This window comes from Henckelia pumila, chromosome 4 (genome assembly GCF_033568475.1).
Source record: "Henckelia pumila isolate YLH828 chromosome 4, ASM3356847v2, whole genome shotgun sequence".
In the NCBI taxonomy this organism is placed as follows: domain Eukaryota; kingdom Viridiplantae; phylum Streptophyta; class Magnoliopsida; order Lamiales; family Gesneriaceae; genus Henckelia; species Henckelia pumila.
This window is the reverse complement of record NC_133123.1, coordinates 39,883,703-39,955,791: the sequence shown is the minus strand read 5'-3', so window position 1 is coordinate 39,955,791 and position 72,089 is coordinate 39,883,703. Positions and strand designations below refer to the sequence as shown.

The window sequence follows — 72,089 nt, the reverse complement described above, 5'->3', positions numbered from 1 at the left end:
AGTGATGTGATGCGACATAATGGAGACGAAAGTAATCTGATGATGGTGATGATAGTTATGAGTTTGATCTTTTCTGTTTATTGAACCATGTATTATTAATGTTATGATGTGTTGTTATGATATGTATTGTTTAATTAATGTTAGTGTTTATGTTATTATGTATGTCATTTGATTTTTATATCTGCAACATTTGCATTTTCGCTACATGTTTTGAGTTTTTAACTCAGTATTTAGTCTCTTGCAGTTTTGTTATAGTTTGCATTTTTTGTTTTCTACTTCTGAGAATGTAGAAAGATAATATATTAATTTAAAACGATTTTTTTGTAAAAAAAAACACGATAAATTGAAAATTGGATATTTCAAACGGGGACAGAGATTTATTCCTCACATGTTCGAGGATTCACCCCCATCCCCGCCCCATTTTCATCTCTACAGTGGTGATGGGATGAGTATGCGGGTTTAATCCCCAAAGGTTATGTATCATTTTTTATTTTTTAATGCCGAGAGACACCTTTCCTTCCTCCATGACACCGGCGATTGTGTGGAATTCGAGGATAGTGGGACTAATTTTGATCTCTTCAATGCACTGGAAAATGTAGCTCCTTTGGTTTTTGGCTCAAAGTGGAATGGAAAGATAAACCCGTCATTTCTGAATAAAGTCAGACGTTATAGATACTATAAATTTGATAGTCTTTGTGATTTTTTAAGATTCATGCGTAACAAATTGAATCATTACAGAGAGATTCCTACAGAAATTCAGGTACTAACTCGCAATACAAACCACTACTGTAGTTTTTGGTCAAATGAAGAGAAACGGTTTAGGTTTAGAGGGTGGGTCAAATATGTCATGACATGCATATTTTAAATAAAAATTTCATATTATTCTTGGTGTTGCAACCTTTCATGTAATATATATTATTTCTTACCATGAAATAATATTGACACTTGTGTTGATGTACATGATAGAAAGGATCTCGATGGCATTCTTCCCTCAAATGTATCTGATCAAAATTGTAGGGAATCTCATGTGCTAGATGTGAAAGAGACTTCTAACCATGGTTTACTAACACTTGATGGAAACTTTAGCAAATCACTATTTTTGCCTATATTTTTTACCATTCTAGTCTTTGCTGCCTACTATTACAATTTATTCTATAGAAGAAAAATCAAGCGGGTTGTGCAAACGCCGACGAGGGTACGTTCTAAATGAAAGAGACCTCGCAAATCTGGGACGAACAAAATTAACCATGGGGAGCAAGAAAAATAAAATGAGGTTAACTTCAGTAATGATGAAAGGGTATTAATTTCTTGGAGGACCTTAACCAGCCAATTTCTTGCAGCGCTGGTGAACGGTATATTGGTAAATTACTTGTTTCCGATAAAGAGATTGCAAAATGTGGTAATGGAACCATTGTATTCGAAGGAAATCATCAAGCTCGTGCAGTTGCTGTGAAAAATCTTTGATGCGTTCAAAAATTTCAAATCAAATAAATTACCTCGAACCGTTAATCAACGAACCAATTTATTCAATAAACCGAGCTGAACGATCCCAGAATATTTATGTATATCAAAGAAAATATGTGAGATGACGTCACCGGAAGGCAAAGCCACTCCGTCGCTCAAATTAGTGTAGGATTCAATAGAAAAGGTATGAAAAGCATATGAAAAATACATATATGAGATGTTTAAGAGCGTGTAGAAGGCGTATAAAAGCATATAGAAAACATCATGTAAGACGTGTACAAAAATTATGAGAGGCATATGGAAGCATGTAAAAACATATAAAAAACATACTGTAATAAAGGGTTAGAGACCTTTATTTATAGGAAGAGAGTCTCAGTCGATATAGAATTTTTAATATATCAGGAAACTAGATCCATGCATATCCTCGCAATATTATAATATATCTCTAAAATATAAATATATATATGATAGGATTTTTATCATATCATCAATACTACCTCCCGGAAAGAAGTGACGACGAGTGAAATAAGAAGGAACTTTGAAGTGGTTGACTTTATATTTTAAAGCATGTAAGACAATATTCTTGTTGTTTGCAATTTAATTTGAGCGTTCACAACGGAGTGAGCTTATTGAGATGTGCCAAGTTAATAGGCTTAGAGTGCCGAGTGGATCGGGCTTTTGAGGGAGCCCACGAGTAGTGTGGGCTTACACATTGCCGAATTGGTCGGGCTTTTGGGAGAGGGCACGATTGGCATGGGCTTACACGTTTCCGAACTGATCGGGCTTTTGGGGAGACCACGAGTGGCATGGGCTTACACTTTGCCGAAGTGGTCAGACTTTTGAGGGAGGCCACGAGTGGCATGGGCTTACGCGTTGCTGAACTGGTCGGGCTTTTGGGAGAAGCCACGAGTGGCGTGGGCTTACACTTTGACGAACTAGTCGGGCTTTTGGGGGAGGCCACAAGTGGTGTGGGCTTACACGTTACCAAACTGGTGGGGGTTTTGGGGGAGGCCACGATTGGCATGGGATTACACGTTGCCGAACTGGTCGAGATTTTGGGGGTGGCCACGAGTGGCGTGGGCTTACACGTTGTCGAACTGGTCGGGCTTTTGGAGGAGACCACGATTGGCGTGTTCTTACACATTGCCGAACTGGTCGGGCTTTTGGGGGAGGCCATGATTGACGTGGGCTTACACGTTTCCGAACTGGTCGGGCTTTTGGGGAGGCCACGAGTGGCGTGGGCTTACACTTTGCCGAACTGGTCAAGTGGCGTGGGCTTACATGTTGCCGAACTGGTCGGGATTTTGGGGGAGGCCACGAGTGGCGTGGGCTTACACATTACCAAACTGGTCGGGGTTTTGGGGGAGGCCACGATTGGCGTGGGCTTACACGTTGCCGAATTGGTCGGGCTTTTGGGGGTGGCCACGAGTGGCGTGAGCTTACATGTTGTCGAACTGGTCGGGCTTTTGAGGGAGACAATGATTGGCGTGGTCTTACACGTTGCCGAACTGGTCGGGCTTTTTGGGAATGCCAAGTTAATGGGCTTATATCGAAACCAGATGTATCATGCATATAACAATTTTGACAAATTTTATCGCCATAAAACAAACATAGAATTCAAGTCCAGAATGAACCTGTAATCTGACAAAGAGTGTTAGAGGGATCGAAAAGGTGTCCCGACATAGCCCACACACACGTAAGAGACCACGTGTGTGTGGTTCATGCACTTGTTCATCCAGGGCTCCCCCTTCTTGGGTGATTCAGTGTATGACCTCGCCTTTGAGGCGAGGCTGAGGCTAAGGCTCCCCCACTTTGGGCAAGCTTGCTGAGGCTAGGACTCACCCCCCTTCGGATAAGCTCTACCCTAGTTACTCTCCTCCACCATTAATATCACCATTTTTCAGTTCTACATTCTACCTTCCACACTTCTAGCTCCAACTTCAAGTACTACTCCTACAATCCAAAGCCTCCCTCTTTGGCACACCTTTTAACTCCTTAGCCTCTTACTTGTCTCTCATGGCTCGCATTTGCTTAACCGACCTCTCTCACTACTACCACCTACGCTCATTGATTGACTTATCAATTAGAGCTAGACCTGAGCCTTTATTTTTGGCTATGAACTTGAATTGAGCCTAAGCATATGATGGGTTCACTCGTTAGATATCAATTAGGTTTATGGTTTAGTAATATATATTAACCTCTTTAGGAGTGTTCTTATCAAAGGGGGTGGAATCTATTTCGATATTATTTAAATTATTGGAACACTTTGAAGAACTTTTACATTAATCATGATATAAATTTAAAATTCTTTTAAAATAGAATAATTTGAAATCTATGTATTTCGACCTCCTTTGAAAAATTCAGACATTCTAACAATTTATAACTTACATTCTATCTCGAAAATTCTTAAAAACATTAAGATTGAACAACTTTTCGAAATCAAGAGAACATAAACAGGTAAAATGATGGAAATGATTGGAAAACATTGACCAAAATAGATTATATAGATGTTTTGGATTAATATAAACCAAATATAAAGTTTATTTTGAATTTGATTTCTATTACTTTATAAAAATTAAATTATCATGGCCTAATTTTTTTCATAAATCTTTACTATCTTATAATATTTGAGAGACATATAAAAACTGTATTTGATACGACAAAAAGACACCATGTTTTATTTCTCATTTTACCCCTCCTTTAGCTCTTTTCTCACGTCATAGATTTCTTGCACACAGGTTGTCAAAGGGCAAAGGGAAAAATAAATTTTTCATAACTTCCAACATTTTAATTTCTTCCCACATCTCCCTGTTTCATTCTCCCTCCCACGTCTGCATAACAACTTTTTTCCACAAAGTAGAAAATAATTGAATCGTCCAATTCTGAAAGCCAAAATATCAAGCAAAGATCGAAAGTCTCTTTTTCAATGCAAGGTGTGTTGCTATTGTTTTGGTGTTTTCTCTTCCATTATGCTTCATTATAGTGAATTTTTTGGATTTCTTATCATCTATCTAATTTTTTTTTCTACAATTGGTGTGAAAGATGAGACTCATGGTTTCCAGAATTTACAAATATCAATACCTATGCAGATTCCATGGCGATTTTATTCGTGGGCTTAGTGGTCAGGACCCGAATGTCTCGGAAGAGGTCATAAACCATTTATAATTCACCCTTTTGTATTTCCATAATTTAATTTTCCGGTATAATGTTTTTTCTTCTATATCCGATTCTATGTACTTAGATTTGTAGAAGATTAGAATGAATTTTTATGATTTGTTATTAGATATTCAAATTTCTTTACCGTGTTCTTATCAAGTTTTTATGGGTTGTTTTAAAAAAAATTATTGTTTTTAACGTCTTCAGTTTTCTTTAGCATGTTCTTATCGTTGTTTGTTTTTTTTATATTATTGTTATGTGGTCAAATTTGATTTGAAAGTAAATAACTTGGAGGTAGATTTAACACTTTTGCTTCGGAAATAACACTTAAATGTGATGCACTATTTAATATGTCAAACACAAGATGTAATATAAAAAAAATCAATATATTAAATTATACATCACATTTTATCAGTTACACACATGCATAGTGTGTGCCACTGCAGCTAATATTTAAACATAAGTAGATATGAGTGAGGCTGGAATACCGTACCAAAATATCGAATTATCGGGACACCGTATCGAAATTTTTTCGATATACAGACATTTTTTCGGTATACCGAATTTTTTTCGGTGTCTGTACGATATCAATATGGATTTTTTCATATCAAAATTTTGGAATTTTGGTATCGGTACCGATATGAATTTTTTTCATATCGGTATTTTTGGTACGGTATACCGAAAACTCACCCCTTCATGTAACAAGTCTCTTTTAAAAAAGCTGCACGAAAACAATGTCCAATTAACGGACGGGCTGCCCCATAAACCTATCATATGGGCCTCTTAGTCTGGTTAGTTGGGCCATATGAGGCCTTTTTTCGACCTTAATAATAATAATAACACAAAAGGGTCATTGACTAAAAAATTGATCCCATTTGGTTATTTTGGAAGATTGATTATTAATTCAATTTAATTTCACATTATCTTGGTGACAAACCAAAAAAAAAAATTAATATCTAAACTTTTTATTAGATAAATTTTCATTTTATACAGGTTCCGACTTCCGATATAATTTTTCTTCAATAACCGCATAAGTTATTGAAAATTATATAACAAACTAGAGATGAAATTAAGATTAGGCCAAGATGACATCCGTATCATGCTAATCCAAAATTTCAAGAACTAACGGAAATCTCAACCTCGAACTATCTTTCTTTCTTGGCTAGACGCTTTGATCTCGAATCGTCCTCCGTTTCGGAATCTCTCAACTCTTTGGTCCTTGTTAGGAGATTTATAGAGAATGATAAATAATCTGGTCAAAAACGAGTAGCAAAGTTATTTCATTTGGTGGTTTTTATTTCCTTTGAGATCTTTTTGGTGATTTTTGTGAGTATTTCAATGCGTTGATCGACATCAAATTTGATTTATAATGACTCGATTCGATCGATAATTACCCATAAATCCATGGATTATTTTTCCCTCGTATTAATGATGATGATAATATAGAAATATGGTTTCAAATGCAAGATAATAAAAAGGATAGATTACTTTTTCCTTCTTACCTTCAAGTGTGTAAACCTTCGAAGGTTCGATGCATCGATATACAAATCACGTCAACCGAATACATCATTAAATAAACTTTGTACGACATACTCGATCGAAAAAATTATTGATAGAGATAATCGAACACGTGAGTATATTTAACTAAGTGAATTTTTTTATTTCCCCCTCGGCTCATAAATTAATAGGAAGTGCAATATAAGAGTTGCTTGCCCAAAAATTAATCAGTCACGCTCCAAGTTCCAACCATAAGTTAAAAAGCACACATTTCAAAACCTTTGTTACTCTTCATATGGAAGATATGAAGGAAAAGACAAACACACGCAGATTCATTGTCCCCTTCTCTAATTAAGGCCAATACACTGCCTTAATTCAAAGGTTGACTTTATATAAAATATTGTCAATTTGGCTAAAAAACTGATCGTATTAGAATTTAAACAAAAGATTTTCTTTAATTATTGGATTGGGAAGTTCATAATTTACTACTAATTTGGTACTAATTGATTACCGCGTCAATTACTTTGAAGCTTTAACTCCTATAATTGTGATCGACAAAGATCATTTATCTAAACTAGTACGTAATATCAACCACGACCATCGTGATAATAACGATAATAATGATAATGATTTTGAGAATAATTTTGATTTTAATTCAGAAATATTATGTGTTTATATATATATATATATATATATATATATATATATATATATATATATATATATATAATCATGCGGGCATTGGTGATAGTAGTGCGGATGGGCAAATTCCATGCACGACCAAAAAGAAGGCAATAAAACAGTGAATGCCAGCGAGAAACCACACACGAATTTGAATTTATTATAATTTTTTATGAAGTAAGTAAATAAAATATATGAGAAATTCCGGCGCCGTTCTTCTCAGATCAGACGACAAATCCATGTCTTCTGTAACATTTTAGTCAATTAATTAACATAAGACAAGTTAAATTAAATGTTTGTTGTGTACTTGAAGGTCGGAGGTGAAGATTTGAAAATTTCTTGTTCTTGTATTATATTTTTATATATATAATTTATGTTTCACGCATGTTTTGTCATATATATTTTATAGGATACAACCGAAGATGATTTTGGCAAGTGTTGCTTGTATGCACATATACATATAACTACTATCTACGTCTTGTATCGGTCTTGGTGTTTTTTTTTTTTTGGGTATGTAAATTGATGTGGCGAGACAATACGATATTATCGTTTCTGCTCATATATTACCTTCTGTTATATATGAGAAGTCAGAAATTCGGGGTAACAGCTCCGTGTTCGATCACCTCATCGACGACAATTTCACTCTATACTCTTGTATATACAGACACTCTCCAAATAGTGCGTCTATGAGGATGTAATTTTATTAATATACGTGGGGTTTATAGAAAAATAGTGGACTCCACATGTATTGATAAGAACGTTGATGCCTACACTATATGTCGTTATAGCTCGCGCGCTACTCCAATTTATTTAACCTATTAAAGTTTATTGTACATATAATTTCGTTAGTAGATTTCTTGATTCATCCAAATTTAAGAATTTGCTCAAATTATATATTTTAAATACGATAACTGTAAGCAACGGGATGATTATTAATCGATAAAATGGTTTTGTTAATGTTGAAATATATGGTTATGAGTAGGTTTCCTGTATTGACCCGATTTTGCAATGAAAAATAATGATTTTTACATAAAAAAGTATGGACACAATTTAAATTTGAAGCAAATAAAAACCTAAATCAAGAATAATATGCAATTAGGACTGTCGTGAGAATAGATCAAATAAATTGATAGATTACAATATTACTAATCGATGTTGATTGTTGAGTACGAGGACAAAAATTGATTGATAAACTTGTCCCATACTATATTAATATTGTCTGGTTAGACAAATTCGTGAACGATTCGTGGAAATTCTCAAGCGTCGGCAGTATGGCCGAGGCAGATGATCAAGATTTCGTGGCACGTAGTTGAATATTGTAATAAATAAATAAAAATTCGAGCACATCGTTGTAAAGTTTGATAATAAAAATCAATGTATTATCCTACACATCAAATTTCGACCAATTAAAATATCAAAAAAATTACACACGCGACGAGTGCTCGTATTTGTTTAAAGGTTAAAATATTGTATCGTATTGATGTTAATTGATAATGTATAATTTGGGTTTTAAAAAAAATGAGTAAATTTTTACAATGCACGTGGAGCACAAAAGCCCATGCTTCCTACCAAACGAACAGAAAATATAGAAGTAATAAATAATAGGATTTGGGACAAACAGAAATATAATGTGAAATCTGGAAAGGTATGCAGGGATTAAATTTGGGATAGCTTGAAATTATATATGTGGGGGTGCATGCATTGTCTTTCTCATTAAATTCCACTGTTCACTTATCCCTACAATCCAACATTAAGATCATATATCATATGTTTGTATCCCCACGTACGTTTGTTTTTTCTAGGTCAAGTTTGCTGACCAAACAGCTTGTCGCACGAATGTTCATCCCTGGTTTTTTACTTTTTTTTTTTTTGTTATATATTATATATATATATAAATTATCTTTTCTCGGGATCCTTTTTATGATGATAATAATAATAGAAAATTCAAAATTGTCTCGTGTATAGTGGCATGTATACTTTTTCGATCGGTCCCGTATTTGATTGATGTTATGTCTTAATGCAATAATTTGGTCATTTCGCATGAATGTCCTATACGTCTGTCGTCTGGGTAGCGATTTTATGTCTTTGTTTTATAATATAAAAATGGATAACTCAAGTTATTATTATAATTGGAGTCAATTATAAATTATTATATACCATTTTAAACTATCGTTTTTTTTATCCATGTGAGATAAGGTAACTGGTATCATAATCACGACTCCTTAATTACGAGTATACATTTTGACAATAAGAATAGAAAAATTATTTTTTACAATGAAAATCCATGATAAAAATAATAACGAGAAAATATTGTTGAAATGCAATAAATTTGCTGGATAGACAATTATGAATTTTTTCTTTAAACAAACTAATTATTTGTAGAACAATTAAAAGTTCCCCACTCCACGCTATCTAAGAACATGGTCCGCGTGAATGGATGCCTAACTATACCACCATCTGAGCTCCCAAGTTCAATATCCAATTGATGTTTTAAATTTTTAAGTAAAAATCCTCTATGATAACTAATTTCGGCCCTTTAATAACATTTTTTGGTCGTTAGAAGATAAAATTTATTGTTTTTATGATGGACCAAAACATAACAAAATAATTAGACTCAATTATTAACTGCATCCCATAATTACTAACATAATTATATATAGGTGGTGTTTAATTTGTTAATAAAAAAAAATTAATCACTTATTTTAGACGTTGCATACAAAAAAAACTAGTCAATATTTTAGTTTTCGAAATTGTCGCTTTTGAGATTTTTGTCTTCTAATATGTGTATTAGCCTTTTTTTTTAAAAAAAAAAAAAAACCAATATACATATTTGAAATAACTATATTAACTGATATACAAATTAAGGTAAAATAGAAAGTTTGCGTGTAAATTTTGTTTTTCAATGATTTTTTAAATCAATGTGAAAAATAAACGAATTTATATATTTAAAATGTATAGAATAGAATAAAATAATATAGGTGACTGTGATACATTAATCTCTATATTTTGACACTGTTAGATGAATGAGACATGAATTGTTTACATATCTTATTTTATCTAATATTAAACTCATAATCGATAGAAAATTAAAATTATAAGTAACACGTAAATTTATCATTCATATCTTAATTAACATCTTTTCTCGATCCGTATCAAACGGAAAAAAGGTTGGAGTACATGTATCCAAAAAATATGACTTGGTAAATCACGTGGCTACCATGGGTAAACTGAACAATTCAACGATGATTTGCAGAGTCAAAAAAGTAAGCATAACCCAAGTCCTACCACGTGAATCGGCTGTGCATTCACTCCAATCAACTTCCCAGTAACTCATCATCGACCTATTATGATACTTCCATATCTTTCTTTTTTTTTTTTTTTTTTTGAGAATCATATCTTAATTTCTTTTTAAATTTTGTTTTAATTGCATTGATGTTTCTATAATATTATTTCTTAGTGATAAAATTTTGAGGGATATGTAAAATATTATATGAACAGACATGGTTTATGATTACCTTTTAAAGGTGAGCAGTCAGTTGCTTAACTACTAATTGAATTGAATTACGGAACGACTTAATTTTTAAATCGATAATTTATGGTGTAACATGCTTGGAAAAATAAAATTTAATAAAACTAATGAAAATAATTGAGAATTGCTCATACAAATGAAGTTGTATTGAGTAATGCTTGTATATTAAAACTAGTATCCAAGCACACGCTTTGCATCTGATAAAATATATAAATTCTATGTATTTACACATCTATATCTATATTTATTTTATTTTAAATATTTGATTTGAAAAAAAAAGATATTTTTTAGATGAAGTGATGAACATGGTTAATAAAGATAGTGGATGATAAAGATAGTGAGATAATATATTAATATTAACCCGTTTTTGTCTTTTTTACTCAACAACAATAAAAAGACAGACATTGTTTTAGGGCATAAATATAAAATTAGAATGGTGTCATCAATTACTGAACAAATTTTTTTTAAAAAAATACGAAAATATTATAAAAAAGTTTTTAAAAACTACGAAAAATATTAAAATATAATAAAAATAAGTAGCTAAGATGACCAACACTTTATCAAAATCAATAGATATTAATAATAATTAAACTCAAATTTTTTAATCATACAGTAACTTAAATGCATGTTTCATATGTATAAACAAAGACAATAATTTACTTTCCAACTTGTTAAAGTAATCTGACCGACAAATTAGTTTATTTATTAGTTCCATGAAGTCTAATTATTTTATTTTGATTAATGGGTTTTTTTAAAAATAAAAATAAAATTTTAAAAAAATAAATAAATAAACTAGACGTACACCAAATGGTGAAGAAGATAGTGATCAGATATTGGCACACATTCCATATCATTGGGTTAGGGTACCCCAATCACTTCCCTCTGCATGTATATATTTACTCCATAGGATAAAAGCTGATCCCTACTCTTAACCTACGGATACTTTGTTCCCCCCACGCTCCATAGCCTGCCAACTCAAAAATACCACCGATTTATTTTATTTTCTAGAATACAAATCAAATCTAGGGTTTACCTATTTTCTATATTAATTATTGTTAAATTGAATGTGAATGTATGGATATTGAAATAAATTTTCTATATCATTTTTTTTTTTATCAAATATGATGATGCGTTTAATAACTAAAGAAGAAATTGTTACGATTGAGTATCGAATATAGACAGGAAACAAGTCGATATGAGACAAATATTATTTTTATATAGTATAATTTTGAATGATATTGGGAATCATGCCGTAGCTAAAGTGAAGGTGGCGGAAGGTAGGCAGTAATTGCTTACAAAGCCACCCATAACTCTGCAGCCACGCATAACTTTAATTTGCATGAAATTAGAAAAGAAGGGTATAGGTGGATTGGAGTAAATGAATTGGGACGTGGGTACAGTAATATTATTAACATTTTCACGTGATTATGTTCGCCTTTTGGAACTCTGAGCTCTTGCGTCATTGTGCCACTTGGATCACGAAACCCATTAATTAAATCATCCAAAATATTTATATAGTTTCCTTTTATAAATTCCCAAATACGATATATTTGTCATATTCAAATATATATATATATATACACAACATGTTATGCATATATCCACATATATAAGATGAGGTTGACACACTACAAAAAAACTTTTTTTTAAGAACGGTTTTTTAGGAGCAGTTTTAACACTGCTCTTGAAAGGTGACCAATAGAACCAGTTTTAATTAAACCATTTTTAATGTCTTGCATTTTAAGAGCGGTTTATTAACCACTCATGCTGACCATATTTTAGTACCGGTTTCTACAAACCGCTGCTACAAACTGTTCTTATTGACATAATTGTTAGGACCACTCTTGAAACTACTCATATTTAATATTTTTAACAGCGGTTTCACAAAATTGATCTTGTAAACCGCTCTTATTGCTATATCTTATAGGATTGGTTTCGAGACTGTACCTATTGAATACTTTTATTACCAGTTTGTATAAACCGCTGCTATAAACTGCTCTTATTGACATAAATGTTAGGAGCACTATTGAAACTCCTTATAGTGAATATTTTTAGTAGTGGTTTTCACAAAATCGATTATGAACCGCTTTTATTGCTCTATTTTTTTAGAAATAATTTGGAACTGCAGTAAAAACTAATACTTGTTATATAAAAATTAAAACTTTTCAATCAAAATCAGCATATATTAAACAATTTCTACATAACATAACATAACAAACAAAAATATATATAATTTTGGAGTAATAATAATTATTTAGACATTAAAAAAAATTATTGATCAAATATTTTTCATTCAAATCAGCATAAACTACACAATATTTGATCTTCATAACTAAAAATAATAATTTATATAAGTAATGTTTTTCATGGATCACATTAGAGATCAATCTAACACATTTGATACGTGAGACGTATTGTTGTGATGTAATAATTGTCCCTACTTGGTAGAACGATCAAATCATGATGTTTGGGCTGCTATGCAGTTTAAAATTTTGATTTGTATCATTACCACCAGATATAATTTTTGATAAAACAGCAAGCGCTGAGTTCTACAATTAGTGCAAGGAGTACAATTATTGAGAGAGATTTTCGGCGTGCAATAATTGTCTCTACTTAGTAGAGCAATCGAACCATGACGTTTGGACTGTTGTACATTTTAAACGATTTGAGTTTTACCATTACCACCAGCTATAGCTTTTGGTAAAACGGAAAACGTTCGATTCTACACATATTATAAGATTTTTTGTAAAATAAAATAGTAATAATTACAATAACCAATATAATAATAAAAATAAATTTAACTTAACACCCCACATGTTGCATATAATTACTTTTCAAATGACAATAATAGCATCAATAACAACAATATATAAAATAAATATTTGACAATACAACTCATGTTTTAAAAGTAAAATTATATTGTTTAGATTTAAAATAAGTTATGTATAAATTTTAAGTAATACCAAACTATTATAATTAGTAATATAGTTTACTAATTAAATTAAAATAGTGACATCTTTATAAATTTATATCTCAAAATAATTTAATAATTTTGACCATTAAATATTTTTATATGATTTTTAATTTAGTCATTTAAATTTATTATATTTGATTAATTCTTATACATGAGAAAAATAAAAGTCCAATCCTTACTACTAGTACTTGCACGAGTATATATGCAATATAAAATTGTATTTACATATGAAAATAAATTTAAAAGATAATAAATTGTTTAAAAATAATTAATTATCTTGTATCCTTAATAATAGGATTGAAAATTTGAAAAGCCAATTGATATAATAGAATAGATTATATGAATTGAATCCATTTATTAATATCCATCCAAGATTTTTACTGTAATTGATATTTAAGTACTAAAACTTATTTTCTTAAACTTGTTACGCATGCCAACAAAAAGTATCTTTATATTTGATAATATTGGCCAAGTTTGAATTTGATACGAGGTGGATGGATTGATATAAACCGCCTAAATTTTATTTAATTTTGCCAAATCATTTCAAATGTAATTTGCATCCGCCAAATTTTTGAAGACTTAAGACTTTAAAATTCTGCAAACCCTCGCTCCTTTATAAGTCTTAAGATTATGAAAAATTCTCCATTTATCTTCTACCCTCACTTGTCTAACTTACCTCTTCTCGCTACTCCTAATTTTATCATCTCTTCTTTTCATGTTACCCCTTAACGTTTATATGTCCCGATATTTCTTCTTTTCATGTTGTGGAGTCACTTCTATATTTTGAATCGCATTAGATTTTATTTCTCGGAGGTATTTTATTTACTTTTGAGTTTTGTTTAATTGAATCTGATTTTTACATATTTGGGATAATCTTGCACAAAATGATTACGACTGAATCTTGCACAAAATGATTACGACTGCTATATATGGGACAATAGTTCTCACTATTTAACTGTATTTAACATTCATTTTCTACAATTCTGAATAATTATTGTCAGGTTGATATTGATTATGATGAACAAGATGGATGTAAAGTCGATTCAAAATATCGAAAGATGATTTGGTAGGCACAAATCAATTGACAAAGAACTTGGTGATGAATATGATTCACAAGATACATCAATTCGCTATCAAAATATGAGACGATTTCAATAAATCATGTCAAAGCGAGGAGTCTAATGAGTCGGGTAAAAAGTATTTTTCATATAAATATTTGGCTAAGTTAACCATTTTAAATAAAATTTTATTTTCATACATTTTACAGGTATGGTTAGATTCGTCATACAACAAAATACGATATATATATATATATCAAGTGCACAAAAAAATGATCGTAAATTTCTCCAACTATGGGAGTGGGATGACAAGAAGATAGATTTTTAAAGAAGGATCGATTTATTTTGTATTACCACTTTGGAGTATTGATTTGTCTTTGTGTAGATTGGTTGTTACTATTAAATATTGATTTGAGTATTGAAATGTTAAATTGAAGTGATTTGTTAATTGATAAGTATTTGTTTAATTATTTTTGCTATTAATTGATTAATTGTATTTAAACAACATATATTATATTCGAAAAAAAATTATAAAAAATTGCTAGTTTATCTTTATGAGCCATAACAAAAAGATGTGGTTTCAAAAAAATTGGCTCCGCTAAAATGGATTTAAATTCGACAATTCCCAACGCTAACAAAAACGCTTCAATACATACTGTTTTAGAAGTAATTCAAACCATTCTTACATTTGACAACATCAAGAGCAATTTGAAAGTTTTGATAAATTCTTTGTTTTAAAAGTGGTATGAAATCGCTCCTATATCCACGGTACACAAGAATGGTTCCAAACCTTTGCTATATTTTGATATCCAAGAGCAGTTTTCAGACGTTCTTACACCCATAGAATTTAACAGCGGTTAACACTGCTCCTAAATTCAGAGCTTTAGAAGTGGTTCAAACCATTCTTACACTCAACAACTTCAAGAGCGGTTTAAACCACTCTTGAATTTTCTATTACTAGAAGTGCTCAATAATTATTCTTATATTCACGACATGTAAAAGCGATTTTAAACCGTTCTTAAAACGAACAATAAGAGCGGTCTTTCAACTTTTACCATCGGGCATTAAAACCGCTTCTATAAGCTATAGGGACGTCGACAAGAGGAGCGATTTTGAAATCGTTGGTAAAAGTTGAGAAGCGGTTGAAAACCGCTCCTATAACGCATAAAAACCGCTTTTATAAGCAACTTTTTTTGTAGTGACACTGAATTGTTAAATATGCATTGATTATTCTGGTGACGGTTTTTTTTAAGGGAAATCTAATTTTGTATCGAAACTTTAATTGGTCGGAAATTTTTAATATGATAGGATGTCTAAATACTTTAAAGATCATAAGTTCAATGTTTGTAATGCGGTCGAAATAATGAAATGTTTGAAGCCAAAGCTTCACTATATTTTAAAATATCTTTTCATCTCAAAGGTTTATCTTTGAGGAGATTGTTTATTATCAATGTTTAGTGCTAAACAAGGACGATTACAATTATATTTATCAGTACTAAATTTGCATTCATGTTAGCGTGTCTTGTAGATCTTTTTCCTCGAAATTAAATTAAGAACATTTGAATTCCGTTTAGAAGATATTTTAAGCTTAAAGTGTTGAAGTTTGTAGCTAATCTATTCATTACATTTCCATTCAACTAATCTCTTTTAAACGCAGTCAAAAAAACAAAAACAAACACTCCGCGCTTAGACCACTTCGTAATTGCCATTCCAAACAAAAACAAACACTCTCTTTTAGACCACTTCTTTACCATTCCATGTCATGGTAATAAAAGTCGAGGGAAATTGCATTTGTTAGCCTATATGTTTGGTATTTTATGATTTTGATTCTTCACGATATCAAATATAAGTTTTTTTACAATTTTAATTATTTCTCATCGAGAGTTTTAATGTGATATAACACTCGTCAAAATCACATCAACTTAACATTAGAGAAATACTGAAGAAAAATGGGAAAAAAGAAAAGAGTGGACTAAAAATTTAATTATATTAGTGTAAAGTATTTTCAGTTTTGATTGACTTCAAATGATTAAAGATAATTTAATGTTTTTTACAAAGTAATATCTATTTTCGACAAATAGACAATATCTTTAATCTTTATAATCAGAAGTTTCATGGTAAGTGAACTTGTCCCACATTGATCGAGACCGATGAAAATTGATGGCGAAACCTAGCTAGCTATGAACCCGAAATTAAGTTTAGAAACTCAATTCATTCGCAGTTGCACGAAAAATGTAAAGTCATTAAATTTCCTGTCCCAAATATATACGCAGTAATTGGTTTCAAAAAAAAATATACGCAGTAATTGAATGCGGACAAGAATTCGGCCACTATTGGAAAGTAAGCAATCGACTTTTTTGGGAGATTTAAAATTGACTCAGAAACGAATAATAACAAATTTTATTATAATCATTACATGTATATATCTTTTTTTTCTTTTATTTTATCTATATATATTTTCTTGGTTACTGCCACATTTTATTATTTTCAATTATGTATTCGAATTAATAAAGTAGGTGAGTAATTAAATGATAAGAAGTTAAATTTTTCATATCAACACTTTCTCCAACAAAACTATTGCACATGCTTTGCTCATTGGGTTTATCTGGGTATAGCGTAGTTTGCATTTTATTAGCCCAAAAGTTCATTCAATACACACAAATGAAGGACTGCAAATTCTATCATTATAAGAAAAATTTAGGGTGTATAAACAATAATATAATGTACAATTTTTCCTCGATTTTTTTTATAAAATATTTCTCCTTGAATTTTAATTTGTCATCTTAACAAACTAAAACAAACAATACCATCTTTTTATTAGCTGCAAAAACTTAATTTGATATCAGCAAATCACGGAAGCGATAATTCGCGACACAAATTTTTTATGTAATTAAATTTTTTCTTTAAAAATCTCTAAGTTTATTTAAAGAAAATATTTAAGATGCTGATTATAATTAACAAATCATTTAGTTATTTTTAAAATTTACTAAAATATGTTTGTTGTAACAATTTTCATTGGATGAAATAAAGGGTATTTTTTGCGTCCATTAAATTACCAAGTTAGTTATTTTAAGTGGTTGATGTTTTATTATATTTATTTATATATATATATTAAGCATCGATATCTAGTATAATTATTATTGCCTTAATTATATTTCATCATTTACCAAATTACTTTATTGTATTGTCTGATAATATTATACATTCGAATTTTAAATAGTTCAATCTTCCAAATTTTTCCCTTCAGAAAGAAAAATATAATTTGAATACCCGTAATTTAGGATCGAACGATTAACATTTCTACCAAAAATTATAGATTTTAGTAACCGTGCAAATCCCATTTTTTAAATGTATATCAATCCAAGTATCATATTTTAGGACAAAATATCGTTTATCAAGATCTTAATTGGTAATAACCGTGTAACTAAATATTTTAATATTTACAGCAATCCAAACATCACGCATTCATTGATCTTCTAGTGTGAACAAGAATTATCACATCTCAACAACCCCGTCCCAATTATTCAATAAATTCAAGTGATATACAATTGATATGTTTAATGTTGTTTTTGGCTTAAATTTTGAGAAATCATAATTCTATCATATTTGTTTAAATGAAAAGGGATCTAAAAATATAAATAATTAAAGAAATGCGAATTTTTATTTAAAAATATTGAAAATTATCTAATGTGTCAAAATAAAAAGAATAGCACGAATTTGTTGGTTTCTGATCTTTTGAGAAGTCTCCATTTAGGGTTTCTCTCCAACAAGTTTGGATCAACTGTTGTCCATATATCGAGTCTTAGTTCTTTCCACCACAGTCTACGCATACAAAGGACAGTGATAGCTACATATCAATAACAATAATGTTTTCCAAAAATTTAAAATAAATAAATAACATATATAAAAAAATTATAATATTCTTATCGTAACTTGAATGTGATTTAATTTTCAAAATATATCTTTCGACTAGTTAATACATAGTCTCTCAATCCAAATTAAATAATTTTTCGAACCTAACCTGTATCTAGGCATATTTTGGGGTTTCTAAATGAGTATAAAATCTTGCTAAACATTAGATAGAACAAAGGTAATAAAGTAATTAATTGTCCTTCCTAGTTCCCACAAATTGAAATCATATAATTATAAGCAAAAAATGCATGCTCCCAAAAACACACAAGATTTAGCAACTACATCAATGACGGAAATGCAAACCCGTCGCTCATTAGCAACCACATGAAACGAATAAATCTCATGACTATAACTTATTCAACAAAAAGATTAAAAAAAAATCACATTATATAATGTCGAACGTAACATTCATTACGTGTAAAATCACATCAATAACTTTTTTTCATGAAAAATATTTTGTGATTTTGTCCAAAAGACTTTAAATAGCCCGAGTAATTAATGGGAAATGAAGGGGTTGAAGGAGTAAAAAAGCAAAAGCAAGTTGAATACAAAATGATGAGAGTAGGATGTAGTAGCATCTAATGTGTGATTCTCTAATGTACTGTCACACCCCCCCAAAGCTGCAGGAGACTATCATATCCATCGTACGGCTACAGTACAGCCAATGGATGGATAGGATTCACCCATCCTATCAATCAAATTCAAAACCCCTGTCAATCCATGCAACCAAAAGTACAACCAACTAAATTTTAGTACAACTCATCACCCAACTAGCCCTTTCTTCATTTTCATTTCTTCTTCCGAATTTTATACACGCTTCAAACACGATTTCTTTTGTATTCGACTCTCGAGTCTCGATTGTGGTAAAACTCATGTCTAAAAAATATATATATATATAAAGTTTTGACTTAGAATTTAAAAATAATTATAAGTTAATGGTGTTAAATAATATTTTTTTTTGTAAAACTTATAGAATATTGATATTCATCGATTGTCGTATCATGATAAAAAGTCATGTTTAGATTGCTCTAAAAATAAGGTCAATTGGTAATCCACTCTAAACTTTCCCTTGATGATTTTACAAATTCGCAACTCATAAAAGTTGAACACAATCACAATTCTTAATTTGGATATCAATTATATTACTGGATCAGATATTGGTCGATTTTTCAAAAGTTAAAGTTGGTGATAGCAAAGCACGTTAAATCCTTTAAAGTTGTAACATGTTTGAAAACAACATTTTGATCCATCGATCGATCAAGATAAGCCATTGTGTTAATTGCTCTCTAAACGCGTTGCGGGTCACTGGGTCAGTCCGTCACAACCCATCAAATTACACATAAGTCCGTCGGATTTGCTCGTTTGTCACCTAAAGTCAGTGGGTTGGGTTGGTGTTTTCTCAACCTACCTAAAAGATGGACTAACCCGTCTCGGCCTGTCAAATGATGAGTTGAGGCGAGTTGCGGTCCGACCTGCCCCGCTAGCCTGTTTTGACAGATCTAATTTTAAACATTAAAAACGGTTTCTATTATTAAATTATAATATTTTATCATTTTATTTATGTATTATACAAGTTACCTATAAGTATTAATTCAGGATAATTTTGATCTTGTTCATCTCTCTTAGGGAGTGTTTGCAATCACTAAAAAAAATGATTGTTAGCTTTTGGCTTAAAAAAATCATTTTTGTGTGTGTCTTAAACCTAGATTATATGTTAGCTTATGCTTAACTTAATTGAAATTCAAAAGCTAGTCATGTGTTAATTATGATTCTCCAAAAGTGATTCTAATAAGAAGGTCATTGTTAAAATTACTCTAATCACTTATTTATCAAACACTACTCAACTTTGATTTTTAGATTTCCACATTTGTTTCCAAACACTACCAACTTTTGATTTTTCTTAACTTTTTTATAATCTATAAATTAATCACTTTTACAAAAATACAATTTATTGCAAATACTCCCTTACCATCTTTATATCATATTTGAGTCATAATAGAGAAGAAAATGTGTCCATCGAATTGATCTATCTCACATGAGAGATGCTTATTTAATACAAAAATTTAAATCTAAAAAGCACTTATTCAAATATCTTCAAATCATTTTATTTATTTATTTTTGCTTCTTCGAATCAAATTTTGCAACTAATACAGAACTTTAGTTATTACTCCAATTATTATTATTATAATAATTATAATATTATTATTATTCTATAAAATCTTTATTGGGATAAGGAAGACTTCAACCGACTGAATGGTCTGAATTTGTCTCGAGAATTTAATGTTTTTTTTCTTGAGGAAAAAGCCATTAATGTTTTGTCTGCCTCTTTACGTTCCTCACCTCTTTCAAATTAAACAACCAATACGCATTCATTATTATCATTATTATACTTATGATTATTATTTATCTCAAATAAATTCAAATGTTTAATAATAATGCGCATATAAAACCAAAAATAAATCAGAAAACATTCGATTTTACAATGACTTAAATTCGTTTAATTTTAAATTTTACAGACTTGCGTTCCCTATAGTAGTAGTAATCGCTTTGATGTCTCGAACTGAAACAATTAAATTATTACTTAACTTATTATCTATCATTACAAAATAATAAAATTATCACCTTATTTACATATTATTATTATTTTGTCCCAGAGACTGCAAAGTTTATGGTCCCGTGAATAAAAACAGAATAAAAAACTTGTTAAAGACATATAAGTGCATTCTAAAAATAACATGAAAATTAATTAACTTAAAAAAATATATATATGCACGTATCGCGTGTAAGAGATGCTAATATATACAATATAACTCAACTTTGGGTTATCAATTATCATTTAATCGGAATCAAAATTAAAGGATAATATAGCTCAACTTATTTACCTTTTTATTAGACTCCAATAAGCAGTTGAGTTTTTACATTTAGCAACATTTTTCTTATATTTTATTAATATACTTCGACTAGCTAAGAATTTTAAAACATGAATGAATTTTTTGAATAAATAGAATAATATTTAAATAGATAATCTGTTTGTGAATTTTTTTCAATACATTTTAAATCTATATAGAAAGACAAACAATATCTTAATTATATATATTCACCGTAGAGAGAATATTATACAGTATCATAAAAATTGTATTTGTAACGCTAACTCCGCATTCGATTATTGTAACAATGTAACTTTGAAATTTTTATGTGAGAATTTTCTAAAAGAATATGTATTTTATCGTATGAATTACCAAAACAAGATGTACTTTATCGTATGAATAGTACCTATAAAAATTTTTAAGTCATTCTAAATGTACACTCATATTTGCACAATCTTAGAATTTCTCTCATTTTGATGTGAGATCGATTCGTTCATATTTCAATTCGCCTAAAAGCTTAACATTCGTACAATCTTTTGACACCGACGATCACTATCTTTTTTTTGCCTCAGAATTCACATTAATCAAAAATTTATTCACTAATATCATTGTTATCAGTGGTGGAAACATATATTGCCACCCGTCCTTTAGCCCAATAATCCTATTTTTTTTAGAAAAAAATTTATATATTTGAAGGATTTTATAGTTTAAAATACTAGTTGAATAATTCTGATTCCATTATTGATTATTAAGAAAATAAATTTTATTTTTTTCCTTATCAAACATCGATTTTATTGTGTAAGATTTAACTTAAAAATCTTATCAGGAGAGATGGAATTCAATAAGAGTAATATTACATGTTCAATGAAACCTATTCAACAATTCTTATATCATAAAATTTTCATTATATGAAATTTATTTATCAAATCTCATAATACATAGATTACAAAATCACCCGATACAATAACAAAATCCAATCTCATAATACATGAATTACAAAATCACCCGATACAATAACAAAATTCAATGCTATAATTGATATAACTATCGTCATACAAACGAGATCTCTCAACACAATTGTCTCATTACATAAAATTTATATATGAATTTCATGATATTTTCAATATTAAATATCACATTATTCTAGCAAAAACTTACGATATAATTAATATAAAGATCTTTCAACACAATTGTCTCATCTCATTAAAGTTTATACATGAAATCCCATGATACATTTAATATTAAATATCACGTTATTCTAACAAAAACTCACGATATAATTAATATAAAAATCATTAATTACGCAATATATTTTTTATACATAGTCTTTGAATAACCATGCCTATATTCACCAAACACATAAATCCAATTGACATGTATATGTAATACAGGGCTTCAATTTTCACAAACTTACCATCTTAAAAATTGACAAAAAAGGAAAACAACGACCTCCGACAAATTATAATAATTAATATCATACAATTCACGACCAAATGCAAAACGATTCCAATACAACCAATCCGAATAACACGAATATGTTTGGGTTAGTAGAAGTAAACAAAAAACAGAAACAAAAAATCTATTACCTTAGATATGCCAACTCCAGAATTGCTCTCCAATCCACCACCATACAAGTTTTTTACACGAAATATACATACCAAAAATGCACACACCATCGCCGGAGACTTGTAACCAATGAAATCGATCTTATTGTAAATACTTGCAACAAAAGATCATTAATCCATTCCAATACACACAATAAAACACATATTATGAAAGTAGAAATATAGGGACACGAACATCGAGTGAAGAACAAAAAAAGATTGAACTTAGAATTCATCTTGAATAAGATCCGAATACATTTGCAGGCCGCTCTCTTAAGGCAAAACAAGATCAAAATTGAGAGCCACCATTCCATCTTATATACTAGCTAGCTAGCACAAGGCCAAATCTTTTTACCCATTTAACTTTGCTAGACACAGCTTTCCCCCACAATATCTTCCCACCAAATTATCAAATTCCCAAAACTCACACCAAACCCAAACAAAAAATATTCAGACACGGAGAAAAGGACACCACAACAAATACATAAAGAAAACACTGTTCCTTTTCCTTAATTTGATGAAACATTCCTTTTCTTGGCAACAGCGGACAAAGGATTCTTCATCTCACACGACAGCTTCAGCACCTCCCCCAAGTCCACCGGATTGGACCTCTCCGCCGCCCAATCGAACTGCTGCACCAGCTTCGCCACCCAAAGACCCACCGTCGTCAGGCCCAGGTTTTTCCCCGGACACACCCTCCTCCCAGCGCCGAAGGGCGCCAGCCTCAGATCACCGCCGCGGACGTCGATGTCGGCGCCGCCCATCGCCGGGACGAACCTCTCCGGCTTGAATTCTAGAGGGTCCTGGAACACGGCGGCGTCGTGGGTTATGGCCCACATGTTGACCATGGCGGTGGTGTTGGCGGGGATCACCATGCCGTTGGAGAGGTGCACGTCCGACGTGGAGAGACGGGCCCACGAAAGCAGCGGCCCGGGGGGATGAACCCTCAACGCCTCCTTCACCACCGCCTGAAGATACGGCAGCTCCGCCACGTTGGCATCCGTTATCCCGCCACGTTTACAAAACTCGGCGTCATCAAGCTCCTCCCGCAGCTTCTGTTGTACCTCAGGGTGCAACACTAGCTCCGCCATTATCCACTCGGTCAACAAAGCCGTCGTATCCGTTCCTCTGAAAATCATTTCCTACATACGTTAACAAAAACAAATCAAAAATTATTACTCAATCAATAACGTAACATGCATGAATCATTAGCAATAATAACCCAATAATTAATGGAAAAAAAAAACGTACCCACAAAACGGCGATCATGTCATCTTCACCGAGCTTCTCATTACCATCCAAAGAAAGCAAAACATCGACGAAATCAGCATTATCATTGACGTTTTTAGATTGGGATTTGAATACATGTTCTTCAATAATGTCTTTCACGAGTTTCCTGACGCGGGGTACGAGGGCTTCGCAACGTGCGACGATTCGTGAAGGGTCGTATACCCAAGAAATCCATGGAAGATGATCGGACCAATTGAAAGCGCCCAATAACTCGAACCCTTCTCTCACCATTCCTTTGAGCTCCCTCAACTCTTCGGTATCTTGCGTAGAATCGTAACGCTTACCAAAAACGCTTCCCATTATGTTGTTCAACGCGGCTGCCTGCAAATGTTTCCTCAAACATACGCTGCCGTTTAGGGTTTGTTCGGTTTCAATATTCTCCAACATGGTGGCACAATCGAGCTGGCGGCCGGGTTCATGCGCCGCGATCCTTTTCGGAGCGAAGAGGTGGGAGGAGGAGATGCGGCGGAGGAGACGCCAGTATGTGCCGTTGGGAGCGAAGCCGATGGCTCGGCTGAACATGAGGCTCCGAGCCGACTGCTTAATCGGACGGTCTGCGAAGTGGGGAGAAGTCAAGATTTCTTTAGCCACGGAAGGGTCGGACGCCACCACAGCCGGAGTCGAACCGAGGCTGAAAGCCATGAGCTCCTTAGCTTTACAAGCTGCAGCCATGGCAGCTAAAGTACGGTGTGCCAACCCCCGGCTTAGAGTGAATAAGCTCCCGAAAATAGGAAGCCCGCGCGGCCCGGGAATGGGGACGGCTCCATTTCTGTTCCTCCCATTCTTCCAAGCTACTCCACCGGGAGTAAAGGCCCATGTAAGAATACAAAGAGAAAGAAAACACAGAGCCAGAGAACATATTAAATACTGATCAAGAAGGGTTTCCGAGCCTACGAAAGCAGGAAGAGCATAAATCAACCAGCTTGAATCTTCGATAGCCATTGTAAAGATTCTTGATATAGCCCGAAGAAGAAGAAGAAAGAGCGTACGGACAGCTAATACCAAGGACAAAGGGAGGAGGGGGAGAAGGAAACTGGTGTGTTATTATAGTATAGCTGAAAGGGCCACTATATATATAGGGAAATTTCCAAAGAAGCTTAAAATGGTCAACTGGAAATTCCTTTTATTTTTCTCCTAAAAAAAAAAAAGAAAAAAGAAAAAGAAATTTCTTTTATTTTTGTTTTTGGAAAAAAACAAAGTGAATGATTGTATTCCCATGTTTAATCTTTGGTCTAATTGTGTTGCATAGTTATTATATGATACAAGGCATCCATGTGCCTTAAAATTACTATATTTTATAATAACATTCAACAGTTACTGTTCCGAGAGTTAAATTTTTATAGGCAGTTTGTTTTAAATATATAGCCTTTTTTTTTTTTTTTTTTTTACTTAATAGCGTTTCTTTTATCAATATACTCATGTTAATCAAATATAATTTTGGAAATATTTAAATAATTAGACAAAAAAATTGTTTGTAAATTTTGTCTTCCAGTGATTTTTTTTAAAATCTGGGTTAAAAAACTAAGTCAATATATATTGAGAAGGAGTTATTTGCACGAACCACCTTTGTGATATACTGAAAAGATATGGTTCTTCTCTGTGAAAATTTAATAAGCACGTAATCCCTTAACCTTTCAAAATATTTGCACGTTTTACCCACCACATGGAGAGTGTTGAACACGTGCGTTGACTGAGTGTATGTAATTAATTTTTTGCCAAAATTAAGTTGTTGGTACGAAAATGCCCTTCTTTATTTCTTTACAAAAACCCATTTATCTTCCAAAACTATTTAAGTAGTTGGTACGTTATAATATATTCCGTCCAAAACAAAAACCCATTTATCTTCTTCCTTACCAAATTTTTTGAGCAGAGAAGGGGAAAAAATGGAGTCTTCAAGCAAAGATCGAAAAGGTACCGTGAAGCCCAACATCGACTTTAGATTTTCCCCTACGCCGGTATGTTCTTGTCAAGTTCGATCCGCTATTAGAGTTGTAGCTTCCGAGAGTAAGCCAACCAAAGGGATGTTGTATTATTGTTGCTCATCCAACCATTGTGGGTTCTTCAAATGGTACAAGCCAAAATATGCTTCATGGAATTAATCCTGGTGTTGCTCCATCTAACATGCCGGCGTGCAACGAATCTCGTTCATGGAGTACCCCTGTTGGAACCCCTGTCGAGGCAAGTAAATTTTGCACCGGTAAAAATGAGAATGAAGTTAATTCTCAACGTGCTGGAGTTGAAATGAGAGATGGGTACATTCACGTTGGATGGGTTGCTTGTGCTTTATTGCTTCTGTTGATTGTTATTGTTTGCATCAAATAAGGATAATGAGGCTAACATTAGGTTTATGGCAGGTTTTTTTTATGTTTTTTGTGTTATAATCAAATGCCATGTATTGAAATTTTAGGATGTAATGTATTGGTTATTACGAAGTTTAGTATGAACAATTTGATGATCTTATGTAAGGATTATCTTTGTGTTTAAGTTTTTTGGTTCAATGAAATTATGCTGGTTCTAGCATTCCTTGAAATATTTGTTCAAATGTTTTTTTTTTTTTGGCGTGATTGGATTCTCAAGAATTATGCCAACGGTGAAGGCATTGGAAGAGCTACGAGGTGATATAAAATTCAAACTTGTGATGTTGTATAAACCAAAATTAAAATTTGAAATGTAGGAAAAATGACGAGAGAATGAAGATGAAATGAATATCTTGTTGATCTTGCTTTGTGTTTATGAAATGCTCAACTCCTGTATACATGGAAAAAGTTTCATACACGTTGATAACCAGTGGTCTAAGCTCCACTATCCCATCTTCATTCTTTGCCTCTGCTCTAAGCTCTAGTATCACATGTCTATTCTCATTGTTTCAGTCAGTTATTAGCTGGTTTTGAACCTCATTATCATTTGCTCGTCTGAATATTGAATATGTTATCTAGCTCCCACCAAACTTATCTGGAACTGTTCAATCCCGCAACAGCATGAATTGTGTGACCCCTGATTGAACCTAAAATCCATTCAGTGGCACCATTTCTCTTACTTATACTTTTTCCAATAAAAAACAACCTCAAACTTGCAAGCCAATTCATTTTAAAATGAAATTAATCATGCAATGCATTGGTTTGAACCATTAAATGACAGCAAAGTTGATGTTATAAAAAAAAAATCAAAAAACGAAAAAAAAAACGAATATTATATCTCTTGTAACTCGAGATGTATTTGGCAAAGTTATTTGGCAACATTTGAAACCGAGAAAATAGTAATCAGTCACTCCAATTTCCCTCTGAAGATGCACCAAATTAACAGCAAATTAAAACAACAAACTGATGGAAAAACAAGCGCAAAAAAACAGAAAACAAAACCAAAATGATAAAACCAAAAATCTAAGAAATATACAAACCAAAAACAAGAAATAAATCCAAGTAGATATATTTAGAGACACACTACAGATTAAATATCCAAAAGTATCATTGTATCAAACCAAACCAAAATGATAGATACATACATATTTTTTTTTCTATTTAGCACACCACAGAGTATCAACCAAAATGATATGAACCATAAAGTCCACAAAATGATAACTAAACCAACTATTTCTTCTTTGAGATTGTAGTGCACTGTGTGGTTTCAAATGTCATCACCAGCCACTGATCCATGTTTTTGTGCAACACTTTCTCTCGTTGTATCATCTGCTTGTCCGATTGTACTATTTCGTGTTGGCCTTGATTCATTACTCTTTTTTCTCTGCAAGTGGAATATAGTTTCAGAAAACAATTCAAATTAACAGTGGCAAGTGTATACAAAATCAGTAGTACCTTTCTTGAAGCAAAGGCAGAACTGCTTGCCTGAGTGGGTTGGTGTACCATTTCATCACTATTTCCAAAACCTTCTGGCCTCTATATATTGACATACAAAACAGTGACATCAAATTTTTTATTTCACATATAAAGTTAGATAAAGTAATGAACTAACTACCTTATTGAGATTTGATTTAGGGTGCATAGTATTCTTGCAAGTTGCTTTATTGTGACCCACTTCCAAGCACCTAGAACAAGTATGTGTAAGGTCTTTTCTAGTAGAAACACTCTTGCCTTCATCCGGGTCCTTTCTTCTGTTTTTCTTGGGCCTACCTCTCTTGTTTTTTATGGGAGGTGGTCTAAGAGGTGCACAACTAAACTTGCAGTAGTCCACCACACCTGGAGCATCATGGATAACATGTGAATACCTTTTTAGGTATTCATCTCTGAAGAAGTAACTTGTCACATAATCCTGGATTTTGTGTCTACCCTGAGCAATTGCACAAGCTGCGTGGCAGCAAGGGTATCCACGCAGCTGGAAAAAACCACAAGTGCACGTGTTATCCTTTAATTTGACGACAAACTGTTCCAAAATACCAAATCCATTCACATATTGAATCTGATACTCTTCCTCACCATAATATATCGAAAAACAACTCCTAGAAGTGTCTTGAGCTTTTTTAATCCTTTTCAATATATTTGGACATATATTCCCAGTGTATTCTTCCATGCTCTTTCTCATTACTTGTATCATTTTCATCATCTTGTTTCTAATTCCCTCAAGCATAGTGATTATGGGCTGCTCTCTTTCTACAAGAATCAAGTTGTTAAAAGATTCACAGATATTATTCACGAAACACTCTGACTTACATTGAGTTAGAAAGTGGCTCTTAGCCCAGTGTTTAGGTGGTATTTTCTCAAGCCACTCCGCAGCCGTTTCATGATTGGGATTAAGCTTGGGATCAAGAGTTGCAATCTCTTTCATTACAACATCGAATACATTCTTGTTTCCCGTACCAGCTGCCTTCCAAAACAATCGAACCAAGTCTGGATTTTTGAACTTTTTCTTGAAATTTTGAAGCATGTGCCTCGCACAAAATCTATGCTCACAGTTTGGTATCAAGTCCTTCAATGCCTCTAAAAGACCTTTTTGCCTGTCAGATACAAATGTCCACCTATCTTCTCCTATTCCACCAATGTCCTCCAATAACTCTGTAAGAAACCATGTCCATGTTTCATAATTTTCTGTCCCTACCACGGCAATTGCAATAGGGACCATTCCATCATTGCCATCCCTACCAATAGCTGCAAGCAACTGCCCTCCGAAAGCTGTCTTAAGGAAACAACCATCTAGTCCTATGATAGGTCTACAAGCACTTAAGAAATTCATTTTCAACCCAAATAGACTATAGTATAGCTTACCAAATATAGGTGGATCACTGCCCTCTCGATTCCTAATTATAATCTTACTTCCGGATTAAATTTTAAAATAGTCTCACAATAATCTCTAAGAATAGCATATTGAACACTGTCAACCCCCCTAATCTTGTAGTGACCCTGCATGGTATCACCTACTAACTGGCAACTAATAGCATGCATTAAACTTAATACAACAAAATAACTTAACAGAGTAAAACGTGCGGAAAACATAACCATAAATTACATATCAGCTTAGTATAAAAGTGTCAAGCTTATTCATCAGTAGTGATACAACCATATCGAAATACTTAAAAGTAAACATTATACAGCTATATCGAATCCTGCTGTATAATAAACTCCTCAAGGCTCCTGCTCCCTAGTCCTGCCTTGAACTACCAGCTCCGTCCATCCTGCGACCTGCCCCGTGGAATATGGTGTCCAAGATAACAACTAGGACGTGAGCGCTAACGCCTAGTACATAAACATGAGTACACGTATAAATATGATGCATGCAACATGATGACTGATCAAGGGTCATCTGAAAAGTCATGCTCAGTACCGGCACCACATGAGTGCTGCCACCGCACGGATCAACCTCTGGGTGCAACCACACTCGTCAAGTACACCAGAGTAGACAGACATAAATGCCCCCGCCGTCGCGGTACTCTCAGTGACAGACTATCGAGTATAGAGCTGAGCGGCTCTATAATCAGGTATATCAAGGTATAGGCTCAACGTGTATATGCACATGACATATGAATATAGAAAGCGGTAAATCATATATCATGCCATATAATAATGCCAAATAAATGCAACATATAAACATGTATACTCGCTGGCAATCTCAGTCAATGTGTACGTACCTCTAGGCTAATTTAAGTATAGTAGGATCCTAGGTTCCAAGCCTATATTCAAAAATTCACCGTATCACTACATAAATTCTATAAGCTTTAACTAAGCTAATAAGTACTCCCAAAACTTAAATAGATTCCCGGACCATACCTTCGTCCATAGATAGCCCTTTGGAGTCGCTAGTCCCGGATGACTATAACCACTCCTTGGTTATTCCAGAACCTCTATTATAACCGATAGGGCCCTCAAGTGTATATCTCACACTATATAACTGAAGAAGGAACCTCGGAAATTCGTATTTCAAAATGAAATCGAATGAGCCCTATTTATAGGAAAAGTTTCGGACGAGTTCGGGCCCTCCGAACCTGAGTTCGGATCGTCCGATCCAACTCACTGTCTGCATGCGAGACACGTCGAGTTCGGATCGTCCGATCTCTACTTCGGGTCGTCCGAAGTGCTCTAAGTCCGACATTTGTCATTCATTGCTGAGTAATCCTGCCTACTTGGCACAAACAAGTTCGGGCCGTCCAAACTTGAGTTCGGATCGTCCGAACCAGCCTTAACTCCGAAGTCAACAAGCTCACCTTTGGAGCCCCCGGTGGTCAAGTTCGGGCCGTTCGAAGTCCTCTTCGGATCGTCCGAACTGGCTCAGACAATGAAATTTTTCGGTATTTCGATATTTTTTTTCACCCCTAAACAGGATACTAACCTTTGAATCAGTCAGCCTCACATAATTTCATATAAGACCCATATTTATTCAAAAATTGTGCTGCACCTAAAGTTTTTAGTCTGCAACATAGTATATGCAAACCATCACATCCTCAAATGACTTTACTCATCGATTTTGAGCTAAAATTAGATCTAGTTCGCATAGGATTAATAATTAGGATCTCATTGGAAAAAGAGTCGCATTCAAATTTTCTAGGTGCGTATTTTTTTAGGAGAAAAATGTAACGTTTATTCATAAATAGTAATGTCACTCGTTACAAGATTAACCAACCAAGATGAAAAACTCTCGGACACCCAAATAAAAGGTGCAGGGGAAGAAACAACAAATTTTGCTAGAGAGTGGACTACAACATTATCCGTCCTCCTAACATGAAAAATGGAAATAATTTGTAATAAGGAGCTCAATGCTTTAATCTCCGACGCACATAAGCCTGCATAGCTCAGATCTCTCGATGGCTCCGTGACTGCTTGCACTGCCAAGAGAGAATCAGAAAAGCCAGTGACTTGCTGAAAGTTTTGTTCTTGTACAACTCTGAGACCTTCATGAATTGCTAATAACTCTCCGATAACCACGGAATCCGGCCTAGGCATTGTTCGCCCAAAGGCTGCCAATAGCTGGCCTTCATAAGTTCGAATCACGCCTCCTACCCCACATCGGTTATCTTCATCTCGAAAACTGGCATCGACGTCTAGTCGCAACTGGCCATGAGGCGGTGGAAGCCACCTACTCGAACCTGGAGTCTCGGATGGAGTATGAGTGGTTATGCTTTCTCTCGTAGCTTGTCGATATGTTTCTAATAAAGCATAAAACATTTCCTTAATAATATGATAAAAGCGTAAAACATCTCCTTAAGAATAGGAATAAAAGATTTTTAAAAAATGTTATTTTAGGGAAAATAATATTCAAAAATAAAAAGAGAAGTTGATATTTACGCTATATTTTGTGTTATCTACAATTTACATCATATGTAAAATTTATTCACAAATAGAGTGAAAATAACAAAAAATAGAATATAAATAATATCAACTCTCATAAAATGATAAAATAAGGACATAAGTGGTTTACACCTGTTTGATGTACAGAACGTGATCACCTTAACCGTTGCTCACATAAGTGAGCACGATGGATGCTCACCGTATCAAAATAATCATCATTACCGGTACAATACACAGTCGCAAAATTTGTCTATTAAATTAGATCATGTACGTGCATTTGAACGATGTAGATTACTCATATCCACATCAATAAATAGCCAAAGAATTTCAGTGCTGAAAGCAATTGAAAAAACTAAAGTAACATATGATTCAAGAGCAAACACGATTATTCAAGCATTCAAAAGATAATGCCTCTAAGCTGCAAAATCCGGTATCGATCGAGCATAATTGTTGTAAGAATAAGGTAGTGTTTGAGAGAGTTTCTGGAAAGCACTTCTCAACTTTTCCTAAATTATAAAATTTTAAAATTTTGTTTAGGAAAAATTGAAAAGTGATTCCTAGAAGCTCTCTCAAACACCACCTAACTTTTGCAACTAAGTGTGGTCTTGGCATAAAACCAGAAGTTGATGGCCGTTACATACAAATTGCATCTAGTATTCGAGTCTTTCAAATTTAGGGATTGATGAAGGCTTTGGACTTTGGAGATCAGTGTAGATCAAAGATGACTTGGGGTTTCCTTGCTATTGGAAATTAATTAAAAGAGAACGTAAATTTAAGAATTGCATCACCATCAACTTTTATATCCAAGGTGTATATTAATGTGTACATCTAGCATTACTCTTATTATTATTTATTGCTTTTATTATCGCACACATATCAACTTCCACACTGCTCAAATACTTGATGTAATTAACTTCATGGAAGCATAATTTGTACACAAACGAAGTAAGAACATTAACTAGAGAAATATAATTAATCGATCAAGAACCCATGATTCAGCAATATTAGAAATCACTAATATTATTTATATGCATGCTAATAGATAACAAAACCAAGGAATTTCTCGAAATTCATAGAACTTGAAAGATCACACATAACAAATTTTTTGGGAAAATTGTTTTTTGGTCTGATATGTTTGTCACTTTGCGATTTCGGTCCTCTATATTTTCAGATTTCAGTCTTAGTTCGCTATCTTTATTTTTTTGCAATTTTAGTCATTTTTCTTATGTGACACTAATGTGGCACCGATATAGTGCTGACGTGGAGCTGACGTATACATTGTCAAGTAAGCATTTTTGAAGAAAAATGACTGAAATTTCCAAAAATCAAAACATGCAGGACTAAAACTGAAATATGAAAATATAGAGGACCGAAATCGTAAAGTGACAAACATGCAGAACCAAAATTGCATTTTTTCCATTTTTTTTTTCTAACAGGAGATTACACTTAACTCACCATTTAAAAATTCATAGAACTTGAAAGATCACAAGGAAATATTAAAGAACGAGTTACCGTGCGAGGTCCTCGAAGAATATGAAGAGACGCATTCTCCAATTCTTCTTGTTATTCATTACTGAACGTTATCAAACAAATCAATGGCTCCAATTGTACTGCAGCAAAGTTCAAAAGGCTTCTAAAAGTTATTCAAATCAAATTAAAGGCTTTCTTTCTTCCAATATATCAGTTTCCAGACTTAATTTTGAAGTGCTACCATATATAGTTTAATAAGTTCCAACAATATATATATAGCTGAAAGGGCCACTATATATATAGGAAAATTTCCAAAGAAGCTTAAACTGGTCAACTGGAAATTCCTTATTTATTTATTTTTTTTGGAAAAAACAAAGTTTAATCTTTGGTCTAATTGTGTTGCATAGTTATTATATGATACAAGCCACAAGGCATCCATTTGCCTTAAAATTATTATATTTTATAATAACATTCAACAGTTGCTCCGATAGTTAAACTTTTATAGGTCGTTCGTTTTAAATATGTAGCCATTTTTTTATTTAATAGCATTTCTTTTACCAATATACTCATATTAATTAAATTTTGGAAATATTTAAATTGTTAGATAAAAAGTTTGTTTGTAATTAATTTTGTTTTCCAGTGATATTTTTGATCTGGGTTAAAAAAAAAAACCTAAGTCAATATATATTGAGAAGTGATGAGTACAATATTAATAATGTAGAAAGATATATGAAGCAATAGTTCTGAATAAATTAGAAAACAAATAGAAGATATTTATCTATAAACAATTAATTAAATACTACTTTTTAGTAAAATGATAAATTATAATTTTAATCATGCATGTAAGATTTTTTAATCATTTATGTTGTCAAAAATCGAGTATTATGTATTCATGTATCTTTTAATTTGTCACAATATTAGTATTTTTCCATTGAAAATTATGTTTTGATATAGCACATGCGTGTAAACGTTATATTAGTGCCTTACTAATGGGATATTAGCAGAAAAATACAAAATTAGAATTAAAAAAAGGCATATAAAGACGAGTTTGAATACAAAAGTTGTAGCTTAATTTTTTTCTTAATTTAGTCCAACTTTTAAAGTACGTTTATTTGAAAGAAAAAAAAATTAGTGTTTTTGACGTTTAGGTAAATGGTAAAACGAGCTTTTGGTAATTTTATTATTCATAACATCAATAGAATCCAGAGAGACATAAATTTTAGCTTCTAAAACATAATTTTTTAAAAGTTTTTTTTTTTTCAAAATAAGCTTTGTACTTTAAGAACATTTTTTTAAAAAAACAATGTTTTTATTTTTTGCCTTATTCAATCAAACTGAGCAATACTATTTAAATTTGACAATTTATAGAATCATATGACAAAGAAATATATGCTCAAATTACCAAAACTGAAATTTTTTTACTTATAACTCTTTGTTATATTTTTGGTGAAAAAATTTAAAAGAAAAAGAAAGGACTATTGTATTAAGAGTTATTTGCACCAAAAACCCCTGTAAAATATTGAAATTGCACACTTCTCCCCTGTGAAATTTTAATAGGCATCTTCAACCCTTACCTTTTAAAAAATTAGCACACTCGCCCCTTCAAATGAGTGATTGTTGCGCACGCGCCCCGATTGGGCAAAGATTTTGATATTTTTTGCACAAAATACCCCTGTAAAATATTAAAAATGCATTTTTGATCCCTGTGAAAATAATTTTTAAATCTATTCAACCCATAATATATATTTTTTAATAAAATCCTATTATAAATATTTAGCAAACATTTTTTGTTTTATTATTTTTTATTTTAAATGTATTATCATTAATTAATTATTTTCTAAAAAAATTATTAATTTATCCTGTTATCATTATTTTATTAAACTCATTTCGTATTTTCAAATTTTTCATTAAACATGCATTCATAAACAAGTATTTAAATAATTTCAAATACCAAAATATTAAACTAAATCGATAAGTTCAAACATATTGCTTTTTCGATTTAGGACTATATATTATTGAACCAATATTTAAATTTTTCGAGAATATGCATTGCACAATTTGTAATAAATAATAATAAAATAACATGCTTATATAATTCTAAATCGAAATAGTAACATTCATGAACTTATCATTTGGTTAAATATTTTGGTATTTTTAGATATTTAAATCCTTATTTATGAATCATATTTAATGGAAAAGTTGAAAACACAAAGTGATTTGATAAAATAATGATAATGAGATAAAGTAATAATTTTTTTTAGAAATAAATTAATTAAAAATTATAAATTTAAAATAAAAAATATAATAAAATAAAATTAAAAATGTTTTAAAAATATTATATAATTAGATCTTATTAAATATTTTATATTATTATTTAATGCAAATTCTGCAATGCATTTTAAAAAATTTAGATTTTGGTTCAAAAATCTATAATCCTAGATTGAAAAGTAATATGCATGAAATTATCATTTTGATTTAATATTTTGGTACTTTTAGGTATTTAAACATCGTTTGAATGCATTTTTAATGGAGAAGTTGGGAACAAGAAGAAAGTTTAATAAAATAATGATAACAAGATAAAATAATAATATTTTTTAGAAAATAATTATATAATCATAATAAATTAAAAATTAAAAATAAAATTAATAAAATGAAAAGTGTTTGCTAAATATTTTATAATTACATTTTAATAAAAATTGTGTATTATGAGTTGAATAAATTTAAAAATTATTTTCACAGGGATCAAATATGCATTTTTAATATTTCACAAGGGTATTTGGTGCAAAAAAATATCAAAATCTTTGCTCAATCGCATGAGGGGTGCGTGCGCAACAATCACCCATCTGAAGGGGCGAGTGTGCTAATTTTTTAAAAGGTCGGGGTTGAAGATGACTATTAAAATTTCACAGGGGATAAATGTTCATTTTCAATATTTCACATGGTTAATTGATGCAAATAACTCATTGTATTAACTAATTATTAGGTCATATCAATCGTCAAATATCAATTATATTCCCTTTATTTATTGTTCTAAAATTTCTTTTTGTATCATCCGTATGTACTATCTTAACTTACATAAATTAAATGATCAATAAGTTCTCACAGACCATAGTAATTATTCAAGTATATAAAACATATACGATGTTACAAATATTTTCTGTTGATTGTAATTTTTGTTGGCGTATTCTGATGGTTGAATTAGTGACTTTTAGTTTAATATTTTTGTTTGGCTGAGATATTGTTTTAATCTACTTGCATTTTGGTAGTGTGTGATTTTGTGTGCATCTTGATGTTATGTGATATGACATCGTGGTTAAAGATTGAATAACTATATATACAGATTAAAGAATATGTCTATTAAACAAGAAATTCGGGATGCTATATTTTTATTATGGTCTTTTCAAAAAAAAAAAAAATCTTTGTTATGGTAAAGATTTGATGAATCTATACTATATATAAACAATCTGTTTTTTCCCCCCAAAATTTCAATGGTTATTAAACAAAAGAGGATACCATTTTATTTTATTTTTTTTGTCAAAATTACTCTTATATGATATATATATATATAGATATATATTAGACTTTTGTTTTTTATTTTTTTTTAAAAAAATAATCAATATTTCAAATTGCAGTTTAGTCTCTCGATAATTTTTAAAATTATAATATTACTCTCGTTTTAATATAAATCAAGTTAATTAAAAAAAGATTTTACAAGTTGCGTGCGCCGATATACTAGTATTAATTACATGTGTCTAGCACATTCTTAAGATATATTTGAATTTGAGATTTGTTAAAGATCAAATTTAATTTAGGGTAGCCAAGAATCGGGATTATATTTTCATAAAAGCTCTTATAAGATTTTTTTATTGATCAATTTTGTGAAACATATTTTTTATTTAATCCGACTAAAAAAAAATATTATCTTTTAGTCAAAAAAGATATCACTTCACTACAATTACCGATTAATTCGACTAGATATGTAAGTTTGCCTCACGGAAAACTTACTCTTATGTTTTGTTTATTGTATTCTGATTTGTTTACAGTACAAACTTTGTTTAATATTTTAATTTCGTGCACTTATTATTAGTTGTTCTAATCTGAAGTCCAGTAAAAATGTTTGCACGTAACTCCATAAATTTATGGTAAGCCCAAATCTAAATCTCTTCAGCCCAAATAATATATAAAACTAAAACCCAAGAACTAAATCGTACGTTATCCACAAATGGAATCCAACTCAACCTTGAATCCAATTCCGATAATAATTCAAAATCCTTTGCAATTTAATCAAAATATAGGAGGATAGATGTTATACTCTCATCATTATAAATACAAATATTACATTTAATTTTTCATCAATATCAAATATATAGTAATTTTTTTATATTTAATGTTGTTTTTTATTCAACAATTTTTTATCCTCTTAAAATATTCACTAAATAAATGTAAAATGAAAAATTTTATGGTAGAATTTATTTTTTCAATTTTGTTAATCTGTATGGAAACATGGATACGCCTACATATATGAAATGGAAAGAGGTTATGTTCTAAAGTATTTATATTAATATGCTTCACTTTTCGATAGTTGATTTCGCAACCGACACATAGAGGTGTCAAAATGAATTAGTTTTATTGGGTTGGCCCATCCCACCATATAAAATAGGTGGCTGGGTCGGCAATTTCTCAACCCGCCTAAAAGGTGGGCCACCCCACTCCGTCGTGCCTAATGATGGGTTGTGGCGGGCTGCGGGTCGATTCGTCAAAACCTGCCAAATTACACGTATGTTCGTCGGGTTGATCCGTCCCGCCACATAAAATAGATGGGTTGGTTTGATATTTTTCCAAACCATGCACCTAAAGGTGGGCTGGCCCGCCCTATCAAATGATGGGTTGCGACGGGTTTTAGGTCAATCCGTCCTGCTAGCCTTGTTTTAACATTTCTACCGACACATATGAGCATTTTAAGATAACATATCTAATTTCAGAGGTGGATATAAAAATTAATTAAGGATGACTGAAATTTTTGAAAAATAAATGTATTAATAAAATTCATTGGATATATGAAAAGTAATATATCAATTTTCTGAAAGATGCATAAAGAAATTTATTTAAAAAATAATATATGCATCGATTATTCATTAAAGGGAGAATTAATTTAAATCTCTAAATTCAAATTTAATTTTACAATCAGTAGGTTGTTGGGTTGTGAAACACAAATAATTTTGATTTTGATGATAATAAAACTTGTTATTGTATTTTTAACATATTTACTTAAGTGTGCAGTTCATATATCACATTTTGGAAGTGATAAGCTGTTGAACAAAATTCCAGCACACATTCGTTTCTGGCAAGCTGAATTATTTTGATGATATCTCATAGCTCGATGATCCAAATGACCAACGGCCAAAACAAGTGAACAGCCAACTCAAATAGCTGCAAGTCATATTTCAGACCAGTGGGACTAATTCGGATGTTATCTAGGTCAAACTGTTGTTTAAAGACGCTACTAGAGCTAAACCAGATGAGCAGAAAACAGAAGCAGAAGAGCTTGAGCAGTTTTGGTATTTGGGCCATATCTTGCAGCTCGATAATTCAAATGGAACGATTCAGTATGTGTTACAAAGATAAGACAATGATCTACAAATCATATGCAGAATTCAAAGTCTGAATCGGATCATAAGAACTTGATATTGAAGAATCTGGTTCTACACTGAAATTCTGCAGAGCATAATTTTGGACACATCTGAGTATTTTGAGCATATCTCTTTCGTACAAACTTGAAATTGAGTGATTATTGATTCTATGGAAAGAAAATATGAAGTGATACAACTTTCATGTTCATCACTTTGCCCAAAGGTTAATGAATCAAGAGATATAAATAAGAGAACATGCTACTGAAAACTGTTTTGCTGAAATCAGAAGTGAAGAAAAGGAGTAGACTCCAAAATGCAGCAGAATCCGAACCAGTAGTCGCTGAAACCAGTAGCCGATCAAAAGCAGTAGCCTAGGAAACCAAAGATATTAATGATTATATTTGTAGTCTTGGCATAAAAGACGTTAAACATTATGCGGATTGTGAGGTTGAGACCTAAAATCGAAAGTGTGCTAGGAGTTCCGATTTAAGCAGAGAGTAAGTCCTAAGGTTGGAGTGGATTTGTACAAATGCGTTGTATAAATCAAAGTCTTCTAGTGGAATCCTTCCGGAAACCAAAAAAAAAAAAAAAGAGATGTAGAAGGATTTGGTGCCTGTTTACTTTATTGCGTTTACATATTGTTGTTGTTTTTGGATGATTCGTTGAAGCATTTTATATGTTCTTTAAAGTACCAAAATGTTACATACAAAGTGTTTGATAAAATGCTTCAACCAAACTATTTTTATTATCTCAACTTGCAATCTTTTCAAACGATTTTCAAAATGCTTAATCGGTTTTTAGAGAATTATGTTGAGTGTCTTCCGCTTTGTTTGTAACAAAACTCGATATAATCTCTTGGTGCTCAATTCATTTTTGAACATTTCAAGAACGAGCTATTGTAGTTCAAAACTTTTTAAAAGTGTGTATTAACCCGCCCTCTACACATGTTTTTCGATCATATTATATGTGTTAGAGAAGTCATTGTAGAACCGACGTTTGTCATTTTACCAAAATTTATAGCTGGTGGTAGGCATGCTTAATGATCCGGTTCGGCCCGGAACCGAACCGGACCTGACCCAATAAACCCGGAACCGTATCCGGTATGTAGGAACCGGACCCGAAACCGGGACCAATCCATGAATTAATGGATTGAACCGGTTCATATAAATATGAACCGCTTCGTCCGGTTCCGGTTTCTGAACCAAATCCGGATAAAACAGGATCCGAAATCGGTCAAAAATTTAAAAAAAAAAAAAGAAAATTGCCAACGACTACAAGTTGTAGCCGTTGGCAATTGTACCATCAGTAGCCACGACTACCGATGGTTTAATTCAATTGCACTTTGGCCCCCAAATTAGGGGGTCTATTAAAAAAATTTATTTTTTAAACCCTAAAATTAACTATAAATAGTAGATAGTTTTTTTTTTTTATCATTTTGACACAACAATTTGCTCTCAATTATCTACTCTACTTGCTCCATAATTATATCTCAAATATATACTTATTTAAATTATAATTTCTTTATAATTATATCTCAAATATATATTTATTTAAATTCTACTTTCTCTACAATCAATAACATCATCTTCACAAACAAGAGAGACGAAGCTGAAAGCCGGGGAGACGATTTAGAAACAAATATATAGTTTTTTTAAAAAAATACAAACCGGCCGGAATCGGCCTGGAACCCATAAAAAAGTTTGGAACCGGAGCCGGACCGGTTCATGACCGGTGCCGACCGGTTCCGGAACCGGACCGCCGGGACCGTTAAGCATGTCTAGCTAGTGGTAATAATGCAACTCAAATATTTTAAACCGCACAACAACCCAAACGTCATGATTCGATTGCTCTACCTAGGAGGGACAATTATTGCATTCTAGCAGTTATGTTTGTATTACTTGATCGACAAAAAAATAAAGAAATTTACACTTCCTGAGTCCACATGTGTTTTCTTGGATGAAAGTCGGTACAAACATTTAAAATTTTAATAACTATTTTCGATTGTTACTATTATATGATTTTTGAGTACCTGAAAACGTGCTGTAAGTGTTGATATGAATAAAGTTGTTCAAATTTTATTCTCAAAATCATATTTCTTTTATCTAATCTAAATTAATTAGTGCTCAAATATCATATATATTAGTATTATATTTTCAATGTTTTATATTGATTTTTACTGAAAGACATGTGGACCCAAAGAGTGCAGCAACATTTTTTATAGATTAGGGAGTGCAAAAACATATCATTTCTGACAGAGACTGAATGAAAATTTGAGTTTAGCTAGGTTTGGCAACTGAAAGCAAATTTATCATTAATTAAATGAAAAAATCACAATTATATTGATATTTTATATTTGTCTATTTATGATCTTGATTATTCATATCGTTAAATTTCACTCGTAGTACTCAATTCATTTTTCATATGTACTTTTAATCAGTTTTTTTTTTTTTTTTTTTTTTTTTTTATGTAATGGTGATATGAATCTCACATGACAAAGACAGTCCAATACAAGTTAGCATTGTCATGGACAAAAGATGGAATTTGCAAACAAAAAGATCAATATTAAAATTAATAATAATAAAAAAAGATAAATGATTATAATTTATAACTCAAATTTTTAAAAAAACCAGATAACAAAATTACATACACACATAAGTTATGGAAACACAACTTTTCCTTATTTAACAAGTGCGCCTATTACTACCTACGAAAATTATGAAAATTAATGCATACAATTTGAATTTGTTAAAATATTTAATTTTAGCTTTAACCTTTTAAATTAAAATTTAAACATATCGAGTACGGAACATTTAAAATATAGGTAATATGTTTAAGTGTACAATATTTGCTTGTAATAATGTTGACGTACATATTTCGATATTATCTTAATGCTTTGAAATTTTTGAGAAATACCTAAAGTTTCATTCAAAAGATTTTCATATCTAAAAAGCTTGACATTAGAACTTTCAATTGAGAATTTGAGTAACTTGAAAAGCAAAAATCAATTGAGAACAAATTTATTATGAGCTGAAAAGTTGTCATAAATTATTTTAAAAATAAGATGTTGAAGCGTTTTGATAAACTTATTTTAAACTACTTAAAGATGTTATGTTTGATATATAAGATTTTTTATTATCAAAATTATGAAAAATGGTATAATGCTATGAAGATAATGTAACAAGTTGTACATATACGAAAATAGTTTAGAATAAACCTATATTTTAAATAATAAAACTATTTTATATTTTAATTTAGAAGAATTTATGTTTATTTTTTAAAAATAATATTTAATGGGTGGAAGATATGATGGTTGTTGGAACTACAGAGTTTCGATATTGAAATAATTCAGTCTACATCACTGATTAACTGATTCTATCAAGAGCCGAACACAAAAGACGTACACTGATCTAAACTCTCTAGATTCAAAATGAAGAGATCAACTAAATTGATCATTGACTTTAGTATATCCAAGGCATAGCGATAAAATGCACACAAGCTAATGAAGAATTCGTTTCACTCAGTTATCCAAGCAGTTGAGCAAAGCTCAACTGAAATTGTGAAGATAATTTGGATTCAGTTTACAGAGCTAAACTGAATCAGTTTCCATGATCTCAACTAAACTACTCAATAGTCTGAACGAGCTAAACTGAATCAACGGAACTCTTGTGGATAAAATTTTTCTTACAAGACAAAGCGCCGAAACCAAAACAATCACAGTGTACTATCTTGACAAAAAATTTCTGCAAAAAAGACTAACTAACGACATTGATTTGAATTCAAATGAGTCATTACACGCCGAGTATAAATACTCATCTTTGGGACACTTCAAACATCCGACTCCAAAAGAATTCTCGTATACACTTTCAAGCCACCAGATATAAACTGAATTCCTTCAGTTTAATTACCCACTCAGTCGAGATAACGAGCAGAGCTTACAAAAGATCATATTCAAATAGTCGAAGAACACAAGCACGCATCTGTGTATTGAAGATCTATTAGTACTAAGTGTTGTGTTATAACAAGTGTTGTGACAAGTGATATCAGTTGAGGTGCTACAAACTTCATTGTAACAAGAAGCAGTCCTGAAATGTGTTCTTGAGTGTTTCTAGAAGTTCTGGGATATGCGGTGTATGTAAGTCCTAGTCTTGGAGTGGGTTATTGCAAATGTTGTAATAATCAAAGTCTTCTAGAGTGAATCCTTCCGAGGTAGAAGAAGAGGTGACGTATGAGTCTTTGAAATCTTCGAACATCCCTAAAAAAATTACTATGTTGATTTTTTTCAGTCTATCACTCTCACACACAGTACATCAAATTACAAGATCAATCTGTTAGTTGACTTCTTTTCGCACATTTAGTTGGTCAATTAACATCGACATACGAGAAGGATAGAGATCAGTTGATCAACCTTAACTGAACTCGATTTGAAAGATTTCGGAGTCAACTACTACATTGCATTTGAGCCATCGGTTTACCTAGCACGCCCCAAACCGATCGTCAACAATGGTGATTTATTAATATATGCAAGAACATTTTAGAGAGATAACAAAATAAGATCTTTTTTAAAATTTATTTTTTTTAAAAATAACTTATAAGGTATCAAAATATTTAATATTTAATGGTGGATGATATGATGAGAATTTATGAAAATATGCAAGGATAATTTTGAGATATAAAATATTAAAATAAGATCTTTAAAAAAAATAAAACTACACTTATTAATTTTTTAAAAATAACTTATAAACTCTCGAACTTTTTGACAAGCATAAGCTGTTTAGAAAAAAATTTACCAAACAAATTTTAACACCTTATAAGTTCTAAAACAACTTATAAGTTAAGTCAAATACCTCTATATACTAATTTAATTTCAATTTTAAATAAATACTAGCTTGTGCACCAATTTGATAATAAATCAAGAGAAGTTGAAGTTTTAAAAAAAAAAACATTGAAAAACAATCGTACAAGGTGGATTGATGGCAAAATTTTATGTGGGAAAAAAAATGTTGAAAATCAAACCAAAATATCGAATATATTAAATTTGCTAGTCTCTAAATTCATATACATATTTTTCTTTTTCATATATTTTAACTTTTTAAAATATCAATCTCATTAATTAATAACGATATGTAAGTTTATTGAATTAGTTCCTTCTAGAAAGTATTAGATTAGATTAGATTAGATTATGATTATTTATTTTTTTTTTTTAAAAATAATCATGTGAAATATGAGGTCCAATCTTTAATTGAATTCTCTAACAACTTGGAGAAAGCTTAGTTGGTCATTTGTGTACGTAATGCAACGTCCATGTTGGGTTCGCCAACCATCAAAGTTCTTTTACTATCAGCATGGTTGTTAGGGATTCTACCGAGCTGCCTACAAGACAAGCAATCATCCTGAACGCTGCTGCATGGTTAAGGAGGCGAAGTTCGAGAGGAACCCAACATGATCAACGGATTTAGGCACCTCCCGTCTCAATAGATGCAATTAATTCACTCTCGAAGAGTTGACGTTTCAAATTTCAGTCATGTTATTTTCGGTTGTTTTCTTTTTCTTAGCAACAATAAAACTTTTAGAAGTCTTTTTTGTCAACAGACAAGTGAATAGCATCGCTCATTCTTTGAACCAGTCACTTATTCATCAAATTTGCGGGAGGTTTATGCTACGATATGGGCACTGCCCATGTGAAGATCCAACGGCCATTTTTTTTCTCATGTGAAGATCCAACGACCATTTTTTTTTCATTTCAGATATTCATGTGAACATCTGAAATGCAAAAAAAAAAAAAAAAAAAACAACCGTTGGATGTGCCCATGTGCTAGCATAAACTCTCCCCAAATTTGCTTAATTTAATAATTGTTTCACTGCACCATTCATGATCGTCTGTACGTACTTGAGATAATGCCCAAAACGAGTTGGTCAATGCTACCCACCCGGGTAAGTATCAACGGCCCAGATCTCATTACATGTCAATTGACTTGACCTGCAAAATTGATTCGGGCCACTGATGCTGACTTCAAGGTACTATCCTTAAGCCAGTATCGACCCAACCGCCCAAAAGACCTTCGTACTCAAGTATCAAAGGGGCCTCGAGAAAATAAAAATATATCTATTATAGATAGGTTTTTAAAAAATTATTTATATGTAAACTCTGGCTAACTCAATTAGTTATAAGAAAAAAATTATATGTAAACTCTGGCTAGCTAACTCAATTATATTTAGGTTTTGAAGAAGATTATACGATGTAATGGTATGATGATGACGTACGTGAGAGGGTTAGTTTTCAATAATCTTTCGTAGTATTTTGAATTCCATTTTTATTTATAAACTTTAAGTCGAAGTTGAAACCATTAAGAAACTCAGATGATCCAAAGGCATGGAGACCATTTCGTGACCCTCCACGCCGGGGGCTAACTTCTAAAACATATAATAATGAGACCCCCAAACAAAATATTTTTCCCTCAAAAATTTTCTATTCCTTTCGGTATGACACCGAAATTTTATATGTGACAATTTACGTGAAACTGGAAATTGTTGATCATCAATATTCCTATGAAATAAGATAAAAATTAAAAAATAAACATAAAATTATGCACTAAGACAACATCATTAATTTTTGAGGAAAGATATTCAAGGACCCAACCCAACTACCCAGCATACATAGTGGTGTAAAAGATTCCGCTGTACAAAATCGAAGATTCCGTTGATCCATTAAATAATGTAGTACAAACTACAAAGTTTTAGATTTATCCATAAATGAAAATTATAATAATAGAAAACTTTGACCGAACGTCAATAATTGAATTAATTAAAATAACTAAAAATCAAAAGTTTGTTTAACAAAAAAAAAAAAAAAACTTTTCACAATTGAATAGTCATCAAACTTAAAAATGGAGAAGTTAATTGAAAAAAAAAATCATATTCCCCGTGAATCAATTCATATATGAAATGATGCAGATGATTTAATTTCGAAAATGGGAACACAAATTTAATCCACCAACCTTCATAGTTTAATTTTTTTTACCCAGGAAATTCATAGCATAATTAAGCTTACCATAATAACAAACAGTATTAAACAATTATCCGATAATTTCCCCATCCCAATCGATTTTTGGGACGAGCAGGAATCAAATTAAACACGATTTGAATATAAATAATAAATCACCGATCTGCGGCGGCGGCGGGGGCGGTGGGGTTGTGGTAATCGTGTGTGGCTTTCCTGAAGAGCTGGTAGAATCCGGTGGCGGCCATGGCGGAGTTGACGCCGAAGAGATTCCAGTTCCAGGGTTTGATGACGAAGCAATAGCGAGACCAGATGATGCCGGAGGTGGCGATCACCGCCTGCTGCGGATACGACAGAGTCTCCGGCGGCTTGGAGAAGTCGGAGATGTTGGCTATGCTCAGGCCCCACTTGAACGTCGGAGCCCAGAAGTGGATCGTCTTCGGGCCCGCTGGGTGGTTCCAAATAGCCCGGAGCTTCGGATTTACCATTTCTTTTCTCTTCAATTATTTTTATTTTTATTTTTATCCAAATGCCTGCTGCTGCCCCCAGTTATATACATAAAGATAATATTATAATAATAAAAGGTTTTTTTTAATAAAAAAAATATATGAAATGTATGTACGTATGTATATATGTATGTATATACACTAATAAAATATATACATAAACATATTATTATTATTATTATTATTATTATTATTATTATTATTATTTGTGTGTTTTTCTAGTTTTATGAATTCATATTAGGTGATGGTGGCGATAATTTTGATCCGTATGAGATGAAGGAAAAAAGAATTTAAGAGGATATAGATTGTGAGAGTTGGTATTAGATAATGCAAATCAAAATTTGAGTTAAATACATTGTAATTGATGGAAGAGGCCACAAAGATATTTATGGAATATTTGAAAAATATTTCACGGTCATGCTAAATCGGTTAATAAAGAAAGTGATTTTACTTGAACAATCTTGAATAAAAAACTTAAATAATCTTCCCCTTTATAAAAAAATCTACCCATTAAACAACATATATATATATTTTTTTTTACCAAAATTACCCTTATTATGTGATGTAGATATTACATTTTTGTTTTCTTTTGTTTTTTTTTAAAATTTCGACATTTCAAATTGCATTTTAATCCTTCGATAATTTTTAAAACTATGCTATTAATTTTATTTGAATAGAGATCAAATTAATTACAAAAATATTATACAAGCACGTGACGCGTGCATCAATACACTAGTAGTAATAATAGATTCAACAATATATGTATACATATTGCAATAAAAATCATGTGAGATTTCTTGCGTTCAATTTTATAAGACAAAACTCTAATCATATTGGACCTATGAAAAAATATTATTTTTTAATAAAAAATATTAATTTTCACTATAGTATGAATCGGATCGAACTCTTCTATTTATTTTGGGTTTCATTAGTCAATATTCAACATATTAAACAACAGTACACAATCAGCACAAATATTTCCATAATATCATCAAAATAATGGATTACAAATCATTATAATCAACTCTTATAAAATAAAATATATTCTAAACCAAAATAATAAAAATAAAAACAATAATATAATCTAAAGTTATAGGCACCATTTCCCCGGACTTAAAAATTTCCTAGAAGTCTATATGCTAACATTTTATTTATAAAACCCCTTATTAATTATTATTTAGGCACTTTACCGAACTCTAGGACGGCATAAAGCCATTCAAGTTCATCTGTAAACACGTTTTTAGGTACCATACCCAATACCCATCATATCCTAGCTAAGGACTTCTCCAAATCCAACACTGTGTTGGCGACTTGTTCTAACAATCCTATCTTGTATAAAATTATAAGCATATACTTTAAGTTTTTTCACTTATAAAATAATAATTTTTTTTTTAAGTTTTGTCCTAAGAAAGTATTACAATAAGAAATATAGCGTTACTCTTATTAATTCAATTTACAAAACATTATCTAAGAGATTATTACCATGTTTGGGAACAGTAGATAATTTAGGAAAAACACTTATTTTTTTTTAAAAAAAATGCTTTTCTTAAAAAGTTATGTGTTTGGTTACAATAGATATTTTTTAAAAAAACACTTATTTAAGTCAAAATAAGTGCTTTTTTAAAAACCAAAAATTTTGGTTTTTTGGCTTTTGCTTATGTTTTAATTCAAAAAGTCACTTTTTTAAACATTTATCCAAATTTCAAACACTAAAAATGCTTCTTAAAAAAAATAAAAGTATTTTAAAAAGCTGAACGTATTTAAGTGTTTTTTAAGCCAATAACTTTTGTATACAAACGAACTCTATATCAACAACGTTGCAATTCATATTGATGTCCCTAAAAATATATGGGTCTGGTCAAACCCGAACCTTATAACTCATGTCCGAGAAAGATACCCCAAAATCCATAAGTTCTATTAGGTGTCAAGGCCCAAGCTTAATAAGAGCTCAATCAACACAGAAAGTAATATTTATGGTTCAAGCCCTAACTGCTGAGCTCATTGGAGGGAGCCCTGACTAGATAGAGTAGAATCCCGACCCGGGCCCAATAAGGGAAAGTTTTCCTATCAAAACACTTGAGGATATAATAGATAAATATAAGCTCCAACAAATCCGGGATTTGATAAGGCTCATAAGGCGATTCAAGAGCCCTAGCCGCCATATTAATTGAGTCATACTCTAATACACTCTAATACAAATTCGACCTCAACAAGATAACTTACCCCTTCAACTCCTATAAATACAGGTATTTCTTATGGTTTTACACATTCACTTCTTGTTCATCCATTCAAGCACGTATATTCTCTTGCTCTTATTTTTGTCACGCTCTTCATCTTTCGAGCACTGACTTAGGCATCGGTGGGGTCACGCCGAAAACACTTTCGGTGCCGCCTAACCTTGTTTCTGTCTGTGCAAAACTACGTGGAGCCTGACCCGACCTGATTTTTGAACGATTTAAAGATCCTCTCTATCATACCGAACTCGAGATAAATTTTTGAAGGCATCACATATGAAACCTAATTTTTTTTGAGTCAAGTATATATGTAATCATGATATATGATTATCCGTTATAAATACAAGTTTCACTATATAATTACGTGGAATCGATATAGATTCGATGACACCAACACGTCATGTATTTTATAGTTGCATTAATCTATCCCATTAAGAGAGAGATCCGAGTTCCAAATTACCGTAAAAATACATATTTTCTCCCATTTTAATTTTCGTTCGCTATTTTTATTTGTTGGTATGAATTATGATGATATGTTTTGCGATTTTATTTTATTTTTTTTAAAAAAAGTATCTCTAATGCTAAGTTAACGTGATATCAACATTATGCTGATGTTGTAATGATAGATCAATATTTTTGATAAAAGAATAAAATTTTCAAAAATAAAAAAATAGATATTTAATATTGATGTTTGATAATATATCTAACCGAAATAAAAAATATATATACAAAACAAAATTGCAATTTTCCCGTGACCAAATAATGTATATTATAAGAAAATAAACTTGTTTGATTTGATATGAATGATCATAGGATAATAGTTAATTATATATAATGATCAATCCATAAGCATATATACGTCAGCTGTTGAAAAAAATGTTTTCCTAGGTTTTTTATTTGTACAAGTTTGGTCGCTTATCGGACAGGATATGCGGGATGAGTAGGCATATTGGATCCTTTTCATCAAGTATCGAAAGCTTTATATTATGTATTCAAAAAAAAAAAAATGCTTTATATTATGTAAATGTTAATTTCAAGCACCATAATACAAATTGATGAAGATTAAAAAAAAAATTGATGAGTACTTTCAGTAAATCCAGTGGGGAAAAAATTTCCGTACAGAACATGTAATCATGCTCGAAACAAAATCGCAATCCGAATATTTTATTTAAGAACATATGGTTCAATATTTTTAAATAGAAAAAATTGAAACATCCCTCCTTTATACTCGAGTCCATAATGAATTTTTTTTTTTTATGACGTGAGATTCCACAATCATTATATATATTCCGATGTACATTTGGATAAACCTCCGGACTAAAGTAATAACCTGCAAACTCTAATTAGCGATTTTAGTTTCATACCATTCAACTTTTAGCATAAGTTATCGGTTGCAATTTAGCCCATTTTCTCCTTTTTCCCCCCTCTCCAGAATTGTTTGACACAACATCTTACATTTAATAATATGATTGTTGCCACAAAAACATTCTCACGAAGACTAAATAGAATTACTCCTTGGCCAAATTACAAATTTCCACTTACAACACCTGCGTTATTTAAATAAATATAATAAATTTAAATTTTTTTTAACAAATATAACAAATTTTAAAATTTTAAAAAAATATAATAACGTGAGGTTTGAGACCCCGGTTCATTGAGAAGTTGGGGTTTGAGACCCCGACTCCTCATTTGTTATTTTCGAGGAGTCGAAGTTTGAAACACCAACTCTTCATTTATATACATTTATATTTTATTCTTATATATATATATATATATTTTCAATTTAGCATTATTATTTTTTCGTTTTATATTTGCATCTATAGATATTTTACATGTTTGAAAAAAGTTTGTAATATAATCGAACATTTATAAAAGGAATAATAGTCAAAATAGTCTTGTAACTTTTTTTTTATTTGTGATTTGGTCATATAAGTATTCGATTTTGTATTTTGGCCTTGTAAATTAAGTTATGTTTTGGTTTTTAGTCTTTTTTCATTTAAGCAATATTTTTATAACCAGGTCACTGATCGAACCGGTCTAACTTAAAAAACGATCCAACAGGTCAGTGATCGAACAGGTCAGCAATATTTGTATTTATTTATAAAATAATATAAAAAATAAATTTAAAATTTATTTATCAATTTATCTTATCTATAGTGTTTAGTTGAGAAAAATATAAAAATTTGAAATATTAAAATTTTAGAAAAAAACAAATAAAAATAAAAGTGTAATATTTATAACACATAAGATCAATTTCGGTAAATGAAAATATGACGTCTACGAGGAAATTCTTTATATATACGAACAAATAATAATAATAATAATAATAATAATAATAATAATAATAATAATAATAATAATAATAATAATAATAATAATAATAATTTACTAATTTAAAGAAGTTTTGATTAATCGATGAATTAATAAATTATTATTTTAAAAAATATATTTTGTTACTCTTTGAATTGGTAGATAGAAATTTGTTTTTTTTTTTCAATTTATTAATTACATGTTTGAAAAGTGACGAGTCTGATTAATAGTACTTTTAAAAAAACGAAAGTTAGTAATATTTTAGATGTTTGGAATTTTACAATAATGTAAAACTTCTATAAATTTATAATATTTCGATCGATGATATTCAATTTTAGAAAGATATCAATTAACCGATAAATTAATAAATTATTATTTTAAAAATTATTTTTTGATTGAATGAACGTGGTTTTGGTTATATATGTTTATTTTCATAAATTTTTATAAGAGTTTTTCTAAAAAAAATTATAATTTTATTAATTTATTAAAACTATTAATTTAACATATCAATTCAAGTCGAGACTAAAAAATTTATCTTTTATAAAAATTATTAATTTATCAAAAATTAAATTTATGAAAGTTTATTTTATCATTTTATTTCATTCTAAATTTTATAATAGAAAAAACATATATGCATATAAAACCTTAAAAATATTTTTATAATTATTAATTATGAAAATAATAATTTTTCTCAATCTCGATAGAAGACTCTTATATAAATCTATGAAAATTAATAAAACACAATTTTTTTATATAATTAATCTTTATATTCATTTTGAATCAAAGATACTCTATAAATAATAATTTATTAATTTATCGATTAATTAATGCATTTTTAAATTAGTAAAATATCATCGATGTTATATTATTAATTTATAAAAGTTCAACTGTATTATAAAAATTTTAAACAACTAAAATTTTTTTAATCATAATAATCATTTTTTTTAACATGCAAAAAAATTAAATTTGTAATATAAAACTAAAAAATAACAATGAAAATAATGGATATTATATATATATATATATAATATATATAGGCTATGAGGAGTAGGAGTTTCAAACCTCGACTCCTCGAAAATAACAAATGAGAAGTCGGGGTCTCAAACCCCAACTCTTCAATGAAGCGGGGTCTCAAATTCCACGTTATTATATTTTTTAAAAGTTTTAAAATTTGTTATATTTGTTTAAGTTTTTTTAAATTTATTATATTTATTTAAAAAAACCCTACAACACCTCATTGAAAAAAAATGAAATCACGTGACTATTTAGTTATATTTTATTTAGAATAACATGTGACACACCTCAAATGTCACGTGATACCTAGCTACTACTTTAATTATATGGAGATGTTCTGGGTTGCGATACCAGTCAGTACAGGACACATGAATGCATGATAATTGTTGATGGGGGTGACTCGTGATGGCAATTGTTCCACGTACAAGTATATTTTTAATTGATGTTTAAGATATGTGCAAGACATAATAAGATAATTATCCAAGATATACTTTATGGCCTAACATTTTCGACAGAGATCATGGGATTTATCATAAGAACCTAGAAAGGAATTGATTTTGATACTAATGTTTCTTTCCTGAAATGTTGTTTATAATGCCGATGGAACCTACGTCTGTCATTTTCCATATCTATTTCATCTTCATCATTTTTGTCTAAATTAAAGATGATTTAAGTAGTCGGTGAGTCCAATCAAGTCTTGACTTCGATTTCGATCCATCTAATGTGATGCAAAAAGAGTTGACGTTTTCAGCGCATTGGAAAATATATAATTCTCCCCTTCATGGTATTATTCACGCATATGGGATTTGAACTCAAGGCAATCTAAGTGTGTCGTCGGGTCTCACTTTTGTCACTAGGTCTCACCTGCTAGTTTATTGGACCATTTAATTTGAGATTAATAAAAAATTATTTTGCTTTTTCCAGAACAATTGACATCTTTTAAGATATAATAATTTATGTCAACACACAGTGGTTGCTAGTCTATATATGATAATACCACAAGCTTCTCCATACACATTTTTTTTATGACACTGTTATATATTTGTCTTACTGTGTAAGACACTAATATACAATAATACAACAAGCTTGTCCATGCATATTAGTTTTATTACATTCTCATATATTTGCCACAGATTAAGTAAAAACAATGCATTTCAAGGCAACCAATCGTATATTTTCATCACATTTTGAGGAGGAATTTGATTGCCAAGATAGAAGCCATCAAGCGTCACAGACCAGTAGCAAATATTTCCTTCTGCTTGATGGTGATCATATTCACACGACGAAGAAAGCTTATAATTGAAAACATCGTGAGCTACATCTCTATTTTCCCATCGAAATCGACAAAAATACTTGGTGGTCTGCCAAAAGTTCATGTGAAAATGCCAGGTGAATTCCTCGTTCAAGTTAAGTGTATGGTTTCCAAGATCATCGTTTCCAGAGGCACAATGGATGAACAGCCCAGGGGTGCTCGGAAGGTTATTCACGACGTGCACCTCGTACCCTTTCATAAATTTTTTAACATCCTGAGAGGATGCAGCCCCATGTAAATGTGTCATGAGGTGAAGCGAGAGGATAAACAGGGAGAAGAGGCTCTTGTTTGGTGTAGAATCCATTGATTTTTCGATGTTTTGATTGGTGTGTGTTCGAATTTGACGGGATCCAATTCTTATAGATGGAGCACAAGATGGGTAATTCTTTTGTACAGATTACCATGTATTAGATTACAAGATTAGGAGCTCATTTTGTTAATGTGAATAAGACAATGAGGAATGACTTGTGATAGGATTACATAAATTATAAAAAAAAAAAATCATAATCAGAATCTGTACTATGAAGTCAAATTTGTAGTTCTTATCTTTATCTTTATATTCATTCTAACAATAAAGGCTTTCAAAAAAAAAATTCTTATTTATGACTATACAAGTGCATACTTTTTAATTATCACGTTTCGTCGTTAATATTTCACTAATCAAATAATTGCATATTTAAAAAGCAAACTCCAAAAGAAATAGTCATATCATATATATATATAGCAATAGGAGTTATATTGAAATAGCCCTTGCGTACATTCTGATGACACTAGCAAAGAACCATGACTCCGACTACATAAAGACCTTGGCACCACTTGTATATCACCTACTGCAACTCTAACCAGGAGACGATTCGACCAAGTAGACAATTACTCAAAGACAGACAGACCTAGGACGATATAACTAGATGATGAGACGGACTCGATGCTGATCAATTTAGCAAAGAACCACGACTCCAACTACATAAAGACCTTGGCACCACTTGTATATCACCTACTGCAACTCTAACCAGGAGACGATTGGACCAAGTAGACGATTACTCAAAGACAGACAGACCTAGGAAGATATAACTAGACGATTACTTAAAGACTAGGATGATGCGACGGACTCGATGCTGATCAACACTCAAAAAGATAGGCCAAGGTTGCACAGAACACGACTGTCCACATGAATAGGAAACAAACAACCGCCAACTTCCGGAGGACCGAAGCAATTGCCTTGCTGAAGATACGGAAACAAACCGTCCAGTTAGCAGCAACGATGGCAGAATAAAGTGCCCCGAGAAACACGTGAAGTAAAATAGGTTTGTTCTTGAACATCACAACCTCGTAGCGTATCGCCCCGAGCAAAAGGGCCAAGTATGCTGAGGACCAGAATATGGTATTTTCGATCCGATGAGAAGGATCCTCATCAAATAGGATGCGATTCTCATGCTTCCATGATTCCCAGTCGTCTACAAATCTGTATGATAAATAATGTGACGCATTTCACGTGTTTTTATAGTAAAGCTCTTGACTAATGTTAAACCCATTATGAAACACGCACACATTAACAACATTACACAGACATATTCACAAACACTTACAGCGCGTCACTCACTCATTTCACCCACCCACCCATGTAAATACACATGCGTCGCCGCCGATAAAAAGAAACATGGCATACTCCCAAACACAGCGCCTCACTCACCCACCCTCCCACCCACATATACACGCGTCGCCGCCCACACCTTGTTTTCACGAGCACCGAAGCTCGAGTAACCGTGAGTTACTCTGGTTTTCACAGGGTCCGCCTACGGACCTCGGATCCGGGCTTCCCCGGCAACGGTATAAGGAGGGGCAAATCGATGAACATGGGTGGGAGGCTCCGCACACCGGACCCCATTTTCAGACGAGCTTCGGCTTCTCCAGGTGCGCATATGGGTTGTGTGTGGTATTTACCAAGAAAAATAAACGTAGCACTGAGTAGGGATATTACCTATTATCCATGAGCTTTCAGCTTCTTGAAGGTCTCTTTGCTGTGATGTGTTTTGTTGTGGAATTCTTGTATGCGCTTATTATATAGAGGGAGAAGAGCATTGCAGCATCATTTCTGTTGCGATGGTGCAGACACGAGACTGCAGAGCAGAAATGGTGGCACAGGTCGTGCTGCTGGCTGGGAAATCACTTCCGTACTTTTTTGTTTTTATCTTTTGAAAAAAAAGAAATTTGTTTGATATTTTTTTTTTAAAAAAAATAGATCATATGTTAACCTATTGATGTTTAGGGATTTATTTATATGTTTTAGATTTTTCATTCGGAATCCGATGCAATTAGCCCATAATTTCTTTTATATCACATGATTCTAGGTTTGGATAGCCTAAAAATTTGGATACATTAGCTGAAATCTTAAAAAAGTTTAGTTTTTTTAAGTGTTTTTATTTAAAAAAACAAAAGCGATTTTGATGTTTGGATAAATGTTAAAAAAATTTTGTATTTAAATTTTTTAATATTTAGAAGCAAAATCTCAAAAAAGCTAGAAATTCTAGTTTTTAAAAAAGTACTTTGTTTTTTTTAAACGACTCCTCTAACCAAACACAACAATTTTAAGAAAAGTTTTTTTTAAAAAAAAACAATTTTTTTTAACAATGCATTTTTTCGAACAAAACTACAAAATATAAAGTACAAATGTACAAAATTTTTAAGAGTAATTATTTGTATATATTACAAAAAAAAACTAGAACATTCAAAATATTAATGTGATTTTAAATTTATAATTGCCTAAAATTTCTTATTTTCTAGCTAATTATTTATTAACATTACATAAAAAAATCTAAGATTGAATAGTCATTTTGATTCACATAATCCATCATTTTGTTATGGAACATTTTAGTTTATATACATATATTAGTTTATATATATATATATATATATATATATATATATATATATATATATTAATAATTTCCAGATGTCCACCCATTCCTGCTCATCTCGTCCCCGATACCGAATTTTAGTTTTTTTTTTTAAATTTTTCGTATCACTAAAGCACGGTACCGGGTTTTAGTTGTCGGGAACGAGTTGAGCAATATTGGTTGAGCAACTGAAATGTCACGTGAGTAAGTAGTCACAGAAGTACTCACAGTGGACGGTGATTGCTCACCATAGCAAAACTATATATATATAATTGAGCAGCCTTCAAATATGAAATACAAACACGGTTTGCGCATGTCTCCAAGTATGTTGTGTTAATATTTTTATTGTTGTTATAATTTCAGATTTAGGTTTGTGCTGTTTAAAATGTGGTGCCTAGCCAAACAAACATAACAACACATTTATATATGTATCTATATCTAATAATATATTTAATTTTTTGGGGTGGGGCAAATCAATCTTGGGTACTGAAACAAATGAATTCATCGGATTGTGTTCAAGTTCGACCCTGAATTTAGGATTCAACTCAATTAATCATAAAAAAATACTAATTTCTCACAAGTCAATTTTTGTTTAATATATATTTCATTGTAATATATTAAAATAAAACTAAATTGAGAGGTAATTGTAAGATATATTGACAACATTTTAGGGGACGCATATGTGTAATTTTTTAAGTTAAGGATGTAAATATGTTTGACGTAAACTTGATCAGAGGAGATATACTTTAAGTTTTCAAGTTAGTTGAGTATTTTTGTTAATTATAGTAAACCTTGAAGGAGGTATATGTAATTAACCTTCAATTTAATCGTTTAGAAATTTTCTAGGTCTTCCCTTGCTCGAAAGATTTTGTCTCTAAATTCTTGAAGAATCTGATATAAATCAGTATGAATGTAACCGAGTCACAATAAGATACGTGATCCCAAACAATTAAGTTGGTTTTTTGCCAGGGGAGGATCCAGGAGTGACGATAATATGCGACGGTATTAGAGCTATCAATTTTCGACGATGACTATTAATTTCGATCTTTTGACTTGTGTTTTATACGTTGTTTTCTTAAAACGTTCACTTTTAGGTGTGAAATATAAATGAAAAAATCTCGAGAAACTTTATGTTAGAGGACCACATAGATCTGTCATTATTAACGAAATCAAATTTTAACTTAATAAAAACTTCTAATTTTTTGTCATTTTACTTTAGATTTTAACTTAAAGTCCAAATAGACAATGAATGCATGTCGAATTGTTTTGGACGGTTTGGTTCGGGTTAGGATTATTCAAGCCAAGAATTCAACTTTGGATACTACAAGAAAAAAGGCTAAAGACAACGGTGAAAAACCGTTGTCGTAGGCCTTTTAAAACTGTTGTTAAATGATGTGTTGTTAAAGGGGATGCTCAAAGACAACGGTGAAAAACCGTTGTCTTTTAAGTCAAAGACAACGGTTTTACAACGGTGAAAAACCATTGTCTTTGCTTTCAAAGACAACGGTGAAAAACCGTTGTCTTTGAGCGTACACATCATTTAACAACAGTTTAAAAAGACTTCAACAACGGTTTAAAAACGTTATCTTTTTTTAAATAAAAAAACAAAAATAAATTAAAATAAATACAATTTTCTAATATTATAAATAATTTAAAATACAAAATTCGAACATAAAATTTTTATATACAATTTTCCAACATTTGAAAATAATATTTACAACGCTCTAAAAAAATTTAATAAACCACCAATAAAATGAATACGAACGATAATAGTGAACAAAGGTCAAGTAACACAACCACCAAAAAGCTCTTAGAAGTTTGCGGAATTCTGATAAGCTGATTTTCCCATCTTTTTCGTTATCTACTTCTTCTAGGAGTGGATCAACCGAGTTCCTCAGACACGTGCTGCCACACCACAAAGGAGCACAAGTTGAGGCTTTGAATGATATGACACAACAATATTTCACAAAATTTTTTTATATTTTGTGAGAATAGATACTTCATCCTGCTTATCTAATGTCATAATATATTGCAATGTCAACTATTTTAAATAATTGAATCAATCTAACCTAGAAGCATATGATAGTAACGTGACTAAAGGGATAAACAAATACTGACCATTCTAAGTTCATCTGGAGTTATAAATCCATCTCCATCCACATCGAATTTTTCAAAGGCAAATTTTGATCTTTGCTGCAATTTTTCTGAACTATGCTCCTCCAACTGATGGACGTGTAGCGTGACTGCAACGAACTCGGTGAAATCCACAAGTCCATCAGTGGTGCTATCGATCTGCTCACAACCCAAACCATTTTCTAAAGAATATTGTGAGGAATTAAAGATAATTCCTCACAATTAAATATTGGTGAAATAAATTAGAATGATCTGTAAACATCCAATTGGGTAATTATGCCGACATTCTCATGGAATTAACTCAATTAAGTTAGTTGTAAAACATGTACGATTTAATTAGGCAGTAATAATTGTATACACACAGTAAGATTCATATGGAACATCGAAATACTTCATTGAGTGCAGGTATAAACAAATAAATTACTATATTTTGAGGAAATTAATTTAACATAATTTTAGTACCAAAATAGTAATAATTGATTGGTGAAACATTAAAATTAAACTAGCAATTAACGCTAGGGATAGTAGGTACTTTGAGAGAAGCAAGAGAAAAAAAGATCAAAGGTTCTTTAATCCAGGCATTCAAAGATAGCAGTATTCAAGCTTCATAATAAGAATGAAGCGACATATAAAAACACGAATTAAATCAACTATATTAAATGGAAAACGTTCTAAAAGTGATGGTTGCATGTATAGACAGTGAGTTTTCTACTTCATGCTTGTGGTGTTTAAATTGAATGAAAATTTTCGCAATCAATACTATGTGTACAAACGTGTTTTATTAGTCGATCCTTTTGTTACTTTGCCTCGTTCGAACCAAAATGAAACTGATACACACAAAACATTAGTAATTAGCTTAAAATATAAGTATATTGAGAGGTATACATATATCATGGACGGAGAGATACTGACTACGACGCCGTTGCATCCGTATGACTGTTAGAGGTAGCCATGATTTGTCCAGCCAGATTGATCTTGGAAAAAATGTTGTCACTAATGCATTTGAGCTGTGTATCACAGGATTCTAGAAGCTGCCCAAGACTCAGCTCATTTACAAGGGACAAGACGCTAAGAAATGTAAGGATCTGCTAAAAATACAGAAAGAAAAGTTTTAATCAGCTGAAATACCTGACAATTTCCATTGGAGCAGGCGGTGGAGGTGGGAATGAACAGAGGTGGGAAGAAACGAAATAACACAACTTTCAATAGAAAAAAACAATGGTCTTATTTATTGCATTTGACGATCACAAGTTGTACAAAAAACACATCTTATAGAAAACCAAATCTATTGTTCAAAAATTTGAACTCTAACGCCAAGACTAGCAAAAATTTAAGGAAACACCTTAAATAAACAACAAATCCCATACCAGAAACAACAATCAGTTTCATGAAACAATCCAAGGATTGAAAATGGCGACTATAGCGGCTGCTTCTGGACCCTCCTTCGGTTGATGAATGGTGGCCGTTTCTGGACCCTCCTTCTGTACCACTGGCTATTAATGAACCAACCACTGGTTGATCATAATATTTGGTTCCATTCAATTGAATCGGCATCTCATATAAAAGCTTAAAATGCCAGAGCAGGGAGACATTTATCGATACCTCTGGCACATAACAATACAGTTCCAGTTGCATATTTTTCAGATAGAAGAATGCAGTTTCAATATTTTTTAGAAAAGAGATTATTATCCTTGTCATTATAAAACAAAACCAAACAAAGATGGTATGAGTGTCACACGAGAACTGATAAAGAGTGCCGAAATTAAACAAGAGTAACACATGAGATTTTTAGAAGCCCAATCAATACTAGAAATTCTTCCCAATATATGTGCATTCTATATTTGTCATGCAAAACTCGCTCCCCGACCAAATTGCCAATGTGGCAACATATCCAGTTTGCATAATCAATATGAAGCACAATCTACAACAGTTGAGTATACTACAAATAAAAGAAAATGCAAGAAGATGGAACACCATTCGTGCTGGTGTAGGAGTATCCAACCGTACAAATAATGAAACGATTTAATTAACAAGGATATTCAGAGATACAACAAAACACAAGGTACTATTCAAAGTCATTTAGCGTTTAAGTATCAAAGACACTAGGTGTAGGATCAGGGCCTTGGCGTGAAACTGAAAAAATGTCCTTAAATATTATTTATGTCATTCTCTTCTTAATGTAATCTAAATGTTATAAGAGAATGAAGTATTGGATTCAAAATTTATCATTTATAAACTTGTTCAAATAATCAAATCCAATTAAAATCATAAAAATCACGTCATAAACACGTGCAAATTCTTAGAACACATTTTACTCTCATAAAATATATAAACAATGATCATTAAGTAAATATTTTAAATAATACCAAGATAAATGAACTACATTAAAATTTATTTAGAGAAAAATAAATAAATTATAATATTTCACAAGTTACGTCAGAAAAGTAAAATGAAAGTGTAACATATTTTTTAACATGAAATTCTTATTATCCTTAAAAACATGAATTTTTTTTATAGAAAATAGAAATAAATATTTTTTTCACATAAAAAGCCCAATAAGGCTGGCGCAACACAAGATAAATTAAAATATATAACTCCTACAGCATCTCATTGTTTGGATAATGATCATAATTAAGCAAAACAAAATAGTATCAAATTGTACATGTATGTAGTAAAAATTAAGGAAAGATATAATTAACAAAACAAGAAAGGAGAAAAATATAATCCAACAAAATAAATTAACAAAACATCCAATAATTTCAACAAAATTTGGATTGACAATCATGGATTCGATTTAGTAATTGTGAAGTTTCGAAGCAAGAGCAAGAATTACAATAAAGGAAAAAAATATCACTCACGTGACTCGCGCTTGAGGAGCGGAAGTAAAGAAATTCTTGGCATGACAAGAAAGAAAACTATATATTCCTATAGCCACGACTCTTGTACCGGTGTCCATTTGCATAGCTCTCCTTCTCTGAACCATAGAGCTGCAGAAGAGAAACCCCACATTAAAACATTTACACGGGTGGTAGATGCAAAAGGGTTTTTACAACACAACATTAGACGCAAGATTTCATGCCATACGTATACCAGCCAATTTTTCTGAGAAGATCTCGAGGCTCGATCGAGTTCCGTTCTCGGAACTGTCACTTCCATGAACTGCATTCCTGCTAATTCATTGTGGGTTTATAGATTAGAAGACCTAATTGCATATTGACTACTGCATGTATAGGCAAGTAAAAATATATTCCTGTCCATTAGGCTGCGCTATCACAGGTCCACAAGGGATTTAAAATCAGCAGTTCACAAACCTGATGATGCCTTAGGACAAGGGATACACTTCATGAAATCTTTCATATTTCCTAAACCATTTTCCCAAATCCCAAGTAATGGATCGATCGAAACCTTAACTCGTCACCATTCGACTAGCCAGTACAAGCTGAAAATAATAAAGATATGCATATGTATATACAACTAGCTCGAAAGAAGACTTCGACATATAACATCATCTACAATTAATCAACTAAATGAACAGAAACAGAAAGAACAAGAGATTAATTGCGTGACAATTCATTCTAGGTAGCACGAATAGTTAGAAAAACAACTAAATAATACTTGTACGAGTACATACGGTGTATACCACTAATAATACTGTATCCAACCAAGATATCTATTTTACAGTCACCAAATTTCCATCCATATCTATCTAGCTGTGTATCATCATTCATCACACCCTGATCTAAAAGTAAAGTCATAAACTACTTAAATCCAAATCCGCATGACGCAAGCCCGCAGAATCTATGGAAGAGTAGGATGAAACTGAGACCTGGAAAGCAACTTCATATTGGTTGAAGCATCCTTTTTCTCCCAATCTCCGAAGACCAAGAATCGAAGAGTATTGTTGTCTCTAAGGTTATGTTCGAATAGATCTGGAACTCCGCCAAAATCTCGTGCAAAAACAAACTGAACAAAACCTTCGACTAGCTCGATTCCTTCCTCAAAAATTATGATTTATGGCTTAAATCGAAGATAAAGATGTAAGGAACAAAACCCCTCAAGAATTTTGGAATTCGGGCAATAGACGGAAATGTTATGGTCGCTGCAAGGTGAGGGTGCTGAAAGTGACGAGAAAGAGGGGGAAATATGGAGCGTAGATAAGAGTTTTTTTTTTGAGGTCAGTAGATAAGAGTTAAATGTGTATGTATACATATTGGGTATAAAAGTAATAAAATTTTAATATTTTTTTTTAAAAAAAGCAAAGAAAATAATATTAAAAGAAAATGGTTTTTTTTTAAAAAAAAAATCAAAGAAAATAATATTAAAAGACAACAGTTTTTAAAAACCGTTGTCTATGAGCGGGTTTTTTGGAGCTACGACAACGGTTGATTAAAACCGTTGTCGTAGACTTAAAAAGCCCGCTCATAGACAACGGTTTTTAAAAAACCATTGTCGTTCACAAACATAAGACAACGGTTTTTAAAAAACCGTTGTTTTTTCACAACAAAAAACGGACAACAACAACGGTTTTCAATAAAACCGTTGTTAAATAAAAAAATACAACGGTTTTTCAAAAAACCGTTGTCTATTGGGTGTTGTTGAATACCAAATTTCTTGTAGTTATAGTATTTAAGATCTACCAAAACACATGTTCATCACATATATATTCACATAACATCCACATCCAAGTATAGTATGTGACCATTTTTAGAATAATTCGTTCATCGTTGAGAAATTTAATTAATGTGGATATAAAAGACACTCCAAAAGAAATAGTCATACCATATATTTTTATTTTATATATTGACAGAAATTATATTGAAACCTTACTTACATCCAAATGACACTTGAAAAGAACCATGATCACTCCAACTACACCAGACCATGACACCACTTCTACACACCTTTGATGCCAGTATAACCTAATAATCAAGACACAACTCCACCCACAAGACGAGGATGATATAACCGGACCCGATGCTGCTCCATACTCAACACCCGACGCCAAAAATATAGGCGAAGGCTGCAGAGAACATGACACGCCACGCGAATAGGAAACGAACGACCCCCGGCTTCTGGAAGACCGAAGCAATCGGGTTGTTGATGTAGGTCATGGAAACCGAGCAGTTGTAAGCAGCAGCGAGGGCTGAATGAGCTGCCCAGAAACACACACGAAGTAACTCAGGATTGCTCTTGAATAACATCACAACCTCGTAGCATACTCCCATGAGCGCAAGGGACCAGAACACGATTTTTTCGGGGCTAGAACGACAACGACAACCACGTCCTGCCATGAGTGCAAGCTAAGATGGGCCACGTACAGACAACAATATGGTTCCTACAAACATGTAGCTAGGACAAATATCACAAACGCATAGAGATGGGGTTTTGTATATGTAAATAAATGTCGCAGCTTGTTATGGACTTGAGTCTACTCAACCCCAAAACTAGTTCCGAGAAGGATCGTCCAAATCCATATATAACTATTAAGTGCGTGTAAGGCTATTAAGTATTACCTTAATCAAGGCCCCGGATTCCGATCGCCTGCCGAGTCTTTAGCTTCTTTACGAATTATAGAGAGCCAGGGAGAGAGAGTTCTTGCATGTGAAGAATTTGGCTGAACAGGTGTTGTTGGGGGTTGCTTTTCACCTAGTTTATTTTGGTAACTGGAAAATGAAATTAAGGAGTTTCCTACGCGTAAATTTGAGGGAAACTTCCAATGCAATTCTTCTGGTAAATCAAAACTTTTGACAAACATTTAATTTCTTTGTTATATTATATATATGCTTGGTAAGTTGGTATTTGACTTCTTTGTTATCTAATATAAATCCAATTTGGGTAATGATACATATACATTGACGGTTATACGTTAGATTATATATTGCATTTGAAATTACATTATTATCCTACATGCATTTTTAAAAAAAAATTCCAAATAAAGTGTATGGATATTAATCATGTAATTTTAAGTGTAACGTGTAACCCAACGTGTAACACTCCGTGTACATGTAGCATTACCTGTAACACCCGGTATTTTAAATACGTAAATCCGCATGCATAATTAGGGTATTTAATTATTTAAAATTGTGATTTATAGGTTAAATAATTATGTGAATTATTTGTGCATGATTTAATTTATTTTTTTAAGCATTTAACCCATAATTAGTAATTTTTAGGATTTTTAGTATTTTAATTATTTTATCGCGTAGACGGGACCGTGGACGGACGAGATGACAATTTTTTATCCAATTTATTTCATGAACCTTTTAAGAGCCCAAAAATATTATTTTGAGTTTTATTACCTCAAAAATTTTAGTATTTAATTTTATATAATTTTAGGAGTCCATTTTTATCCAAATTTAGCCATTTTAATGACTTTTAATTATTTTTAAAATTCCCTTAAATTGTAATTTCGGGATTTTTATATTTTTAATTTAAGTTATCAGATTTTAACTTTTATTTGGAGTTTTAAAATTTTATATTTTATATTTAAAACTTTTAATTATTCTTAATTACCTAAAACCTATTTTTATTAATTAAAAATCAAAACCTAATCTACCCAAACCCACCCCTCACCCGATCACTCACACACACAGCCGCAACCCTACTGTCCATCCTCCTCCTCAACCGAGCAGCCCCAAGGAAGAACACCATAGCCACGTTTTTGAAGGTCCAAAGCATGTCGTCGTCGCCCCGTCGTCCCGGAATCGTCCCACGCGCCTGTTTCTCTTCAAACTTCGGTGCTAGGCATGTTTTTCTTCTGAATTTTCGTACATATCAGTTATTATGGTGTGTGTATGATGTATTCATCTAAATCTTTAAATATTTTTCAGAACACATCGGCTTTCATGGAGTCGAGCATTGTAGTGTGGTTTGAATGATTCATGTTCACGTTTTGATGCCATGGGTGCGTTCTAGCTGCTGGCCAGGGTCCTTAGGGTGTCCTAGGTGTGTCTGGACTCGAATGGCTCGAATGGCTCGAGCCAAACGAGCCCAGGGAACCAACTGCTGCAGATCGGCCAAGAGGAGTCGCAGAATAGGGTTCTGTGGGAAGGGGATCGGGTTCGGTCCTGTGTGGTTCATGGGCCGGGGTCAGGGGCTAGGTTCGAACCGTCCAGACGTGGGCTACGTCTGGGCGGCGGGGCTCCGGCCAGGGGTGGCCGGAGCAGGGCGGCAGCAGCCCTAGAAGGGCTGCTGCTCGCGACGGGCCGAGAGGAACGAGGGAGGGGCAGATTGGGTTCGGGCTAGGGTTTTCAGTTGGGTCCGGGTCGGGTTTGGTGGTCCGGGTCAAGTCAACGGGTCATGGGTTAAGTTAATTGGGTCCGGGTCCGGGTTAAGTTAGTTGGACTCGGGTATTTTTATTTTTAAGTTTTTAGTTTAATTAAGGGTTTAATGGGCCTAATTAAATCTCAAAATTTAATTGGGCTCCATTTAATTATTTTGGGTTGAACTTAATTATTTGGGCTTAATTAATTTAATTAAGTGAGCCCACTAATTTTTATGGGCTTTAGGGCCCATGAAAGTTATTGGGCCAGTCTTTGGGATTTTGGGCCCATTGGGCCAGAATTGGTTGTTAATGGGCTTGAATTATTTAATTGGGCTTAGAATAATTTTATTGGGCTTAAGTATGTTAATGGGCCAGTCTCAGTGTTAATGGGTCAGATTTAAGTAATTGGGCTTGAGTGTTAGGGCCAGCAGTCCAGTACAATCCATGAGAAATTGCATGTGTCCTGATTATATATTTAATTATTTTTATGCATTGAAGTTATTTTAATATGTATATGTTAGTATGAAATTAAATTAAATATATATGAAGGACACACATTTTATTTAAGTACATGCATTCATGAAATAATTTTATGTACGATTAAATGTTTAAGGTTGAGCAATAAGAAAATATTTTATGTTGGAAGTTGAAGTAGTGTGACAATTTGAGATTTGAGGGGGATTCGTTCCCATATGTGAACTATTGAAGGGCAGTTTACTGCCAATTTAAGAGGTGATTCGTCACCGCCACGTACGTTGGTTTCCACGCTGATCAGTATTTAATGTATGATTTAAGGTTACACTACGGATACAACCATGCGATAGAAAATAATTTGCTCAACAATATTTATGTATTATGTTATTTAAGTTAATTTAAATTATGATATGTTATGATATTTTTAAGCATGCTCATTCATGTATATGTTATGTATTAGTAGTAAATTGATTTAAATTATTTTAAACCCTTGTTATGTTAGCATGTTGGGCCTCTAGGCTCACTACACTGGTATGGTGCAGGTGAGTACGTAGAGGAGGATGTAGCTCCTACCGGCGGCGAGGACATATGAGCGGACATGCAGTGACCCCGTGACCGTGATAGATGTCTGAGTCACATTACATGTTTTGAATATTTCAGCACGTTAAATATTTTTATTATTTTTCAGGGATTGTGGTTTGGAATATTTTATTTAAATATTTTCAGTGCATGCAAACTTTAATCATTTTATTTATGCAGTATTTTAATTCAATATTTGACTCAGATATTTATTTTATTAAAGAATGCATTTTTATTTAAGTTATTTATTTATTTATTTATTTATTTTAAATTTTTTTATTCTGTGCGTATATGTATGGTCATATATGTACATATTTTATTTAGTAAGTATAAAAAAAAAAAAAATTCCGCATATTTATTTAATAAATAGAGAGTTAGGGTCGTTTCAGTTGGTATCAAAGCACGGTCCTTGGAGGGGTCATTACTGCTATGCGAGCTCAGAAATCCACGCTACCGGTCTGTAAGTTTTAAGTGTTTATAGCATGTTTTATTTTAAGAATTTAAGTTAGCATTAATTTTAAACCCCTTAGTTATGCATGACGATTTACGTAAAGAAATATGTGGTGGTGCAGAATGCCTCCCAGACCGATGAACAGACGTGGGGGATCTCCACCTACACCTCCACCTCCACCTCCGCAGAACCCTCTAGCAGCATTGGAGCAGGCCAATGCGAATATGATGGCGGGTATTACTGCTCTGTTAGAGCAGCAGACTACACGTCCTAGGTTGTCCCATGAGGAGGACGTTGCTGAGAGGTTCCAGAAGAAGGGACCCAAGGAGTTTTCTGGTACCACCGATCCTTTGGTGGCTGAGGGGTGGATTCGCTCTCTGGAGTCCATCTTTGCTTATATGGGGATCACAGACGCCGACAGGGTGAACTGTGCGACATATATGCTGAGGGGAGACGCAGCTCTTTGGTGGGAGGGTGCTGCTAGGGGAGTACACCTTCCTACACTGTCTTGGGCAGAGTTCAGGCGTATCTTCTACGCCAAGTATTTCACTGAGGATGTGCGCAGTCGCATGATCTGGGAGTTTATGAGTCTCCGTCAGGGGGACAAGTCAGTGGTTGAGTATGTGAGACAGTTCGAGAGGGGCTGTCGCTTTGTGCCTCTGATTTCAGACAGTCCACCGGAGAAGTTGAGGCAGTTTGTGGAGGGATTGAAGGCTGATATCAAGCATGATGTTCGCATGACAGACGTCCTTACTTATGAGTCTACAGTCAGTAGAGCCTTGCGTTCCGAGGAGGGTCGGAGAGAGATCCAGAGGGAGCAGCAGGGTAAGAGACAGTTTCAGGCTGGGTATCAGCGACCATCTTCGCAGCCTCCTGCGAAGAAGCAGTTTACTGGGCCGGCTAAGGGCCCGAATCCACAGCATAGGCCACAGCAGCAGAGGGGCGGGGCCCCTAATGCCATAGGTTTTCCTACTTGCCCGAAGTGTCAAAAGATGCATTCGGGACCTTGTCTATTGGGGGCAGGAGTTTGCTACCACTGTAGGGAGCCAGGGCATCAGATAGCTAACTGCCCGAGGAAGAAGAACACTGCTGGTAGAGTGTTCATCATGCAGGCCGAGGAGGTAGATCCAGACACCTCCTTGATCACCGGTATAACTTACCCCTAGCATTTTAATAATTTTCCTTTGGTTAAAATTTTCGTCTTTCTTTTGGAATTGTTGTTGTTTGGGTTATTTAACTGCATGTTAGAATAAGAAGCATGTTTCTACTTGTGATTAGAATTAAGGGTTGTTAGTGACTCGTTGGGGGAAATTTTAGTAGTGGTATGAAAATTGTTGGATATTTTCTGCGTGCAGGGAGAATTCTAGTTGGAGGCAACTCCACGTTTGCGTTGCTAGATTCTGGGGCTACGCATTCGTTTATCTCCCTGGAGTTTATCAGGTGGATAGGCATCACACCTGAGAGTATTGACAGTGGGTATGATGTTACTATGCTGTCAGGGCAGATTATTTCTACCTCGAAGGTCATTCGAGAGTTGGAGTTGGAGCTTCAGGGACACTCCATTCGAGCATATGTGGTGGTTTTGCCTTTGAGTGGTTTTGATCTGATTTTGGGTATGGACTGGTTGATAGTCAATGGAGCTTCGATTGATTTTCGTCGGAGATCAGTGTCAGTGAGACCTACAGTAGGCGACCCGTTCACTTTTCATGCATCTCAGAGCAGTGATATTCCTCAGGTGATATCACTCATCCAGGCGAGGAAGTTGTTGAGACGGGGTTGCCAGGGGTTTCTAGCCAGTATTGTCACGGCCTCAGAACCATCTAGCAGATCTTTGTCAGAGATAGAGGTGGTTCGTGACTTTCCGGATGTCTTTCCGGAGGATGTTGCAGGAATTCCACCAGTGAGAGATGTGGAGTTCAGCATTGAGTTTGTAACACCCGGTATTTTTAAATACGTAAATCCGCATGCATAATTAGGATATTTAATTATTTAAATTTTTAGATTTATGGGTTAAATAATTATGTGAATTATTTGTGCATGATTTAATTTATTTTTAAGCATTTAACCCATAATTAGTGGTTTTTATGATTTTTAGTATTTTAATTATTTTATCGCGTTGACGGGACCGTGGACGGACGAGATGACAACTTTTCACCCAAATTATTTTGTGAGTCTTTTAAGAGCCCTAAAATATTATTTTGAGTTTTATTATCTCAAAATTTTAAGTATTTAATTTTATATAATTTTAGGAGTCCATTTTTATCCAAATTGAGCCATTTTAATGACTTTTTATTATCTTTAAAAATTCCCTAAATTAATATTTCGGGAATTTCAATTATTTATCAGGTTTCTTTTTTTTAATTAGAGTTCTAAGCAATATATGTTATATATTAAAAATCCTTATTAATAATTTTTAATTTACCTAAAACCTATTTTATTAATTAAAACCTAAACCTAATCTACCCAACCCCACACTCACACACGCCTCCATCACTCAGCCGACACCCCACTATTCATCATCCTCTCCATCGGTCGAGACAGTCCCAAGGACTCCATAGCCAATCCCCTCAAGTTTTTTTTCTAGGTTTCTCGTCGCCCCGTCGTCCCGAAATCGTCATCTACGCCTACGTCTTTCCATTTTACGGTGCAAGGCATGATTCTTTCTTTAATTTTCGCACCATCTCAGTTATTATAGTGTGTGTATGGTGTATGCATCAAAACTTGAAAGAATTTTCAGAAAAAGATGGGTTTGTTCGGTTGCATGCACTTGGCTCTTTGATTTTCATGGACATGCTCACGTTTTTATGGTTATGGGCGTCTGGGTTGCTGGTCAGAGGTTCCTAGGTTGAGGGAGGGTGGCTTGGACTCGAGTGGCTCGAGTGGTTCGAGCCAAACGAGCCCAAGATTGGAGCTAGTGCAGATCGGGTGCTTGGGGGTGCACAGACTAGGGTTCGGGAAGAGGCTTCGGCTTGGGCTTCGTGGACTGCATGGGGCTGGGGCAGGTTAGCACCGCCCAGACGTGGGCCATGTCTGGGCGGCGGCGCTCCGGCCAGGGGCGGCCGGAGCAGGCCGGCAGCAGCCATGGAGTGGCTGCTGCTCACGGCCGTAGCAGATTAGGGGGGAGGGGCGATCGGGTTTAGGGTTAGGTGATGGGTCCGGGTCGGGTTGGTGGTCCGGGTCAAGTCAATAGGGTCTAGGGTCGGGTCAAGTGAGTCCGGGTTCGGGTTAGGTGGACCGGGCTCGAGTCTTTTTAATTTTAAAGTATTTTATGAATTAATTGGTTTTTGGGCCAATTAATTAGAAATAAAATTATTTGGTTGGGTTTTTAAAATTTTAATTAAGTTAGTCCATGAATTTTATGGGCTTTTGAGCCCATAAAAGTTATTGGGCCAGTCTTTGGGCTTTTGGGCCCATTGGGCCAGTTTAAGTTGTTATTGGGCCTAGAAGGTTTTATGGGCTTTGAATTAATTTAATTGGGCTTAGAATAATTTTATTGGGCTTAAGTATGTTATCGGGCCAGTCTCAGTGTTAATGGGCCAGATTTAAGTAAATGGGCTTGAGTGTTAGGGCCAGCAGTCCAGTACGATCCATGAGAAATTTGCATGTGTCATGAATATATATTTAATTATTTTTATGCATTTAAGTTATTTTAATATTTATATGTTAGTAAGAAATTAAATTAAATATATATGAAGGACACACATTTTATTCAAGTACATGCATTCATGAAATAATATTTTATGTATGATTTAATGTTTAAGGTTGAGCAAGAAAGTATTTTATGTTGGAAGTTGAAGTAGTGTGACAATTTAAGGGGGATTCGTCCCCATATGATTGAAGGGCAGTTTACTGCCAATTTAAGAGGTGATTCGTCACCGGCCACGTACGTTGGTTTTCACGCTGATCAGTATTTAATGTATGATTTAAGGTTACACTATGGATACAACCATGCTATGTTAGAAAATTAATTTGCTCAACAATGTTATGTATTATGTTATTTAAGTTTATTTAAGTTACGTTATGTTATGTAATTTTTAAGCATGCTCATTCATGTATATGTATGTATAAGTATTTAATTGTTTTAAATTATTTTTAAACCCTTGTTATGTTAGCATGTTGGGCCTCTAGGCTCATTACACTGGTATGGTGCAGGTGAGTACGTTGAGGAGGATGTTGTACCCACCGGAGGCGAGGATGTATGAGCGGACATGCAGTGACCCCGTGACCGTGATAGATGTCTGAGTCACGTGCATGTTTATTTATGTCAGCATGCTACATTTTATATTATTTTTCAGTGGTTGGGAATTTTGAATATTTTTATGGAATATTGTTAGTGCATGCAAATTTTAATCATTTTATTTATGCAGTATTTTTAATTAAATATTTGACTCAGATATTTATTTTATTTTAAAGAATGCATTTTATTTAAGTATTTATTTGTTTATTTATTTATTTATTTATTTTAAATCTTTTTATTCTGTGCATATATGTATGGGCATATATGTACATATTTTATTTAGTAAGTATAAAAAAAAAAAAAAATTTCCGCATATTTATTTATTAATTATAGAGTTAGGGTCGTTACAGAGTTAGTGCCAGACACCATGCCTATCTCTAAGGCACCGTACAGACTTGCTCCTACCGAGATGAAAGAGTTGAAAGAGCAGATTCAGGAGTTGTTAGAGAAAGGCTTTGTTCGTCCTAGCTTTTCTCCGTGGGAAGCTCCGGTGTTATTTGTGAAGAAGAAGGATGACAGTATGAGACTGTGCATCGATTACCGAGAGCTCAACAGGGACACAGTGAAGAACAAGTATCCACTGCCGAGGATAGAGGATTTATTTGACCAGTTGCAGGGAGCTTCAGTGTTCTCAAAGATCGATCTGCGATCTGGTTATCATCAGTTGCGTGTTAGAGATGCAGATGTGTCCAAGACTGCTTTCAGGACACGATATGGGCATTACGAGTTCTTAGTGATGCCATTTGGGATGACCAATGCTCCAGCGGTTTTCATGGATCTCATGAACCGAGTATTTCAGCCGTATCTAGATCAGTTCATCAT

At 32.6% G+C, this 72,089-nt stretch overlaps 5 protein-coding genes and 2 long non-coding RNA genes across 14 annotated transcripts; all 7 read right to left on the bottom strand.

Moving 5' to 3' along the window:
- Positions 1-22,997: 22,997 nt before the first annotated feature.
- LOC140866766 (cytochrome P450 78A7) lies at positions 22,998-25,053 on the bottom strand. Its single transcript, XM_073271811.1, has 2 exons — positions 23,994-25,053; positions 22,998-23,884 (listed from the first exon to the last, which is right to left on the bottom strand). The coding sequence occupies exons 1-2, from the start codon at positions 24,972-24,974 to the stop codon at positions 23,252-23,254; spliced, it is 1,614 nt and encodes a 537-aa protein (XP_073127912.1). The 5' UTR covers positions 24,975-25,053; the 3' UTR covers positions 22,998-23,251.
- A 2,603-nt stretch (positions 25,054-27,656) lies between these two features.
- LOC140860904 (uncharacterized) lies at positions 27,657-29,216 on the bottom strand. Its single transcript, XM_073263904.1, has 4 exons — positions 28,316-29,216; positions 28,005-28,225; positions 27,845-27,925; positions 27,657-27,773 (listed from the first exon to the last, which is right to left on the bottom strand). The coding sequence occupies exons 1-4, from the start codon at positions 29,214-29,216 to the stop codon at positions 27,657-27,659; spliced, it is 1,320 nt and encodes a 439-aa protein (XP_073120005.1).
- Positions 29,217-31,054: 1,838 nt separating this feature from the next.
- LOC140860903 (uncharacterized) lies at positions 31,055-31,639 on the bottom strand. Its single transcript, XM_073263903.1, has one exon. The coding sequence runs from the start codon at positions 31,637-31,639 to the stop codon at positions 31,055-31,057; it is 585 nt and encodes a 194-aa protein (XP_073120004.1).
- Positions 31,640-45,835: 14,196 nt separating this feature from the next.
- On the bottom strand, positions 45,836-46,387 carry LOC140866635 (mitochondrial pyruvate carrier 4-like). Its single transcript, XM_073271663.1, has one exon. The coding sequence runs from the start codon at positions 46,345-46,347 to the stop codon at positions 46,018-46,020; it is 330 nt and encodes a 109-aa protein (XP_073127764.1). The 5' UTR covers positions 46,348-46,387; the 3' UTR covers positions 45,836-46,017.
- A 6,690-nt stretch (positions 46,388-53,077) lies between these two features.
- On the bottom strand, positions 53,078-53,539 carry LOC140860902 (S-protein homolog 5-like). Its single transcript, XM_073263902.1, has one exon. The coding sequence runs from the start codon at positions 53,537-53,539 to the stop codon at positions 53,078-53,080; it is 462 nt and encodes a 153-aa protein (XP_073120003.1).
- Positions 53,540-53,954: 415 nt separating this feature from the next.
- Positions 53,955-55,394, bottom strand: LOC140865511 (uncharacterized). Its single transcript, XR_012144614.1, has 2 exons — positions 55,214-55,394; positions 53,955-54,697 (listed from the first exon to the last, which is right to left on the bottom strand). It is a non-coding gene; the product is annotated as an uncharacterized lncRNA (long non-coding RNA).
- Positions 55,395-57,740: 2,346 nt separating this feature from the next.
- Positions 57,741-62,425, bottom strand: LOC140865510 (uncharacterized). Of its 8 annotated transcripts, none has more exons than XR_012144608.1 (5): positions 62,089-62,425; positions 61,574-61,701; positions 61,353-61,432; positions 58,248-61,249; positions 57,741-58,034 (listed from the first exon to the last, which is right to left on the bottom strand). It is a non-coding gene; the product is annotated as an uncharacterized lncRNA (long non-coding RNA). The 8 variants fall into 8 exon arrangements; XR_012144607.1 differs by having other exon boundaries at positions 61,353-61,429; XR_012144613.1 differs by lacking the exon at positions 61,574-61,701 and having other exon boundaries at positions 58,248-58,372; positions 59,148-61,249; positions 61,353-61,429.
- Positions 62,426-72,089: the final 9,664 nt, after the last annotated feature.

What these genes read in the sequence shown, in the direction of transcription:
- LOC140866766 (XM_073271811.1), bottom strand. Translation starts at nt 24,974, where the DNA reads ATGGCTATCGAAGATTCAAGCTGGTTGATTTATGCTCTTCCTGCTTTC. An exon ending in ACATGATCGCCGTTTTGTGG is followed by an intron (nt 23,885 to 23,993) that starts GTACGTTTTTTT and finishes TAACGTATGTAG; the next exon opens with GAAATGATTTTCAGAGGAAC.
- LOC140860904 (XM_073263904.1), bottom strand. Translation starts at nt 29,216, where the DNA reads ATGAATTTCTTAAGTGCTTGTAGACCTATCATAGGACTAGATGGTTGT. An exon ending in AGCTTGTGCAATTGCTCAGG is followed by an intron (nt 28,226 to 28,315) that starts GTAGACACAAAA and finishes ATGATGCTCCAG; the next exon opens with GTGTGGTGGACTACTGCAAG. An exon ending in CTGCCTTTGCTTCAAGAAAG is followed by an intron (nt 27,774 to 27,844) that starts GTACTACTGATT and finishes TTCCACTTGCAG; the next exon opens with AGAAAAAAGAGTAATGAATC.
- LOC140860903 (XM_073263903.1), bottom strand. Translation starts at nt 31,639, where the DNA reads ATGTTTTATGCTTTATTAGAAACATATCGACAAGCTACGAGAGAAAGC.
- LOC140866635 (XM_073271663.1), bottom strand. Translation starts at nt 46,347, where the DNA reads ATGGTAAATCCGAAGCTCCGGGCTATTTGGAACCACCCAGCGGGCCCG.
- LOC140860902 (XM_073263902.1), bottom strand. Translation starts at nt 53,539, where the DNA reads ATGGATTCTACACCAAACAAGAGCCTCTTCTCCCTGTTTATCCTCTCG.